The 72,089-nt window shown below is 50.2% G+C and overlaps 2 protein-coding genes across 2 annotated transcripts; one reads left to right on the plus strand and one right to left on the minus strand.

The window, feature by feature from the left end:
* The first annotated feature begins 2,581 nt into the window (after positions 1–2,581).
* On the plus strand, positions 2,582–29,915 carry LOC144735956 (galactosylgalactosylxylosylprotein 3-beta-glucuronosyltransferase 1-like). The gene is made up of 7 exons (XM_078618557.1): positions 2,582–2,819; positions 4,128–4,320; positions 5,586–5,844; positions 15,902–16,099; positions 22,991–23,179; positions 24,776–24,880; positions 27,159–29,915. Exons 1-7 carry the CDS (start codon positions 2,615–2,617, stop codon positions 27,243–27,245), a joined length of 1,236 nt encoding a protein of 411 aa, XP_078474683.1. The 5' UTR covers positions 2,582–2,614; the 3' UTR covers positions 27,246–29,915.
* A 5,714-nt stretch (positions 29,916–35,629) lies between these two features.
* On the minus strand, positions 35,630–42,005 carry LOC144735947 (uncharacterized). The gene is made up of 2 exons (XM_078618542.1): positions 40,592–42,005; positions 35,630–35,688 (listed from the first exon to the last, which is right to left on the minus strand). The coding sequence occupies exons 1-2, from the start codon at positions 41,861–41,863 to the stop codon at positions 35,677–35,679; spliced, it is 1,284 nt and encodes a 427-aa protein (XP_078474668.1). The 5' UTR covers positions 41,864–42,005; the 3' UTR covers positions 35,630–35,676.
* Between the last annotated feature and the right edge of the window lie 30,084 nt (positions 42,006–72,089).

A 72,089-nucleotide genomic window follows, 5' to 3' on the forward strand; every position in this document is an offset into this window, starting at 1 on the left:
GGTGCGATAGTAACGTCCCATACTGTTTGGACCATACGTCCTTTTGAAGGGATTTTCAGAAGGAGTATATGCTTCCGCGGACCATCCTCTATAGGTTGCAGTGCTCTCTGAGAGTTCTGGATGGATTAATTATTTTAGGCGCGATAAGGAAGCGTAGTGTGGAGGAGATATCACAATTTAACACACGTGCACATTTTCAAAATCTACATCAAAAGACGAACCGGTGTCAGTGAATCATGTACCAGTGTAATATAATGCTTAAAATGAATAAACCTGAATGTACATGAAGCAAGGTCTTATTCAATAAAGATTACGTATATACAACCACTAGCAGAAGTACCCGGCGTTGCCCGGGTGAAAAATATATTTATTAATAACCTTACATATATACACAGATGGCCTGCTACCCCTGCCCCCCCCCCCCCCCCCCAGCCACGATCTCCTCGGCCGCTGTGCAGTAATATCTACGGCCTATAGTGGTAGCATTTTTAAAGCAAAATAAAATGTTCCCCTCACTACCAACTATTAGTCTTTTATCAACGTGACACTTTTTTACTGATTGGCCGTGTCGGGTGGTGGAGGGTTACAACACATTAATAAATAAGGCGATCTAAACCCAATAACGTTGTTTATGAATAATGGTCGAGAACGCCTACGTGTTACAAATTGACTCACTTTACTTAATAACCAGGCTACAGTCTACATTATAGACTGCCAGTACACCCACCCAGCTTAATAACCAGGCTACAGTCTACATTATAGACTGCCAGTACGCTAACCCAGCTTAATGACTATTTGTACAGTCAACATTTAAAGAATCGATTCTTGGCGCGTCGGGTTTAAAAGTAATTACACAGTTGTTTTTTCATTGTTATGTAATGTTTGACAGTTTTTAGAAAATTTTAAATGTATTTTCCCCCCGGGCAACGCTGGGTATATCGAGTTTATACCACAAAGTTGTCGCTTGACACGGGTGGGGTGTCGAGGCCTAGTACCGTGCAGAGCCTCCGGCCTCGCCTAGATTGCCCACCCGGCTGAGGCTGGGTACTGGGGCCGTTACCCCCCCCCCCCCCCCCCCGCGCTACAATAATACTGTCTAATCGCTATAATTTTATTATCTACCGACCCTATAATAGTAATTGCACACATTGGGGTGGGGGGGGAGTGAAGAGGACGTGAAACGTTGATGAATTTACCTCAGAGTCGCGTGTTAATGCGTGCGCATATTTTTAACGGGAATTAAAAATGGCGTCCACCCCGCAGCGAATGCGTCGCTACCCGTTGCCAGGGGCAACCGCCGTGGTCCGCGATGAACGGGCCAATCGCAGCGCTAGGAAAACCAAACGGACCAATCGTGTCTCGCAAATCCCTCACATTTCGTCCAATGAAACTGCGTATGGTCCGGCGACACACAGACAGACAGACAGATTTGCGATTTTATATATATAGATTATGAAAACTCTGCGAGGAGGGAGAGGCAAAAGAGAGAGAAACGGAGTGTTCCATACCCCCTGTTCACAACCATTAATTAACTGTATAATGGTGAGCATGTCCAGTTGAAGCTGCCTGACAAGTAGTCAGACCAATTTCCTGTTCACCTTGAGGTGTGACAGGGATGTCTTCTGGCCCTTACACAATTTAACATATTGCTTGATCGTGTAGTTTTAGAAGCTTTCCATGGCTGTGCCAGGGAAATTTCAATCTGGTACAGATGCAATGGGAGGCTAATCGATGCCCGGCATGAGGTTAAAGGATGACTCAATATGGTCAAACATATTACGCAAGCTGCTGATCTGACCTGGTAATCGCTTTTTAAAAAACTCACCACTTCAACTCCGCATGGGTGATGGGACAGTTGTCAAGAGAGTGGACGCGTTTCCATACATGGAAAATGTGCTTTTTGACGAATTCTGATTTGGCATTAGAGATTTCACTCCGAATCAGTCAAGAGGCAGGATATTTTCATCTGCTGCGTAACTCTTGTTTGTGGAAGCTGCACGACAATAATAACTAAGCTTGTAGCAACATTTGTGAAAATGCTGTTTAAAATGTTTGAATGCACAGTAATGATCGAGAACAGGTCGGGTCACTCAGGGGTCAGAGTGCTCAGCCAGAATCGTTGAGATAATGGGTTTGAATCCAAGTAGCCACCTATGATACCATTTCTTCAAATGCAAACAGTTCATGGACTTAACCTGATCCTCAATGACAGGAGAGCAAACTGTTATGTATTATTTTTATTTTACTTAATTTGGCTGAAATTTCAAGTCTGCGGTTTTAACAATGGATCTGAAAAAATTGTGACCTGTTCTCTGGAAATCATACAAAGATCACCTAAATTATTATTTATTTATACTCCGTGAGATTTCTGAAAGAATTCTTAATAACATAAAACCAATAACACAATTGGAATACGAGAGAGAAAACAATGCTTTAAATATTGAAGGGTTATTCCCACACTTCTTGAGATGTATTCATCACTTTAATTATATAATGTAAGGGCAAATGTTGACTAAAGAAAAATTATGGAGCCCTTGTCTCTTGCTATTTGTCTTCTTTTGCTCCTCTCTTGTAGATCTCTTCCCGGGCGACTGTTTGAAGTGGACCACGTTAAATGGTGGCCTCTGGTGAACATAGACCGTTCCCGGGAGACACAGGAAGCGGCAAGAAACCCAGGCTGATGCGATGGTGGCCTCAGTGTGGCTTGAGACACGCTCAAATTGGCCTGGCCGCGTTGCTGTTCATCATCCTTTGGACGCTGCTGATAATTATTTTTTGCTCGAAGGACACAGACTACACAATCTATCACACCTGCAAATGTGAGCCCCTTATTTAGGGGTTCATTCTGTTGTGCCTAATGACATTTTTTTCACTCACTAACATATTTTATAGGGAAGCAGAGAAGTAAAAACATTTTCACGGGACTCGTGTATATATTGTGATGCAAGCAGGAAACATGCAAGATGTGTCCACAATGGCGGGTCTTTTCAGACAAGATATCGTTAGCCCCTTGAAAATCCAAGTTGACAGCCATTTGTTTAAGATGGCCACGGATAAATTCTATTTTCCCTACAGAAATTGACCGAGTTGTCCAGGTTTAGATGATTTAAGTGTCCATTTCTACATTTTTTTCCCCACGAAGGATATGTTGAAGTAGTCATCCTACAAGCACGTCTTCAGTTTGTGGGCATGTTTGAACACGGTTCATATTTTAAATCACAGTTAAGGCATGGTGCATATAAAACACACATGGCTATGGCACAGCCATAGAGTACAAAGAAGGAGCAGAGACAGACATAATCTCTTAAAGATCATGAGACTCCCTTCCCTCCTCCATGATAATGAAAAGATCACCTAATTTTTTTTTATATACTCCGTGAGATTTTTGAAATAATTCTTCATAACATAAAACCAATAACACAATTGGAATATGAGATAGAAAACAAAACCAGGGCTCCCACAACGACCCCGCTTTCGTCACCGGGTCCCCAATAAGTAGCTCCCGTGACATGACGTCATCGCGCCTCACAGCACGCATGACATCACATCGTCATACTACTCTACACATGAACAAGTACTGTGCTTAAAAAAATACCATTATTCGCAATTAAATTTATTTTCCTGCGATTTGCAACCCCGGTCAGAAAATCTTACGGGGTGGTGTTGGTGCGTCAACAAAATCAGTTATCGTGATGTCGAAGCAGTGAACACGAATGTCGTTTCAAATTTAGATTTTGGATCTGGTTTATGAGGCCCGGTGTGTGTTATGCTGCACCAGTGTACCGCCAATACGCCCGTTTGCCTGAAATTATGTTACAGAAAAGTTGATCTTTTGAATTTCAGCTTGTCTAGATATCTTTCAAAGTTATCATAACAGACTGAGGTCGTGGTAGAGTAGACTTGCAACGATGATTTATTGCTGGGACTAAATAATGACCACATTGTAACATGCCTGGGTGCTGGATGCCATCTCTAGTCTCGTGGCAATTTGTCTTTTAGAGACTTGACATTATATCTGCGGGACCTGTTTGTCAAAATGAGCACACGGCAGAGGGATAAAAAACTAAAATCTACAATAACCACCTGCTTTGAAAGTTGAGCTCCGCGTTCTGTAAATGCGTTCACAGGCAAAGGGAGAAATCCCCAGTGTGATACGCGGCTACGCGATGACCTCGGCACGTATGAAGTTGGTGACGAAGATTTTTCCGGGAGGCAGGAGATGTTTCCCCGGAGAATAAAAAGCAGCCGACCACATGGTTTAAATGACACAGACCTTCATGATGATGACGACACGAATAGCATCGACACTTCCAAAAAAAGGTACAACATGTTCAGTATCACAGTTTCCACTGAATCAAATAACAGCTCATGTCAATGCATGTGGGAGTCATTGATGCAAAGGGCCCCAATTAGTGCACTGCAGAAACGCACTTATTTTGGTGTACTCAGAAAAAAAACGTAGGACTTATTTTGTTTAATCGGGTGTCATTAGCCATTCAGGTGCGCTAAGATGTTCAACCACGAAAATATATACCTTTTGCAAAGCATTATCGATTTGGTGTTTGAACATCTTAACACCTGTTTCATTGCCAGAAAGGGTCAAAGCTATTCCAATTTTTTCATCAGTTTTTATACTGGCACTGGTTCCATAGATATTAACCATTAAATGAGTTGCATGGTCAAAAGGGAAGGGTCAGGGTTGTCAAAGGGCAATGCATTTGACAAATTATCATGCTGTCATAATGTATGCAAAGAGAGTATGCTTTTTGGCCGAGTGCAGTCTCCTATTTAGAATGTCTGTCACAGTAGCCAGAATTACTATCTAAAAAAAAAACCGATATTTTTTGTGCGAGTTTTGAACATCACCTGGTGTCATGCCTAAACTCATGATGATCGTCAAGGGGTAGTGTTGCACGAGAAGTTTGTGAAGTTGTATGCATGTCTGTATGTATGTTGAAATTCTTTTGCACCGTACTCAACCAACCGTGCTATTCGGAGGTGCAGGGAATGGACAACAAACTAAACAGAAAACGCAGTTTTTCAGAAATTAATTTTCCATCTCGATTTAAAACTGCAAAGCTCCAGGGGCTTCCCAAGTTGAAAGAGACGTCGGTAAGGCTTATGAAGCAGTAGGTCGGGCCGACGTCAGGAAAAGCAAGACCCCTCCGTGTAGACTGGGCTCGTGATCAAGTGGGCTTGGTTACGTGAACGTAGGTGCAGCTGACAGAGGAATTTCCTGCCAGCTCCTCCCAGCAATGTGGTAGCCACATAGCATACAGGACTATAGACACGAGGCTGTGAGTCCGTGCACATCGTTTACATGTCCATCAAAAATAGTTTCTGATGATTACTCGAGAAAATTTGATGGAATAAAATTCCGCTTCATTGACCATCTGAAAGTTGACTAACCGAGACTGCCAAAAGTGCCGTGGTGACATCACCACCACTTAGTGGGGAACGGTGATTGTTGTTCATCGGATTGGTGGTCATGTGGTGGCAATTGTGGTGATGGTGGTGATTACAGTGATGGTAGTGATTGTGGTGATGGTGGTGATTATGTTTGTGCTGATGGTGATGGTGATTAGGTGGAGGAGGCTCTGCACTTCTCGCTGGGACCCCGCTCTTCCCGTTATCTTCGCCGTGACCCCCACGTATGCTCGCGACACACAGAAAGCGGATCTCACGCGCCTCTCGCACACCATGGCCCTGGTGCCCAACTTGCACTGGCTGGTCGTGGAGGATGCGCCCGCGACCTCGGCTCTCGTCTCCGCCGTGCTCCGCAATGCCTGGCCGCTATCCTACACCCACCTGCACATGGAGACACCTAAACAGGACCCCCTTAAGGTGACCAACATCAGCTGGATCACAATCATTATAAGCTTGATCATCATCATCACCTTGATCATCATCTTGGTCAAACGATTGTACAAATGCCTCCAATATGATAGACACAAAACATTAAATACAAACACGTGACACCAATATTTAGCAGCATTATTCTTATTCTATCTAACATTATTATACGTAACATTTTCAGCTCATTAACACTGATGAATATAAGCAAAACTGTCTGCAATGTTTCTATGTGCAATGTGGCTGGGCAGTCAGTGTCTTTCTTGTTCAGTGTACACCTGTAATGAGTCGGACGACGAAGTACTAGGAGCGACTATTTTTTTACGCAACACAATCTTGGTCTGGGCGTGGTGCTTGATCTTGAAGCTGTACTTTCCCTCGAACGTCCCCCCCTCATGTGCTTTGCCATCTTATATCGTTCCACTTTCCTTCCTAGAATGTTCCCTCACTGTATTTCCCTTAGCCAATCCCTGTCCCTCCCCTCTAACGGATCTCAATCGTCGCCTCGGGGTTCCACATTGTTTCCCACCAATTCTCATTCAGACCCATTCCTCCAATCACTTCAAAAGCTTGCCTCCCGATCCCTCTAGAGGCCTCTTTCCACCAAATGGAAACCTTGGTTTATCTTCGAATAGCCTGTAGGCTGCACATTGGCTTGGGGTAATTTTTTGGTCATTACACACCTATCATCATCATACAACACAAACTTCTTCATCATCACCATGATCATGTCCAGTGGCTATTGTGAGCCAGACATTATTTGGTCAAGAGCCTCGATTTTTTTTTATCTAAGGGGCTTGCACTTATGAGCAGGATTTAGAAGAACATTATCATTATAAGACATCAGGTAATACACAAAATAATGCGAAATCAGCCATGATAGAAGATTCCCGCAGCGCATTGTAAGTTACAGGCATCCCCCCTATAATCCTCAGGCTTCGTTCTTGGTAGGTGTGGACCTCTTTCGCACCGTACGTAGCCATTCGTGCTAGTTGGTGGTCGCAAACGGAGCGCTATATGAACCAGCACTGTAGGAGGCCATTATTACATCGCTCCAATTGAGATGCGATCCGGACCGCTATCTTTTACATATAAGCGATATGAGGGCTTCATTAGGGTATCAGTAACGGCTTTAATAATGATTCCGTATACAAGATAAATTATTTCAGCATTTTATGAAAACAAATAATAACTTTTCATAATGGCATTGTGGATTTACTCCACAGTGCATTCGGTCGGACCTTGCATAAGATTAACCACCGCCTACCGTAAACACACGTTCCGCGGAAAGCTGTATAGTACAATTCAATGGGATTACTCAATCCGTGGATCGCCATTCAATATATTGATTAACCCATGATGAATCGATACGCTAATGTGGCTGGCGGATCGACTCTGAGCAGAATCGATGCAATAGACACCACGATTCATTTTCCACAAGACTATATATTGGAAAGACATGCCTCTATGGGCAATGCCACGCCCACTTTCTTCCACAGATGTAGTGACATCGCTGGATGTCAACATGTTGCGTGCAGTGCCCACCCTAGAGAGGCACGGCATGTGGTGTAGTGACATCGCGGATACCACAGGGGTGTGGGTGTAGTACTGGCCCTAGAGGGGCCTGGTGAGTGCTGAATAATAGCGCTAGATGGCACCGCGCTTTGCGTGCAGCGCCGACCCTACAGGACAGGGTGTGTTGGTACCGGCCGAAGGATGAGGTTACTCGAGGCCATTGCACTCTGGTTGAGCCGGGAGGACATGTGACCAGTTAAGTCTACAAAGGGACCCCAGGAGGGGGCTGGGGGTGGTCATGTGATTGGGACCCAGGTCTTTCCCTAGGATTCTGGAAGGTGGACGTGGCCAAGGGCGGAGCTGGCCACTCCACAGAGATTATAAGTCGGGTCCCGAGAGGGACTGGGGTTGTTGTTCATCCTGGAAGAAACCTTCGCAGACGTTCTCCATTCTACGAGTCTCCAACACGTGGCCCTGGGCTTAAAGCTGGTGGTCTCGTTCCGTAGCAGCAGTTACGTTGTAACTAGTGTAGTTAGCCTGGTGGTCACCACCATAGGTTGTTATTCTGTTAAGGGGAAGTTACCCCGTGTGTTGGAACTGAATAAATGTGTTGCCTCCAAGTCTATGTCTGCGACTCGGTTGAACCCATTACAACTCGTGTCAAAAGTGGCCAGACGTTATTTTGTCAGTAAGATTGGCCGAAAAGGTTATGCTTACATGAAGCAGACTACGTACCAGGACGTTGTCGGACAATGAGGACGACAAAGGCGTTATTCCTCAGACAGCACTGGGGATGGCGACCCTGGAGAAAGGGAGTGAGGCGCCGCTGGCAGAGCATCGCGACGACCATCTCAGCGACAGCTCACCGCCGTCGAGGAAAGAGCGCCACACGTTCCGCACCTACCTCGTGGAAATCCTTGAGGCCGTGGCTGCGATAGTCACGGAGCTCGACCGCGAAGAGGCAGAGGTGGAGGATAGAGCACCGGAGCTGCGCAGCGTTGACCATCCCATCGTTGTTTCCCACCACCTGGAAAGCTCCGTTGCGCAGGCAGCAGATGCGGCCGCCATTTTGTTTGGGGAGAGGGGCGAAGAGCCCGCCAAATCTAAGACTGCGCCAAATTTGCCTGTTGAGATTCCATCCCTTAGGCGACGTCTACCTTTTGTTCAATAATTTTCTGCCGCGGGAGGCGACTCTGTCGCCTTCAAGCGCCGGTTCCAGATGAACCGCGACCTAGCTGGATGGACAGAGGTGGAGGCGCTGAGAGCGCTGCCTGCTGTGCTTGACGATGATGCCTTGGCGGCATTTTGCACTATCCCGCCGTCGGAGAGGGCCACACTCCAACAAGCCTTTGCACAGATGGTGGCAATCTACAAACCGCTGTCGAATATTCATGATAAGTTCGCTGCGCGAACGAGGGGGAAGGTCGAGACGCCCCCCGCCTTCCGCAGTGTACTACTGGTGCTAGCGAAGGCTGCCTTTCTGAAGATGGACCATGACGGAGTCGACCCACTGGTCCTTGAAAGATTATTGATGCTGGCGGGTGTGGACCAATCAACTTCAAGGACAGTGCATACATTAGAGTTATGTTTTTTGTTTGCATTATGACTGCAGGTATTGTGGTCTATGCAAACATGACTCCTGGTAAAAAAGGTGTCAGTTTTGTTGCCAGATAGAAGGGTAAAAAAACAATTATCATATTTTTTACTGGCAAATGAGGTTCCAATGGCGTAAATGCTTACCCCGAGCTCTCATACTCTGATGGTGCATTGTCTTTGAGTTGTGCGCCTTTTGGCGTCATCTGGTCCAACCCATGTGAGACTAGGCTCTAAGGAAAGCTGTCTCGGGTGTGGACCAATCAACTGCAAGGACAGTGCATACATTATCAGAGTTATGTTTTTTGTTTGCATTATGACTGCAGGTATTGTGGTCTATGTAAACAAGACTCCTTGTAAAAAAATGTGTCAGTTTTGTTGCCAGATAGAAGGGTAAAAAAACAATTATAATATTTTTTACTGGCAAATGATGTTCCAATGGTGACCTCAACATCGTTCTGCCGGCTGTCGACGAAGACGATTGTCTTCTCTCAAGGTTGCAAGATGAATCCAGGCGCACCTGCTTTTGCAACGACACAAGGGGTTGGCGGCGTGTACCCGCCTCGTGAGATGTGTGATACACCCGAAGATGTGTAGCCCGTTCAAGCCTGTAATTCGGCCCAAAGCGGAGGCTGGTGGGGGGATGGCATGGTGCGACGGGATGAACAATTTCGACGGCGAAAGACCTCTCCTCGTCCTGGGAGCAGGCTCGTCGTGTGCTACAACTGCGGCCTGCCGGGACACATCTCGTCGGGTTGCCGCGTGCCACAACGACGCCTCCCCGGACCACCGTTGTAATCCGCCCGACCGGTCTCCACTCCACTATATCCAAAGGTGAGTTGCGGCACATCACACACTCGACACCTGAATCCACCTCATTCATCGCGTCGTGTGTCGGGTCATGAGGGTACGGATTTTGCTCGGGCTGACTGGCCGCTCTGACCGGGTGAGTGGTCGGAGTTGGCCCATAGGGTGGGTGCCGTGGCCACAGATTCATCCGCTGTTATCGGAATGATAGAGGGGGTTGAAATCAATGCTCGTCGATACTGGTGTGTCCGAAACTTTCATTTCCGAGTTGACTTTTTACATTCTGCCCCCTAAATACCGTACCCTATGTTCCGTCGGGGTTCTGTGCTTTGCTGCAAACGGCAGCACATTGGGCATCATTGGGAAAATAACAACAGAGGTGTGTATTGGAGATATCAAATTGATGGGACCAGTTCTTGTATCAACATCCCTTGCTGTTCCTTGCTTGCTCAGGACTGACTTCCTGGGGGAGATGCCCCTGAAAATTTTGATTGATCAATGGTGCTTCGAGTTAACATTGGGCCATCGCATGGCTTTTTTGCCTTCTCCCATCGATTGCGCATGGCCAACGCTACTGTGCAAGCGCTTGCGAGTAGGACTGTAAAGATTCCCCCAGGCACGCAAATGTTGGTTCCTTTACGATTGCAGAAGCCGCTTGACCAGGAGGCGACTGCGGGAGGAATCCTCCTAGGACCCTCAAACAAAGCCATTCGTGGGTTGACGTTGGTGGAGTCCAGACTCTGGTATTCAATGACTAGGAACTGTTCATTTAGGTCATGAATGCTGGGTTGGACACATCTGTCATTCAGGAGGACACCGTGCTAGCCCAAACGTCGCCAGCACTTCGCGAGGGAAACATCGTTGGCGGTGTGGGGGTCGCATCAAATATGAACCCGTAACAGGTTTCCGATGAAGATTGGATGGATATGCTTTGTTCTGAGAATTCTGAATTGTCCGAGTCCCAGAGGAGGGAGTTGAGAGCGCTTTTGCACAAATTATCCAATGTGTTTAGCAAGGGCAAATTTGACATTGGCCGAACTACTCTTTTGAGTCACCACATCGACACGGGCGATGCCGCTCCCATCTGGCAGAACCCCTACCGGCTGAGCCCAATATAAAAATAACACGTACGGCTGGTGGTTGATGAAATGTTAGCCGCCAATATTATCTCACCATCTACCAGACCGTGGGGAGCCCCGATTATTCTTGTTAAAAAGCAGGATGGTAGTTTGCGCTTCTGTGTTGACTTCCATAAGCTTAATAAGATCTCTATGGCTGACACGTATCCTCTTCCTCGAATGGACGATTCCCTGGATGCTCTAGCAGGAGTCCATTATTTTTAAACTCTTTACCACTTATCTGGATTTTGGCAGTTGCCCCGAGATGAATCCTGTAAGCCTAAGAAAGCTTTTCGTATACCACAAGGCTGGTTTGAATTAAATCCGCTTCCGATGGGTCTTCACTCCACTCCGGCTATGTTCCAGCGATTTATGGAACTGGTTCTGGCTGGCCTCCAGTGGGACTCGTGCCTGATATATTTGGATGATATTATAGTTTTTAGTGGTATGTTTAAATAACATCTGGAACAGTTAAGTGCTGTTTTTATTAAGATGCGTGCAGTGAACCTCAAATTTAAACACCAGAAGTGTCACCTGCTCCAAAAATCTGTTCAGTACCTTGGCCACATAGTCAGTGAATCAGGGATAGCAACGGACCCGGACAGCACCGCTTGTGTGCATTCTTGACCGACCCCCAGGTCGGTGGGGGGAGGAGCGGAGTTTAATTGGTTTTGCATCCAATTACCGCTGTTTTGTCGCCAGGTTCGCCACTATCGCCAAACCTCTCCACGCCCTAATGGCAAAGAGTCAGAAGTTACATTGGTGGGAGAAGGAGTAGGCCTAATTTATTTTGCACCGTGATGGCTTTGTGAACGCCCCTCCCCTCCGATACCCTGATTTTTCCTTGCCGTTCGTCCTTGATACGGATGCTAGCACAACACCGGAATTGGTACTGTTCTGTCTCAAGTAGTTAATGGTGTGGAGAGTGTTGTAGCATATGGCAGCAGAGTGCTGTTTCCGGCCGAACAACGTACTGTGTTACACGCCGGGAACTTTGGCTATTGTTTTTGTTTGTGCAACAGTATCGCTCCTATCTTCATGGCAGATGCTTTGAGGTGTGCTCTGACCATGCAGCACTATCGTACGTGCTGCGTATTGAACAGCCGTCCGGCCAACTTTCACGTTGGTTGGAAGTCATGTAGGACTATTCCTTTACTGTTTCCTCACGCAAAGGTACCCAACACACGAACGTGGATGCCCTGTCGTGATTACCAACAAGCGACGGGTGCACATGTTTCTTGGGCTCGGGGCACTGTAAGACGCCTGCCGAGGACTCGCACCCTCCCCTTGCAGCGTCGGCCAAGGTTGACACCTCTGATGAATCCGACGGTCCAGAGGCGCGTGACGTCGTTATTGGCTTGTACCATCTTGGAGTGGGGACTCCTCCAAGTTGAAGATGCTTCCCTGTTTAAGCTACGACGCCATGTCAAGGGGGCGGACAGGGATTGGAATCGATGGGGTGTAATCTCTGTCATCCTCAGAGGCAGATTGCTCATGCATTGGGATGGAGGGTTGCGCCGTTACAACATTGTGGTGCCCACTGCCCGCGGGGTAAATCATCTGGGCGATGCACAAACTACTGCTGCACCTGGGTGTGCATAATACACTAGCCACACTTAAGCTCGACTTCTTCTGGCCCGGCATGGCGGAGTAATGTATTGAAAGGATGTGTGTAGTGCGCACGGCCATCACCGATGCATTCCTCGACAGCTATGTGATGGACAAGGGGGCCCCTATCAGGGTTAAACAATTTCTTCACCCCCAGACGGAGCCATGAGGTCAGCGAGTTCCAGCTTGGGGTCCTGGCTGCCTACAGAATGGCCCCTCATGCGTCCACCTTTTTTTAATGTACGGGAGAGAACACGACCCCCCCCCCCCATTGATGTCCAATTATGAGCCGAGTCAAGCACCTCATCCTTCAGAGGCTTTCGGAAGCGTGCGAGGCTTCCAGAGAAAATTCCCATTCGCACCAATTGGCAAATTAATGGCTGAGGGGTTTTTGTCTTTCTGGACATGAGTGGGCTCCAGGTGACAGAGCCTGGCTGCACTGTCCCCAAATACCGTTGGGTATGTCATCCAAATTGTTTAAACCCTGGAGGGGGCCGGTTGATGTGATTCGGGTCGTTCGGCCCCAGTGTGTTCAAATTCACTGGGGTCGATGGAGTTGGTTTGTACGTCCCTCTCGCCTCAAGCCTTTTATTGTGCCACGTTAATTAATCTCATCTCCACTACGCAGGAGCCGATTTTCGGGTGTGTCGGGCGAGCTGAGGTGTGTACCCGCTGAGGTTGGTCCTCAGGGGAGTCATGTGATCCTGTCCTCAGGTTACACGCGTTTAACATCTCCCAAGCCGCCACCTGCCTTCTCAAGTTATGGGAACGGAAGGCCCGTCTACCCAGCCGACTGCTCTTCATGAGGAGCTGGGTTCGACGGGACATTTTCAAATTCCCCCTGGGACCCCCAGGGAGATTACGCCTACCTCACCTGGGGGCCTGGCCACAAGGACTCGATAAAGGACTGCTCAGTTTTCGCGACCCCCATACACACACACTCCCACACCATCAGTTGGTTGTCAGATTCGGCATGTCATATTGGTCATTGGCTGAACCTGGCCTTTATTGTGCTTGCGGGTGTTGTTACACGGTGAAAGTGGGAGATGCTTGTGCTGGAGGGGGTCCTGAGGTTTCGCGTATTACTGCGTGTTGTTGTTTTTTTCTCTCTTTATCCTCTCTTCTCTCTCTCTTCCTTTGCGTTTTGCCTATTACAGTTCGGTACTTCTGTCCCCTTCCGCCGTTTGTCACTTTATATATTGTATATTTGGGATGGCCTCAATTTGTTGCTTTTTTGTTGCCCGGTTCTCTGACATTGACATGCTAATCTTCTCATTAACACAACCGCTGTGGCTGGAGCCATCTCACATTGACATGCTAATCTCTTACATTTACATGCAAATTGCATCTCTAGCTCTGCCCATTTACGCTTGGGTTGAGCCCACCTCAAACCTATATAACCTCTTGTTGCAGCAGCTCTTTCGCTATATTTCTCCTGCCTCAGCAGTTCTGCTGTATTTGTCTCACCTAATGACGATTGCGTGTGTTGTGATCGAACCATCGTGATCTATCATTTTTTCTACCTACGGGGCTTTACCGAAAGAACCCAAGAGTATATCATACTTCATACGATATTACAAAAAAGTGGTCTGGGTGGCTTCCTGTCTGGATTTCTGTCTGCCTGCCTGACGCACGACATGCATGTCGGAGAAAGGGAAGTTACACGCTAGCCAGGCAGACCGCAGACGCACATTTGCATGATGTACATATATAATTAATGCATATTTTATTTAAATGCTCAATAACCATTTGTGAAATGTCTACCGAAGCAAGTAGCGGCATGGCAGTTGTGATAATTTTTCGTGTAGCTGACAGCATGTGCATTATACGTGTCAGTATATGCTATTATTGCAAAGGCTAATGAGAGACTCCTCTCACGTATTTCACTGCCCTGGGCTGCGCAAAGCTCACAAATACATGGATCAAGTATTCTGCTTAAGGGGGCGACGTTTTCAATTATAGTAGACTCTCGATTATCCATGCTAACGATGGGGAGGACGGCTGCGGATAATTAAAAATCGTGATTTGTCTATCCCAAAAATACGATTATAGGCATAAATTATGTTTACCAATTCATGTATAATATCCAGTTTCTGATTTAAAGTTTAAACAACATGCTTCCGTTTATCTGCCATCACGTAAATTAAAACTCACAAAATAAATGATGGGATAAATCACTCACTAACGATTTCAATTTGTTACGTTTTAGATTTAGAACGAATACTAATGATCTAACGACCAAGCGATGAGCGTGCTCAGTGATAACATTTTCCTGCTACAGCACAGAAGATTCCACCCAGTAAGTGGATAGCAGAGCCACGTCAATCAACATCAATCAAACTCCACCCACTGTTGTAAAGATATGCAACTACTGTACTGTAGGGGTAATCATGTAGATTTTGCACTTATTTGTTCAATTTAAGCACGTAACTTGCAATAAACGTTCCCAAAAATAACAATGTAAAACTGTTTAGATTACTCATTTGGGCTTTGGGAAAATCCATGAGTTATTAATTTATGTCAAAATCTCAGGTGCTCGGTTAATACACATATTGGATAAACCGCACGCAGATAATCAAGAGTCTTCTGTACTGAAGACCGCATGCAAACTGTGTGCTCATGTTAAACTTAAACTCACAGAGAGAACAAAGCTGTACAAACAAAACAGAAACATCGACAATAACGCGAATGAGATTGGTTAAACGACAAAAAAATATATTCGTACATCTCAGTATTGTGCCTTAATTGGTTACATGTGCGTCGTTTTGTGTCAATCCACTGCTAGATCAGGGCCTCTATGCCACGCGGGTCGTGGAGCGGCTCTTTTGCCATACTTCCCCACGCTGGTCAGTCTGATTTTAAGGCGGGAGCAAAACTCGACCGCATATGTTATCTTAGCATAATTTATATAGCGACTTCACCAATGCGCTTTGCAGATAATTAGAAACGGTACAATATCGTGTGTGAATGTAGTGGTGGAAATCAGGTGAATAAAATCGACGAGAGCAAGCAATGGGGACGAATCTGTGATGATGCGTGAATTCGGTGAAAGCGAAATTGATGACAATAAATGATGATCGGATTGAATGAATGGGAAATTAATCACGGCCATACAATGAGAATATGAAGAGGGAACAGTAACGATGGTGTTACGAGGGGGGCATTAAGGGGGTCGTGGGGTGAGCTAGGAAACAATAAGTGAGTTGTGAGTGAAGAGCGGAAACTACTGAGCGAAGGTGACTGCTTCATGTGGAGAAGTTTGTTCCAGTGAAGGAGGGGCGAGAAGAGTGAAAGAACGAAAGCTGTGCTTCCCACTGCATAGTCTCGCAGCCACTAAACCATCTGTTCTGTATCATGCATCAAGGTGAAATACATTTTTTTAAACGTAAAGAAATTCCTGCTCTCAGCCCAACAGAAGCCGCTCCTCATTTCCAAGAGGCACGTTCCAGAGGAACGAGGCTCTGCGCTGGCTCAGAGAGACGTATGGCAACCGGTCTGGGTCTCACGATGCCACCGAGGAGTCTGGCTTGGATTCTCGGGCACTGAACGGGGTTGTCTATTTTGCAGACGACGACAATACCTACAGCATGGACATCTTTGAGGAGGTGAGGTCGGTTTCGCATACTGTAGGGTGTGGTGGTTGTACCATGTACTACTGAATTGTTGGTCAAAGACATACGCGGAGTTTTGGCATGTGGTGGCAACACCCCTCCAAATTGGACACCTATTAATACATTTTTAGTAGTTTAAAATTAATATAAAAATAAATTCGTCATATGCACCCGTGATTCCTAATGTGAGGAACAAAGCGAACCCCTGCCCCCCCCCCCCCCAAATATAGAAGTCAAACTCTGCTTATGGTTCAAACTTGATTTGGAACTTTCGTGACTGCAGGAATTACTCTTTGGTTCTTTCGGTAAAGTCACGTACAAAGAAAACGAATTAAATAATAGCATACGACGTTTTGATTGCAACAAAAGTAATCACCATCAGGTACAAATGAAAGAGAAAACAAACCTAGCAAACTTAGAAATAGAGTGCAATACAACACATAGAGACAGCTAACATAAGTCAACACCCTACCTGGTTGATTACGTTCTTACAAAGATTTATAAATTTGAGAGAGAGACAAAACACAAACACAACAAAAACCGCCATTCGCCACTAAGTGGCTGTGACGTCACAACGACGCTTGTGCCAGGCTATGTGCACCTTGAGGCCACGTGAAGTGTTGAACGCCCGCTGGCAGGAGGTCACGGGGCAGACCCAGGTGCCACGGGTCGACTGACTGAGACAACTGGTTTATGCACCACCTGTGCCCCCTACTGTGCCAACTTGCTGTGCTTTAGCCACCCGGCGCTCCGCTCGTTGTTGTGAGCGTCGCTCCTCCACCCTCTGTTGTTGTTGGAGGGCGACTGCCTCCAGCTGTCGAGTAGCATCCTTCACGAGCCTCCTCCACAGAGGCCGATCTTGACACCGCTGGTACCAGTCATCGGCAAGTCCACTCAGTTCCACATCCTCCTGTACCAGATCACTCCATCTCTTCTCTAGCCCATGCCGCGCCCGTTTAGCCCACTCTATCTGGCCGAACAAAAGCTGTTTAGGCATGAGGTGACTGGGCATGTGGGCTACATGACCCAGCCAACGCAGCCTTGCCTGTCGGAGGAGCTCATCGATGGGACTTTACCCAGATCTTTCAAGGATTTGTGAGCTCCTCACACAATCCAACCTGGTTAAACCCAGGATGGATCGTAGGCAGGCCAGCCTAAATGTTTCCAATCAGTGAAGATGCCCCATTAGGGGGGTCAACGTTTCCCAATCGTAGAGAAGGGAGGGAATGACCGTGGCCAAGAAGACTTGAAGTTTTGTGCGGAGTGAAAGACCAGGTAGCTTCCACACAGCGTTATGCAACCGATGCAAAGACAAAGCCAATTTACTGATTCTGAGTGAGACCTCTGCTGTCAAATCGAAGCCGGTTATAAGCACACTGCCCAGCTATGGGAAACTCTCCACTCTCTCCACAACTGCCCCATCACCAATTGGGAATTGTGGGGGTGGAGTGCCAGGTAGGTGCTTAGTTTTGGTGGGGCTGATGGTAAGGCCCCACCTCTTAGTGGCACGCTCCAGTTTCAGCAGCAGTGCCTCAAACTCCTCCTCTGAATGAGCGGCAATTACCAAATCATCGGAATACATACCATGGTTGACCAATAGAGCCATCCCTCGACTACACCCAGGCATCGATCAGCCTCCCATTGTATCTGTACCAGATGGAAATTCTTCTGGTACAGCCATCAAATGCTTCACGAACTACGTGGTTGAAAAATATGTTAAATAATGTGGGAGCCAGAGGACATCCCTGTCGCACCCCAAGGTGAACAGGGAATGGTTCCAACTACTGACCATGTAGTTTTTACGAGGCCCGCTCACCATCATGAAGGTCCTTAATGATCGTGAGCAGAGGGTCAGGGTCTCTGAAAGCACGAAGAACAACTCAGAGCCCAGGCCTACTGATGGTATTATAGGCCTTGACTAGGTCAATAAATTAAATAATAGCAAACGACGTTTCGATTGCAACACAAGCAATCATCATCAGGTAGAAATGAAAGAGAAAACAAAACCTAGTAAGCTTAGAAATAAAATGCAATACAACACAGATAGTCGGCTAACATAACAGTCAACACCCTACCTGGTTGATTACGTTCTTCCAAAGATTGCTAAATTTAAGAGAGAGATTAAATACAGAACCGGAGAGACATAGACAGACACATAAGCAGAGAGAGATAATACAGAGACACACAAAGAGAGACAAACACATAGGCACACAGAGAAACAACGCCTCTATCTCGAGGCCTTAAATAGAGAGAGAGGGGGGCAGAAAAGGAGGGGGGGGTAGAGAAATTAGCATGTGTGAATTTTGAGAGAGAGACAAGACACAGACACTTAACTTCTAATTTAGCAATCCTTGGAAGAACGTAATCAACCAGGCCATGCGTTAATTGTGTGTTGACCTACTTTCTGTGTTGCATTGCATTACATTTCCAAATTTTACTAAGTTTGTTTAATTTAGTGTGGTTTCTCTCTCTCTGTCTCCGCTAGTTGTGTTGCTTTGTTTCCTGATGTTGTGCCAGGTCTCTCATTGACATGCTAATTTCTCTACTCCCCCCTCCCTCTCTGCTCCCTCTCTCTCTATTTAAGGCCTCGACACAGAGGCGTTGTTTCTCTGTGTGCCTATGTGTTTGTCTCTCTCTGTGTGTCTCTGTGTTATATCTCTCTGCTTACGTGTCTGTCCAGGGGCGGTTTCTTCATTAGGGCGATTGGGCGACGCACCACCAAAGTGTGAAAGGGACTTTTTCAATCATATTCATAATCTCATTCAACCACAGAGTTACGCTAGCCGTCACTGTGCCTCTGGATATAGTCCAATCAGCGTCATGTCACGTTCTGTGGAGTACCACCTCTTTTTGGGCGATTTCACTCTGGCTGAGAATCGCCCAGAGTGTTCCCATAGACTTACATTCAAAGATGTTTTTTTTCGAACTGCAGGCACGGCAATGCATTCTCTATGGGTTACGGGAGGGCTCGCACTAACGTGCTTACGTCATCATACGTATCCTTAACTTGTGCAGCGATTGGTGGGAACAAACATCGCTGTCGGTCGGAAGCCTTGTATGTCCAAAACTGTTACTTTTCAGGAAACGAAAGAAAACCTGTTTTTTCCCCAAAATAATTTCCAAGCTCTTTTAATGCTTTTCATTGGTTAAATATTTGTAAAATACATTGACAGATGTAAAGGGTGACCAATAGCATACATTTTTGAAAAAATATGGAGATATAAAATATGGATTCTGCCTGATACATTGTTGCTGTCGGGATGAAAACCTTGTATCTCCATATTTATATCATAATAAATAATTTATTTTATAAACTAAAATAAATGTATTTATTTTGTCAGGTCTGCGACACAATCTTGGTCCACACCAAAGAAAGGTTCTCCTTTACCGACCACCTTGTAAGTGCTACGCTGCTACAAGGAGAGATGTTTCAACAGCATGGCCATACATTCCCTGTTGAGGCTCTGAACATCACTGTCAGGGCATACCCTATGTTAAATAAGGCGATGCTGAAGACTGAACTGTCTCTCATTTATGAGACTCCAGAATTCAAGGGCTGCTGTGGTGCACTGGCGCTGTACCAGGTTTTGCTGAAGTACAACCTCCAGGATACTTTTTCAGACTGTTGCTCTGTTGAACATCCTCATACTGTAACCACTCCCATGACAAAATTGAGACTGAGAGGTGTTTCTCAACCTTAAAGATAATCAAGACATTCCTGAGAAATGTAATGGGACAGGAACGTCTGAATGCACTGGCTATGCTTTCCATGGAGAGGGAACTAGTCAGGAACATGCCTGCTTTCAATGAGAGAGTAATTGATCACTTTGTTACTTTGAAAGAGAGAAGAGCAAAATTTCAGTATAAGTAAGCAGTGTATTAAGCGAGTAATGTGATGTAAGCAGTGTAATAATATGAGTATAGAAACAAACAAGGAGATGTATTGTAAGAGTCACTTTATTTTTCATTAATATTAAAGTAGTGAAGTTGCCTTTACACGCTTAAGCTGTTAATTTATCCATTGCATGGGTGGACCTTATCCTTATCAATCATCCAAACATTTGCCCCCCCTGAGAGATTTTGCAGGAGCCGCCACTGTGTCTGTCTATGTGTCTCCGGTTCTGTGTTTAATCTCTTTCTTAAATTTAGCAATCTATGGAAGAACGTAATCAACCAGGTAGGGTGTTGACTGTTATGTTAGCTGACTATATGTGTTGTATTGCATTATATTTCTAAGTTTACTAGGTTTTGTTTTTTTCTTTCATTTGTACCTGATGATGATTGCTTGTGTTGCAATCGAAACGTCGTATGCTAGTATTTAATTTACTATTTTCTCTTTCTACGTGACTTTACCGAAATAACCAAAGAGCAATTCCTGCAGTTACGAAAGCGCCAAATCAAGTTTCAGGTCAATAAAGCAGAGATGTAGGTCTTGTTGGGATTCCCTACATCTCTGCTGTAGCAAACGGACAGAAAATGTGGCATCTGTGCACAAACGCAACCCTCCCTCAGCATTTCGCTTGGGAGATCATCTCTGCCCCGTGCCTTTCCTGGTCTCAGACTCTGGATCGCCTTTAGTACTTCCTCAATAGATGGCATCCCAGCCAGTCACTCATAGAGGATAACTTCTTCCTCCAAATATGTCTAGTGATTTACCCTCCCCCATGACTTCACAGAAATGCTCAGCAAATCTGCAAACCTGTTCCTGGGGGTCGGAGATTGGATCACCGTTTTTTCCCCTAATTATGGTAATAGGTGTGGCACTGCAGGTTACTTTTTTATGGAGTTAAATATGGATTTGTAATCGCGGGCCATTGAGGCAGACTCCATCTCCTCAGCAACCCACGACCACCACCCATCCTTGCAGCGCCTCAAGGCTCTCTGGGGGAGGTATGGACCGCATTCCCAAAGCAGCCATAGCAGCTGCCTTAGTCACAGTCCTAAACCTCGCCCATTTACCCACGACAACTGGAGGAGTGGGGGACGATGCCAACCCCAGCCGCAAGCGATGATGAAATTCTCGTTTGCAACTTTCATCAGCTAGCTGATTACAGGCCACCTGAGGTTTGCATGGGGTCCTGGGTGTACACCCACCACCGGAGTGGAAGAATGGCAGGCGCATCGTACAGATGAGACGTCGATGGTCAGAGGGCAGATCAGCTCCACGGTAGGTCCTGGTGTCAAGGACATGGGAGCGTATCCGCTGTTCCGTCACTATATAGTCCAGCAGATGTTCTTGCTTGGACCTGGCATGCATCCATGATGTTGTGTGGATGCGCCGATGCCGGAACAGCGTGTTGGTAATTACTAGCCCATGGGTTGCACAAACATTTAGCAGCCTCCTACCGTTGTTATTGAGCTGATCTGGCCCATGCCTTCCAATCACCCCAGACCAGGTGCCAGAATCATGACCAACTCGGGCATTGAAGTCACCCAACAAGATGACTCTATCCCGAGGGGCCACTTTAGCTAACACCTGTGACAGGAGGTCCTAGAAGGCGTCTGACTCATCGGCCTTGCCTGCATCCCTCCACGGATCTTCGTCTTAGGTGGCGGCATAAGTAACCACGACCACCACTCCTCGCCTTTGGTTGATACGAAAGCGAGCCCAAAGTAGCCTGGGGCTTACGATTTCCTACACCTCACCGCCACGCTCCAACACCCCCTTCATTATTTTTGTTCAGAAGAAGAGCCACTCCCTGTTGTTTGGTAGTCTCCTGCCCCGAGTAGAGGACTGTCCATCCCTCATGATTGCAGGAGCCAGAGCCGGTCCACCGGGCCACCTGATTACCACAGAGATCCAGACGGTACCGTTCCAGCTCCCGACAGAGGAATGCAGCAACTCCTCCACATTGAGCATTTGAACATTATGAGGGGAAAGATTCAATCTCCTGGCTCCGCCAAATGGGGTCTGGCCAGGAGAAGTCATAGACGCCTGTCCCCCCGGGGCCTCCGGCACATGCTTATTAATTAGCTATTTTTTACCTGGTTTTGTGGTAATATATGGAAGGTAGACGGGTTACCAGCCCCTTGCACCCGTCCAGAGCCCCCATTTAGCCGCTGTGGTGGTAACAAACGCCCTGAGGGGAAAGGTCAATCGGAATTGGCCCTCCCCCCCCCACAGCACTGTCCACGACAATGTTGCCCGTCCGGCACCACGAGGAGGTAGGGGGTTGTTTTTGCCGGACACAGACAGACACATAAGCAGGGAGAGATAACACATAGACACACAGAGAAACAACGCCTCTGTGTCGAGGCCTTAAATAGAGAGAGAGGGGGGGGGGGTAGAGAAATTAGCATGTCAATGTGAGATTTTGAGCTTTCGTGACTGCAGGAAATACTACAACACGAGGACACACTTTAGTTACCTGCTTTGAATTTTACCCACCCAGCAGCATAACAAAAGGCGATTTAATCCTAGCTTGCTTATCTACTTCTGCCATCTACATTACAAAGGCTCAGTTCCAGCAGAAGTACTGACCATCTCGCAACTCCTCCTCTCCTGCGGCCCATCCTGGCTCCTCCCCTCTTAACCAGTATATAAGGTCGTGCCTCTTGGGACTTCTCTTTACTTGATACAGCAATTTTGCTGTGACGGTTTCACCTGAAGACGGAAGCTTGTGTTGCCTCCGAAACGTCGTGATTTAATGTATTTGTTATATTTTTTAACCTACATGACTTTACCGAAAAAAACAAAGAGTAAGTTTTGCATATGGTTGCCGATAATTCTGTGGAATGTTTAAATCCTGAAGGTACATAAGGTGACGCTGTTTCTAATAAAATAGATTCGCGGGCAATGTAATCCTTCACATAAACGTCTCCCCCCCCCCTTCCCCTCGCTGCCTCCTGTGCACACCCCCCTCCACACCCCCCACACTCTTTCAGATGCGACACACTACAAATGTGTCCGTGTGGCCCGTGGCGTTTGTGGGTGGCATGCGTTACGAATCTGTAGTGGTGGGTGCCAATGGCGTGGTCACCGGCTGGAAGGTTGCATATGACCCCACGCGAACATTCGCCATCGACATGGCCGGCTTTGCCATCAACCTGAACCTACTACTGCAGAATCCCAAAGTAGGTGGCTAACACTGGTGCTGTGACCTAATGGTATGGATACTACTGCCAGATCTTTGAGAATGCCCAGCGTGCACCAATAAACATCCGTTCCCAAAAAAAGTCTCCGAGCGCCAAGGGTCCTCTGGAGCAGGTAGACTCTGTTCAGGCGATCGACCAATCACAAATTTCGGATATGAATATGTTTTAGTCTTGGGATGTAGCCTACTTAGAGTGTTACATTCTAGCTTAAATGCTGACATAGACAAATTGTGGAAATTCTCAAATATTGCATTTCATAAAAAGTGTGCTAACCAGTGCGACCTTTGCATGGTTAAACGCGAGTCATAACACGTGACGCAAGAATATCAATGCCTTTGTGGAAAATATGATTAACATAATAACTAAGCAGATAATTACTCTCCTGCCCGCAAATGTTCCTCCAAATAAGAAATAAAGTGTCCATTTTAAATATCCCATTGGCCACACATTCCACAGGCAGTGACGGGATAGGGTAATAAATATTATTTTTGTTGAATGTGGAGAGGGATAGATATGGTAAGGACTGATGTTTCCTTAGATGTTTTGTTTCTCAATACGCAAATTAACGATTGTGTCCCTGCCGCTGTATTAACCCTTTATTCTCTATCACTGTCTTCATGCCACCAGTCAGAATTTCCATATAGGTCATACTGGGAGCCCCACATCTGTCTTGTGCCAAGCTCCCAGCCAACCTTATCCCTGTAGACTGACCAACTCTATCCAGTCAACCCTTGTCATACCACTACCCCCCAACCATAATTAACGTGTAAATGTTTCTCATTATTCTGTCTCGTCCCATTATTCCTCACAATTACCACCATAGGGTGCCACGGTGGCAAGATGTCACCTACTTCGCCTGGTATACAGGAGGTCGTGGGTTCGATCCCGACCCTGACACCTCCTTTGTATTTGGAATTTGCGTGCTCTGTCCGTGGTCACGTAGATTTCTCTCCGGGTCATCCGGTTTTTCCCTACACATTTAGATTTGACGTGTGTTTTGAGTATTTGACTACTGTAAATTTCCACACAATTAGCAACTTCATTGAGCTATCATTTGTGGCCAGGTCGTTTCTGAAAAGAGCTGCATAGCTCACTGGGCCTTAAGTGGTACAATAAAAAAAGAACTTAGCTGAATAGCTTGGCTATAGACAGCGCGATCTCTACCTATGGCAATCGTTGTCTCTGCCATTCATTCTCAGCCTCGGCTACCGTAGCTCTACCTCCAAAAGGTTTCCACTGCCCGTTTTATCCACGTTGCACATTCTACCCCAGTAGACTACTCACATCCCTTCTACAAACGTAATAAAATAAGAAATATTTAAAACAAGAGAGGAGGCCATTCGGTTCCATCTAGTTCAATTCGGTTGTGATTAGCAGATTCATTCTAGAATCTCATCGAGGAGTTTTGTGAAGAATCCTGGTGAATCAGTTCCACCGCATGTCGTCTGGACAGCCGGTTCCAGACTTCCAACATTTTTTATTAAAATTTCCTGTGCACATGCTGATTGCACATTTAAATGTAAACTCTCGAAATTTCGCGAGATTATTGCTGATAGTAGCCTATTGCATCTGCAGGCATACTTCAATTTCCACGCGAGGAGTGGGAACCAGGAGTCCAGCCTTCTCGAGCAACTCGTGACCAGAGACCAACTGGAGCCAAAAGCTGACAACTGCACCAAGGTGAGCCCTTGTCCGATCAATCATTCCGGTCAGATAGGTCAATTTAAGCAGTGCATGACCGAGATAATCTTGACTAAACTTGATTTGGCGCTTTCGTGACTGCAGGAATTACTCTTTGGTTTTTTCGGTAAAGTCACGTAGAAAGAGACAATCATAAATTAAATAATAGCATTAGACGTTTCGATTGCAACACAAGCAATCATCATTAGGTACACATGAAAGAGAAAATAAACCTAGTAAACTTAGAAATATAATGCAATACAACACAGATAGTCGGCTAACATAACAGTCAACACCCTACCTGGTTGATTACGTTATTCCAAAGATTGCTAAATTTAAGAGAGACATAAAACACAGAACCGGAACAACATAGACAGACACATAAGCAGAGAGAGATGACACAGAGACACACAGAGAGAGAGACAAACACATAGGCACACAGAGAAACAACGCCTCTGTGTCGAGGCCTTAAATAGGGAGAGATGGGGGGGGGTAGAGAAATTAGCATGTCAATGAGAGACCAGGCACAACAGCAGGAAACATAGCAACAAAACGAGGGGAGACAGACTGTCACTCGAAAGTTGACGAACTGTACAGACGTGTTGAAAACAGATAAATATTGGCATCTTTGGCTGCCAAATACACCTCTTTCCTGAATACAGTAAACCCTCGCTATGCGCAAGTTCTGGATTCGCGAGTTTCACATTCATGAACAATTAAATGCATACTAATTTCCTATTGGCGACACCCGCCAGACTCCAGTATTTGCGAGTGTGCGTAGTGCCAGACCACCGACACCGAGGAGGTGCGTGCAGAATGTTGTTACATTTGAAGTGACTAACTCGGAGACAATAAGACTAAGAGGCACATCTATATTAATGAGCACCATCGGTATTAACACACTTAATATTTAGTCCATCTATTATCGGCGACGCTACTCAGCCAGGACAGTTGGTAGACTGCCTGGCTAGTGGCTCCCCGAGATGGTAGAAATGGAGACGACGACGAGAAGAATGGCGACGATGGACTTCAGCAGCACGACCGGGATCCCACTCCAACAACAGGCCTGAGGTCCCCCACAGGGGCCCCTCTTAAACTGTCAGCGTGGCCTTGCTCTGCCCCGGCCACGCTCCCTTTCTGGAACCTACTAGCGGATTCCTGGTGGACCCCTTATGTGACCTTTCCCCTAGATTCCCCTCTCGTGTATATCCTGGCCTGCTGACGTCAGGACTGCCGTATGCCGCAGATCCACATTTCTGCCAGCAGCCAGCGCTATGCTAATACACATTAGAAACTGCAAAGATTAGGCATGTCCCATCAGCTGCCCTCTTAGTCCACAAGTGTCCCAGTAATCACTCGTACCAGGAACGTAACCCCATTTTTTCCCATTGTAACAAATTTTCTGCACTCAAGAATTATGCATACGCGAGCATTTTCAAGAACGTATAGCCCTCGCGGATATAGAGGGTTTACTGTATATTCCTCTTTATAAAGAACATGGTATTTTGTACACATCCCATCAGCCACACGTCTTTCTAGCAGTGAATCGTTTCAGCAGCCTTGACTCAACTCAAGGAAACTGTGGACCGGTGTTGACTTTCAGTGAGTCATCAGTTTAGTCGAGTTCCATCTGATAGTGTACATACTGTAGTTGGTTCGATGCAAGCAATCCTCCGTTGCGTGAGTAGCCCAGAGCTCTGAGCGTTAGGTCAAGTCGAGAGAAAACATGAGATGACTCTCCTCCCAACTGCCCAACCCGCATCCACATCTATCCCCCCATTGTCCCTACCCAGGGGAAGAGGCTAGGTGTTCCAGAGATTGGTATCTGTGTTCGTGTTCAATCTCCTATTTAACCAGGAGATTAAACAAACCCATTGAGAAAAATGGAACAGTGTCTCTTGTGCAAGAGTGGCCTGGACCTCCGTGTTTCTTATTTTAAGGAATTGATTCATTTTAGGTTCAATGGGATTGTGTTGAATGTTATTACATGATATGACTGCACAGTTTTGATATACCTAGGGTGACTGAGATATATGCCTGGGTGTGGTCAGTGGAAATGGTGGCAACTGATGGGTGAGGAGGATGATGTAAGCAGTGGTGAGTTATGGAAGCAATGGTGAGTTATGGAAGCATTTGGGTGTGATGGAAGCAGTGGTGAGTGATGGAAGCAGTGGTGAGTTGTGAAAGCAGTGGGGTGTGATGGAAACAGTGGTGAATTATGGAAGCAGTGGTGAGTTTCAACAATGGAAAGACGTGCAACCGTGTGTGTGTCCTTCAGGTTCTGGTGTGGCACACACGCACCTCGAAACCCATCTTTCCGCGTGAACGAGGAAAAGGTTTTTCTGACCCCAATGTGGAGGTGTAATGACAGATGACTGCTTCATGCACGATGCTGGGTTTTGCACGGTTTAATGCGACGTGATGGTCCTGTTGCCTAAACAAGTAGTGCACTGCTTTGCGTCACGATCCCTGCGCATACATGGAATTCTACAGATGAAATGCACCTTAAGATTTCAAGTAATTATTATTACAATCATACTTGGGTGCTCTGATTGAAACAAAGGCTAGTAAGAGTGCTATATTCTCATCTTTATTACGTGGCTGCTCGGCCCCCTTGTTGCTCACTCTCCAGTCGAGTTTCTCCCTACCCTACACTAATACATTTTATTGCGTGGTTTAGTTACATTTTTTTTATAAATTCCATTCAGAATCAAAATCTTTCTTTATCCCGGATGATTATCATGGGCTATTAAGCTTCTTTTCACAGATTTCCATTCCATCGCATGCACATCACATATGCACTCTGCATGGGAAAGTAATTGCCTTTGCTCGAGATGCAATAATGCGATTTGAGTATCTCGCCTGCTTTGCGGTGCTTACTGTGACTGCTATCGGAAGTTATTTACATTGAGCCGTTTTATGGTTTTGATTCACAATGTTATTTTTTTTTATATTTATTCTCAGTAACATGCATAAATGGTAGTGATGAGCACTTAAACATATCTGGCACCTGCTTGCATGAATGAACAGATCCCCACTGTCACAATTGCACGATTCGACCGTTGTTTATGTGTGCTGGTTTCAGAGCCCAAATCTCATAAACTAAATTGACGTGGAACTCAATTGTTAAAATGATTGATACCCTAATTTAACTGCAATTAACAAGTCTCCGCTGGAAGAGAAATAGGAACCTAAATTGACTCTGCCGGAGATCATAATGTATCATCCCGTGTAAGCGTATGGGATGTGAACTAATTGTCGATCACATATGGAATGTTTTACGTCTCCAAATACAAAGTTCAAATGTTCACATAGCATGGAGTACGCCTCCCCGTCAATAAAGTGTGTTTACACATCCCATCAGCCACACGGCCTTCTGGGAGTGCAATCTTTCAGCAGCATTGGTTACACATAATACACTTTAGACCGGTTTTGACATTCAGTGGCTAATCAGTCGTGTCCGGATTGCTTCAACCAATACTGGTGAACTGGCAGATGTGTATCTCCAAGCACCCTATCGGAGAGTTGATGGGTCCTAGATGTGGGAAGTATATTGTCTGTTTATTGTCACTCATTTTCTGCACAACGACGCTCATGATCGTAATAAGTTGCATCGAGGGTCACTTCACAACCTGCATCGTGTAACCTAATGACCGTGTTGCAGAAAGGGCTCATGACTGCACGGGTTGTCTGAAGCACGGGTTGTGTGAAGCACGCCGCGCAACGTGCAGCAGGCTGACCACGCGTCTCCTCGAGCACTTGGTGGGGTGGCATTGCGGGACAACGAAATCACCGATCAAATATTTGCCCCCATATATGGAAGTGGGCGGGGCGTCAGCCAAAGGGGGCCTGTTCTTGCCCATGTATAGTCATCGTAATTCGAGGTTTCATTCGTATCGATTCGGCTCAGTCCATCTGGCACCCAGCTGAAAGTTGATCGAACAGCCCTCTTTGAAATGGCAGTTTTTTTATCTTAAATTACTTTCTGCGGTTCACAGATTAAACAAAACAACGGTGCATTTAATGACGTGCGATTTTTTACATAATTCATTGAATAACGTTTAAAATGAAAACGGGCATAATAATAGTATAAGGAAACAAAAATGCCTAATCATAATTTGCGGGTTAATCATGTCATTGTGCCTCAGGGCTAATATCCAATCAAATAAAGGGAGCGGGGTCACACGACTACTCGATCCCAAGTATCGCTGGCCAATGTAATCGATTGCCAATGAATCTATATTTTCAACATGGCTGCCTGATCGACTGTGTTAAATCGATACAATTTAAACCCACGAGTCACAATTACCATATATGGGCACACGCCCCTTTCGGCCAACGCCACGCCTACTCCATAGGACCCCTGTGATAATTTTCGATTACTTCTTTTTTGCGGTTATAGAAATATATATTCTTTGGGTCTTTCGGTAAAGTCTCGTAGATCGGTTCAAAGAAAATAACAAAAAAACTACGACATTTCGATCGCAACACAAGCGTTCGTCATCAGGAAGAGGGGGTTAGTTTTTAAAGGGAAACTGTTTATAAAGGTTTGAAATTGGCATAGCCCAAATGTCAGCAGCCACTGTTAATGTGGGCAGCGACCGCGACGGTGGTGGGTTTTCCACCAATCACAGGGCTGCCAAGTAAAAATGAGCATGTAAAATCGTTGAGCAGCCTCCACGGCCAGCGCCCCAACGTGGCTGTGTTAGTGTGAGAGATTAACATCCTGGCAGAGCGATCTGCCATTTCTACCACCATGGTTTACTAAAACAATATATTTCATCTTTGTGGTTTGTCATTTTCCATAAATAAAGGACTGGGGATTGTTTATCTACAAAGGGTAGTGGAAATCGATGCCAGGCACCTGCAGTGTAGCCACTCTTCCTTATAGCTTTACTGTTTGCACTCAGTCACATATTCACTTTAAGATGTTTTTTGTTCATGTTTTTGTTTGTTGCGGTTGCACCCGATTCAAGAGCCGAATGGCTCACAGGGCTATACCTAATAAATTAACTTGAACTTGTATGTTATCTCACACAGTTTTGCGAGGTGTTTGGTGTATAATTTGCAATCAAATGCTATTTACTTTGGTTTCATGCGGTGATGTGTGAGTGTGCATGATTAAATATAACACGAGGCAGGAGCAGATCTTGTGCACCACCAAACTGATAATGGCGAGATGGATCTCAGGTAGCACAAGACCTGGTGTAACAGTCAAATTCTGTCGCACCGAGGTGATGTGTGGTGGCCGAGGATACATAAGGTAATGGGGGGGTGAGTGATGACGGGGGGAAATCCCCCATTCCCCCATCTCCGGAAGCCAAGTCGCCACGAAGTCTGGCCTTGACCGGGGGCGGGGCACGAGTTGGCCAGTCAGGACAGGCCAGTTGGCGTGCGGTGAGGGATTAGTCGACGGGGCTGTGCGTGATTGCTGGAAATTGAAGTCAACAAAAAGTCAGGGCTTATACAATGGTTTTATACGGTTCCGATTGGGAGGCTCTGCACAAAACAAGTTTATTGACAGAGGATGTTAGTGCAGGACCACATTTGTGTATTTAAGGGCCATCCATTTAGTACGTACGCAAAAATATGTCAAGACTTGACCCCCGCCCCGCCTCCCTGTACGCACGCGCACTTTTTAAATCCCCCACATGCGTATGTACACTTGACGCACACCCCCCCCCCCCCCCCAATCCTATAGAACGGCCGATATTTAATCCACGCAGAAACGATCAAGGATTCATAATATTAACGTGTTTAAGCAAACAGACAGTTCAGCACCGGACTATCTAACTAATTTGAAGGCCAATGTAGACAAATTATTATCGAGGCTTCACCAACCCCCCCGTTTCCTATGCGTATATAATTTGTCAGTAGACCCCCCGTATGCAAGGGGCCGTCCATAAATGACATCACGTACCTAGGGGGGGGGGGGAGGTGGTCAGGCATTTGTGACAATGTGTGACGAGGGGGGGGGGGGTGTGAGAAATATGACGTCACATAAAAATGCGCAACCTTTTATTTATTCCATGAAGGAGCATTTTGCTTCTCCATGGGAGAATGGAGAAGCACACATTTTGAAAATTTTGATTGTTATTCAACATTTTGATTCTAATGATTCTACGAGGGCTTTTCATTTTGTGGAATGAATATATGATTGTTATAATTGTATTCTCCATTTTGCTTCGTTCTACTACAAAGTTTCAAGTATTTTTTTAAAGTTATAATTACTTTTACAACCACAGCCTGCGGCAGCCCCAAACATCCACAGCCTGCGGCGCCCCCCAACAACCACAGCGTGCGGCGGCCCCCAACAGACTGGTCAAGTAAATCCTTACGATCCATTCGCACAGCGTGCGGTGAGCCTTCATCCAGCAGTGGATTTAAGCACAAAAAAACTTCAGTACTAATGTAATGGACAGAGCACGGCTCTGCCTCAGGGCAGCAGTGAAGAGAGTGCGGCTCTCCCTCAGGGCAGCAGTGGACAGAGCACGGCTCTCCCTCAGGGCAGCAGTGGAGACAGCGCAGCTCTCCCTCCAGCCAGCAGTGGAGAGCACGGGGGTCCCTCAGGGCAGCAGTGGACTGAGCACGGCTCTGCCTCACTCACGTCTCCTCACTCTCAATAACCCGTCTCCTCACTCTCACTCACCCGTCTCCTCACTCTCACTCACCCGTCTCCTCACTCTCACTCACCCGTCTCCTCACTCTCACTCACCCGGCTGTTTGCTCGCGGTCACGTGACGCACTTCAACCAATCCGTGCCGCGTTAATCACAATGACAGTCACAGAATAACAGAGCTGGGTGTTTATATATAAGTATTATAAGATAGTTTCAATATAATATTCTGAAGATCTGCAGTTTTAATTATACGTTTAATATTTTCAAGTGAATGTTATGCAAAATTTAAGCTTTCCAACGCCTCATTTTTAATACGCGTTTTCTCCTACTACATCATATTGCAGCGCCACGTAAAAAACGCACTACAATGGCAATAATCTAAATTGATTTGAAGCATGTTTTATTTTCAAAATGGAAATATGGTTTTGGGGGGGGGGGGGCAGAGCTTTGTGACGTCATATTTGAGGGGGGTCTGACTTTTTGTGACGCCGTGTGACGAGGTGGTTGGGTGAAAAATCGTCCAAAATCGTGTGACGTCATTTATGGACGGCCCCCAAGCGTACGCATTTGGGTAACCCCCCCTCCCCCCTCCCCCCTCCTTGCGTACGTTGTAAATGGATGGCCCCTTAAGCACTACCAGTGTATGGGGGGGGGGGGGGGGAATGGTCGGCACTCACCACGACCAAGGGATTCCTGGAGAAGGCCAGCTGCTGCAACGTGCTACTGCAGGGCAGGTCGCTCAGTTACCGAGGCTATCGCTGCGTGGAACTGCTCAGAGCGCTATTGAGGGTGCAAACCAAGTCCCGAGACTCTCGCTGCGTGGAGCCGCTCAGAGTGCTGTTGTGAGCGCCAACCAAGTCCCAATACTGCCGCTGTATGTAGCCATTACGACAAGCACTGTTGTGAGTGCAAACCAAGACCGAGGTTGATTCTGCGCTGAATCCTGGACACGCGGCACAATCGTTGGTTTCTGGGGCATACCTGAGGCTGTGCACAACCTCGAGAGCGGATTTGCGTGCTCTGTTGCCTCGTCACCCATGAAGGAAGCATGCGTAAGTGTTGGTGCGAACGGTCGCCGTGGTGTCTGCAATTGTCGACACGTAGGGTCGCTGTGTTAAGCTGGTAAACAACGAGGTAATGTGCTGTTCCTGTTGCGCGAGTTTGAATAATTGGTTGTACTTTGTTGTCAATAAATTATGCATCACAGTTGGTTCGCGTCCTTGTGCATAGTGTCAATAGTGCATAACGAATCAAGGCATGGTTAATACATTCCAAATCTTAAGATTAATTAAATTCCAGATCGAATGATCGTCCTTTCTGTCGCCGTTAAAGCACGTTAAAAAAAATGTACATTTGTGACCAATAAAATATTGAGGGAATTGCGGGGGAGAGAAAATGGATCCCATGTTAAAAATGATCAATCCCTCACAACCGGTTTGGGTCGGAGATCAGCAGACGGGGAACGTGGCGAGAGTGGTGGTGCCCATCTTAGGCAGGCTGAAATAAATAAATTCTTTAAGAAGAGAGAAATCCACATTACAAGATGAAATGTTGAAATCGGTCCAGTATTCGTTTGTGTTGAACTAATATTGATGAGTTTATGCACACCAAGAAGGCTTTGTTGCTGATATGTGTAAACATAAGTTTTACTTTTTACGTAGAGGGAGAGATATAGAATGTAGGCCATTTGTGTATATTTCTGAAAGAGTATCATGGATATTTAAGCACAAGGATGGAGACCGAGAGGCAGGCCTAGAAAGAGGTGGTTCCAAGCGGTGAACCAGGACATCAAGGACCTTGGAGGGGACGTGGAGATGGCCAAGTACAGGATTTAGCAGGGGTGGAAAAAACCTATTTTTTTCAGATCCGAATTTGAGGTTTAAGGTTCAAACGTTAATAAACCTTAATAAACCTAATACAATTTCGATTTAAAGCTTTCGTGACTGCAGGGATTCATCTTCTTGGTTCTTTCGGTAAAGTCACGTAGAAGGGAAAAAAAACATAATAAAATAATTATCACGATGTTTCGGCCACAACGCAAGCAGCCGTCCTCAGGTGAAGAACAGGTCTGTCGGAAAGACAGCGTCTGAATGAACACCACCAGGCTTGGAAGCGTATATTTAAGCTGGCTTGGATGGGGAAGAGCGCCTTGACAAATAATTTGCATATCGAGAAGAATTTTGCATATTTATGGAAAATGCAGATATGGGATTAGTCACTCCTTATGGAATGCGTAGGAGGTGGGCGGGGGGTTTCAAAGTCATATTATGCCCATGCATTATGCAGGATTAGCAGCATCAAAGGGAGGGGGTAGGGTTAGCATTAATAAAGGGAAGGAATGTTAATAGTATGGAGCTGCAGCAACTAAACCACCACGTAAAAAACTAAAGTATAAACTACATCAGTATACTAAATATATTCTCCAATAAACTGAGCTACTAACAGTAAGTCATACATTACAATTCTATGTCGCAAAAAATATATGCCTCCAGCTAAACTTTTTTCTCTTACATCACAAGGGTCTACCCCGTACTATATACTGCCATAGACAAACCCAACATTAAATTATATACTGTATTACTATACACCCCCCTATATAGGTATAGGGTGGTTAGACTATACATTGTAATATTACACTATGTATTATTCTACCCAACCTACTGTATACCACACTACTGTATATTCACTATACAATTACGATACTATATATTACCTTAAACATTATATTAAACATTACACTTTTATACTATTTATTATTGTACAATCTGCTATACACTATACCATTGACCGTCGCGTGAAAGGTACTAAGAGGAAGCAACGAAATATGTCAATGGGAGAATGGTGAAAGGAGACTTGCAGCAGAGCAAAGAATCCATTCCCTGCGGAGAATAAAAGATATATAGTTTATATAGTTTTTACGTGGTGGTTTAGTTGCTGCAGCTCCATACTATTAACATTCCTTCCCTTTACAATATGAGATCTCTTTTACCAGTGGCAAAATATAATAGTAGGTTTTAACCCTTTTAAACTGGTACAAAACTGACACATTTATTCAAGGCATCATGTTTGCAATGACCACAACACAAGTAGTCAAAAAAGCAAACAAAAAGAAGCAACTCTGATAATGATAATAATATGCACTGTCCTTGAAGTTGATTGGTCCACACCCGAGACGGCTTTCTTTAGAGCCTCTCATAGTGTAAATGCTTACCCCGAGCTCTCAATACTCTGCTATTGCACTGTGTTTGAATTGTACGCCTTCTGGTGTCATCTGGTCCAACACCAATGGGGACTAGGCTCTAAAGAAAGCCGTCTCGGGTGTGGACCAATCAACTTCAAGGACAGTGCATATTATTATCTTTATCAGAGTTGCTTCTTTTTGTTTGCTTTTTTGACTACTTGTGTTGTGGTCATTGCAAACATGATGCCTTGAATAAAGGTGTCAGTTTTGTACCAGTTTAAAAGGGTAAAAACCTACTATTATATTCCTTCCCTTTATTACTGCTAACCCTACCCCCTCCCTTTGATGCTGCTAATCCTGCATAATGCATGGGCATAATATGACTTTGAAATACCCCGCCCACCTCCTACGCATTCCATAAGGCGTGACTAATCCCATATCTGCATTTCCCATAAATATGTAGAGAGGAGCCGACACGAGATTGCAGGGGTCTCGTCCTTTATTCCTTTCCTTCCATTCACACCTGTCGCCAGCCGTCCCAATCCCGTTCCCGCCAAAGGCCCCCCTTTCCCGCCCGTTCTCTCCTTATATCACCTCGCTCACCCCTCCCCCTAACCCATCTATTGGTGGGAATCCTTCCCCTGACACCCCTACATCACCCCCCCCCCCCGGAGAAAAAATAACCGTCCTCGGTTCTGCCTCCCCCATGGACCATTTAAGTCTCCCCATGCCTCCCACCACTGACAGTGACGACAGCCCTTACCCCCCCCCACAACCATACAATGCAATATAACACAACAAATCAATTGCGCGGCCTGCCCAGGTCTCCAGCCAGCATCCCGTAACAGCCCGGACATCCACAGGCAGCAGATGACCGTGGCGGCCCCCTCCTTCGAAGGCCCTCTCGTCGCGGTCCCTGGTTCGGTGGTGCCGGTGTCGCCTTGCCTGGCGCCGCTGTCTCTCCGGCCCCCTCTCGTGCCGCCGCTCCGTCAGGCCTCACATGGGGTGCTGTAGGTGACAAGGGAACACAGGGCACCGAACCCCCTGCCGGTCGGCGCGTGGTGGTCGGCGACCTTGGCCTGGGTAGGGATGATGATGATGTTGGCAGTGATGTTGGTGGTGATGTTGGTGAAGATGACGGTGGAGAGATGTATGGCTTAAGGCGGGTGGGGTGTACAAACCATCGTCGCTTACCCAGTTGGACCTGGACGCACTGCGGTCGGAGTGCTTTGATGACCTCGACCGGCCCTTTCCAGGGTCGGTGCAGCTTTGGTGAGAGGCCAACCGGCACCTGAGGACAGTGTAGCCATGCCTGGTCCCCGACTTTAAAGGGCTTGGCTGTCACTGTCCTCTCCCGTATCCGTACATTACTCTCTTGGCTCGCGGCCGATGCGGCCTCGGCTGCTTGGCGGGCCTCTCTCAAATAAATGAGGGAGGTCTTTAGTGCCTTCGGCCATGCGTCGGCTCTTGCCGGAATGTCCGTCAGCTGCACCTCAATAGGCGGAACGGGATCCCGTCCGTACATCAGGAAAAACGGCGAGAACCCCGTCGCCGCGTGTGGGGCCACCCTGTACGCCGCTAAGACCGATGGAATGTGGAGGTCCCAGTCGGAATGGTTTTCGTCCACCACTTGGGACAGCATGGCCGCTATGGTGCGGTTAAGCCGCTCTACCATCCCATCGGTCTGGGGATGATATGGAGATGTTCGGACCTTTTTAGTGCCCAGGATAGAGCAGACGTCCTTCAATAGCTGTGAGGAGAAATTCCTGCCCTGATCCGTGAGCAACCGCTCCGGTGCCCCCTTATCAAGGACATAGCCTCCCACGAAGGCATCGGCGATGGTCTGTGCCGTTTGGTCCGGGAGGGCCCACGCCATCGGCCACCTCGTGCAGTACTCGACTCCGACCAACAGGTATTTATTTCCCCGTGGCGTGACCGGCAGCGGTCCCAAGATGTCCAACGCAACCAATTCGTTGACCCTGGTCACCGTGATGGGCTGTAGGGGCGCCCGGCTTACCCGGGGTGGCGGCTTTCGCCGCGCACATTTGACGCAGGTAGCGACCCATCGATGCACGTCAGCGGTCATACCTGGCCAAAAGTACCGACCCTGTAATGTGTGCAGTGTCTTCCGCCCTGCCAGGTGCAGCAGCTGGCGGCCGTGTACGTCCATAACCAATTGTTGACGCAGCGACTCCGGAACTACCAGGCATCGCCGGCGCCCTGTCGGGTCCCATCGCATGAGGAGATCCTCCCATACGATGTACTCCTCCCCCCCTGCCTCTGCTGAGGCGCGTAGTGTTCGCAGTGGGGCTTCCTCCAGCTGTAGCCGTCTCCAATCGTCCAAGGTCAGCCCCAGGTCGTGGTCGGTCAGCTGGACCTCACCCTGTGCGCCCTCCGCCGTGCGTACAGGAGCGATGACCGTCCCCTCCGGCCTCGCCTCCTTGCAGCGTGCCCCGCCTGTGGTGCATGCACAAGGGCCCTGGGGCACCAGTCGGGACAATGCGTCTGCGTTGGCATGTCTGGTCCCTTTGCGATGCACTACTTGGTACCTGTACTCCTGCAGGCGTTCTATCCATCTGGCCAGCTGGCCCGAAGGCTGGTCGATGCGGAGCGAATACTGCAAGGCCGCGTGGTCAGTGCGGACCGTAAATTTGCGACCATACAGGTAGGGTCGGAATTGCTGCACAAAGTGAACGACTGCCAGGAGTTCCCTACGTGTGACGCAGTAGCGCTGCTCCGCTGATGAAAGCACGCGACTACCATAGGCGATAACCACCTCCCGACCCTGCTGGACTTGCGACAAAACACTGCCGATGCCCACATCGCTGGCGTCCGTGTCCAGGATAAAGGGGAGGCCAAAATCCGGAAAGGCCAATGGTGGTGCATCTGTCAGACGTGAGCGCAGCTGCTGGAATGCCTCTTCCTCCAGAGGGCCCCAATAAAACCTCTGGTTCTTCGCCGTCAACACGTGCAAGGGCTTGGCAATGGTTGCGAAGTTGGGCACAAACCGGCGGTAGTAAGAAACGAAACCCACAAACCGGCGTACCTCCGGAACCGTTGTGGGAACAGCCCAGGCCCTCACGCAGGCCGTCTTTTCCGGGTCTGTAGCCACTCCCGACTCACTGACGACGTGGCCCAAGTAGCGTACCGACGACTGCATAAGGTGGCACTTCGACGGCTTGAGCTTCAAGTTCGCGTTCCGGAACCGCAGGAACACCTGACGCAATCGGTCAATGTGTTCCTCGAATGATCGGCTGAAAACAATGACGTCGTCCAGGTAGATGAGGCACGTTTCCCATTGGAGGCCTGCCAAGGCCAACTCCATTATGCGTTGGAACGTTGCCGGCGCCGTCTGGAGGCCCATAGGCAGGCAGTTGAACTCGAACAGGCCCTGTGGTGTCCGGAATGCTGTTTTAGGCCGGGAGTCCGCGTCTAGTGGGACCTGCCAGAACCCGGACAACAAATCCAGCGTACTGAAAAATTTTGCTCCCGCCAGTGCATCCAATGAGTCGTCGATACGTGGTAGGGGATATGCGTCGGCCAGCGTGACGGCATTGAGGCGTCGGAAGTCCACACAGAATCTCAGTGACCCATCTGACTTCTTGACTAGGACCACCGGTGCCCCCCAGGGACTCGAGGATGGAGAAATTATGTCGGCCCGCAGCATCTCCTGCACCGCTTGTTGAATGTGCCCTTTTTCCATTGGGCTCATTCTATATGTGTTTTGGCGCAGGGGTGCGGCATCTCCCGTGTTGATGTGGTGCTGTGACAGATTTGTGCGCCCTAGGTCGAACGGTCCCCGGCTGAACACGTCCGAGAACTCCTGCAATAACGAGTGCAGCTGCTGTTTCTGGTCGGGCGGCAATCCCGGCTCAGGCCCCGCCAGCTGGTCCATCCACGATTTGGCCCCTCTGTCCTCGGACTGGCTGATGCTGCCTACAAGCTCGGGCTCTGTCCCTGGGGCTCCTAGTGACAAGGGACTAACGTGGGCCAGAACTGTTCCCTCCTGCACCGTCGCTGTTCTATCGGAGGTGTTCAGCACCTGAATGAACAGATGCTGGTTCCTCTGTACAATAGTTTCGGCCCCCACCAGCGCATGACGATCCATGGCCGCTGACGCCGGAGACACCAGGATGGGTGAGTCTGGTCGGGCTGTCACGAGGGGGGACCGATATTGCAGCGGAACCAGCATCTGGGCTGCCGGGGGAATGGAGACAGACTTACTGACCAGAGCCTGCACGTAGGGTACACCCCGGCTGGCCCCCTCCGCCTTTAGGAAATGGAGATGCGTTCCCTGGACTTCCACCCGCCCATTGGCCAGATCGATTTTCATTGGCATCCGCCTCAGAAAGTCCGTCCCCAACAGGCAGGGTACGGGCAACGTTGCGGAGACAAGGATGGGTCCTGCTACCGAAAGCTGCCCAATCTGTATCGGGGCTTCAACCTGGCCCAGGAAGCCCATGCTGCCTCCATTTGCTGCAATGAACGTTGTCTTGACGGGGACTAAAGGTCGGATTTTATCCGGCAGCATCTCATGCATGGTGCTCGAGATGATCGTGGCTGATGCCCCCGTATCGACCAAGATACGTGCCGACACTCCCGCGATTTCACCGACCAGGACCGAGGTTCCTGACGTGGCCGCTACCACCCGCCTTGCCAGCTTCCTCCATTGTGTGGCTGAGTCCGGCCACTGACCAGGCGGCGTCTCGTTATCCTGTGGTGCATGGTGAAATGATGGGGGATGGGTGTGGATGGACTGAAGATGGGGTTCCTCCCTTTGGAGTGCGTCACAGCAGGGTGAACGCGCCCTTGTTACATAGTGTGGGCTTACCCCTGGGTTGCGGGCTGGGCTCTCTATGTAGTGCAAATTGCCCCCCCTAGGTGACGTAGGATGGGCCCCCCTTGTGGTGTGGGGGGGCCCCCCCATTGTAGGGGGCAGTGGGGACTGGGGGGTGGGCCTTCCCGTGAGCCCCTCCCTTTCCTTTGTCACGGGGGCGTGGTCCCCCTGGTTCCGTCTCGCTCTGTCGCAAAGCGGTGGTGAGGCGGGTCGTGGAATTGCTCCAGGGCGCAATGTCAATCGTGTGGGCTGCCTCCGCCCCCGGGCCGTTGCCCCTGGCAACTCGCCGGCGTTGCAGGTAACTGGTGACGTCACGCCCGCCGGCGACGTCACGCCCGCCGGTGACGTCACGCCCGCCCGCGAACCCACGCCCGCCCGCGAACCCACGCCCGCCCGCGAAACCACGCCCACCCGCGACGTCACGCCCGCCCGCGAAACCCCGCCCGCCCGCGAAACCACGCCCACCCGCGACGTCACGCCCGCCCGCGAACCCACGCCCGCCCGCGAAACCACGCCCACCCGCGACGTCACGCCCGCCCGCGAACCCACGCCCGCCCGCGAAACCACGCCCACCCGCGACGTCACGCCCGCCCGCGAAACCCCGCCCGCGCGCGACGTCACGTCCGGCATCGACGTCGCTGCCGGCCGCGACGTCACTTCCGCCCGCGACGTCACCTCCGCCCGCGACGTCACCTCCGTCCGCGACGTCCCTCCCGGCGTCGGCGCGACTCCCGGCGCGGTCCCCGGCCTCGGCGCGATTCCAGGCGCGGTCCCTGGCCCCGGCGCGATTCCAGGCGCGGTCCACGGCCCCGGCGCAATTCCCGGCGCGATCCGCGACACCACTTCCGACCGCGACGTCACTTCCGGACGCAACGTCACGTCCGTTCGCGACGCCACTCCGGGTCGCGATGCGACCACAGGCCCCGGCGCTATCCCCTTCCCCCGACCAGAACAGCGGGGACCGGGAAACGACACCACCGGCGCCCACCCCGAGGAGACTCCCGGTGAGTTCGCGGCGTCGGAATTGTAATTACCCGGCCCGCCCGAGAGGCCGGGTGGGACGGCGTCACTCGCCTGGCTCCTGTCGGCGTTCGGCCCCGGCAGGTTCCAGGTGACGTTGGCGGCCTCCGGCTCCGTGCGGCACCCCCTCGCCACATGCCCCTCGCGACCACAACGGTGGCAGACCCACGGGGCGTTGCGTCGGGGGGGCTCGGCGCGATGTTGTAGAGGCGGCTGCCAGCGACGCGGCGGCTGGTCCCTCTGCTCCGCCAGTCCCCGGATCGCCGCGTACACCTCCCGCAGCGATGGCTCCGTCTCAGACGTTGGCGGTCCGTCCCCAGATGCCCCACCGGCAGCCTGTGGTGACGGTGCAGGTTCGGCGGTTAGTGTCGCTGGACCAAGTAGCGCCACGGCAACGGCTCGGCTGTTCCCCCCCGCCGCGCCAGCCACCGGGCCCACGGGTGGCGCCCGGCCCATGACCTGCTCGTGGGCTTGGATGGTCCGGGCAGCCCACAGCGAGGTGCGTTCTTCCGGCGTCACTACGGGCATTACAACGCCGGCGCGGCAAGCGTAGGCGATGAGGTGCTCGACCACGAGGTCCTCGAGCGCTTCTTCAGCCAGGCGAGGGAAAGCTCTCCTCGCCAACACGAGCAGCGCCCCCCTGTAGGCTAAAGGGGATTCTTTAGCCCCTCGCTGGCGATCCTGGAACCGTTTAAAGGCTCCTTCCGCCGGGCAATAGATCTCCCCCAAAGCCTCGTAGGCCGCGTGTAGCGTGGACTTGCTGTGCGAGGGAAGGGAGGTGTAAGAGGAGAGTGCTTCTTTGCCCAGAACAGATGGCAGCGCTCGTAGGGCCTCTTCGTCTGTCCACTCGAGAGCGTGGAAGGCAGCCTCGAATCGGCGGACAAACTCCTCCCAATCTTCTTCCTCAGCCACAAACTTGTCGACGGGCCCCAGCCGACGCGGCCGTCCGGCCACCTGCTCTCCGTGTTGGGTGTTTAGCCCTGGGGGTTTTGGCGGGAGCGGCGGCGGCTGGCGTGACGAGGTTGGTTGCGGCTCCTGCCCGGCCGGCTGGTCGGCGTCCGGTTCCCGTGGCCTCTCCTCCCGTAGTACGCGTGGGGGTGGGGGTCCCGGTGCCGGCGGGCCCCCCATAGGGAGCCTCTGCAAGAGCTCCTGGAGCGCCCTCTCCACGCGGGCCATGCGGTCCTCCATGCGATCCTCCAGGCGATCCGGGCCCCCTTCTGCTGCTTCTGACAGCAGGCCCCCTTGTTGCCCAGGATGTGAAGGATCCCCGGCCCCTGCTTCCTCCTCCCTCGGCTCCCTCCCGCGAGGATTCTTCTTTGTAGCCATTAGGATCCCACCGCTGCCACCAAATGTAGAGAGGAGCCGACACGAGATTGCAGGGGTCTCGTCCTTTATTCCTTTCCTTCCATTCACACCTGTCGCCAGCCGTCCCAATCCCGTTCCCGCCAAAGGCCCCCCTTTCCCGCCCGTTCTCTCCTTATATCACCTCGCTCACCCCTCCCCCTAACCCATCTATTGGTGGGAATCCTTCCCCTGACACCCCTACAAATATGCAAAATTCCTCTTGATATGCAAATTCTTTTGTCAAGGCGCTCTTCTGCCTCCAACCCAGCTTAAATATACGCTTCCAAGCCTGGTGGTGTTCATTCAGACGCTGTCTTTCCGACAGACCTGTTCTTCACCTGAGGACGGCTGCTTGCGTTGTGGCCGAAACGTCGTGAGAATTATTTTATTATGTTTTATTATTTATTATTTCCCTTCTACGTGACTTTACCGAAAGAACCAAGAAGATGAAACCTAATAAACCTCATGGTTTTATTTGCAATACTCCAACATTGTGAACAGATTGACGCTGATCTTCTGAAGATCGGGCCAGGCCCTGCCGTCAGACTGCCCATACTCCAAAGGTGTCTTACGTCCCTTGAGCAGCATAATGAATCCAAACCCGCCGGCATCCTTCTCCTGCTGCGCCGAAATAACGTACTCGGTGAGCTGTAGAAAGAGCGCCTCTCGTCATCAACCGCCGTCTCATTGTCGATCGGTGTCTCCAGTAAGATGTTCTCCAGCTCTTTTCGATTAGCAGGGTTCAAACCCTCTCCAATGAAGCAAGGATCTAACAGATATGCCAGTCCATGGGCCTTTCCGAACATGAACTAAAAGCGACTTGCTGCCGACTTGATCAGGTAGTTGATCTCTTTAGTGCTCGCATTACCGTCTCCGTGCAGCTTGGCAAACTCAGCAGGGAGGGTCTGAAAATCCGGCAAGACTTCAGAGACTGGTACAGAATCAGATTGATATTTGACAATTAATGAGTTGATGGGCGTGAGAATGGCAAGGGACTTCTGCAACAGAGAGACGAAGTCGTCACTCGTAATGATGGTCTTGATTCGCATGCGCTCGGATTTCTGAGCTGCTGTCCCCTTGATGAAGTCGCGAGCTGTGACAATGTAATGCAGAATCCTCTCCAACGACAACAGCATCTCGCAACAGCCTTTGATCGTTCCCCAACGTGTAGGAACCGGCCAGACCAACGCTTGAATGCCAGCAATCTTCTGTTCAGCCTGCAGCTGTGCCTTGAGAACGTTACTGTTGTGAAACAATTTGACCTTGTCCTTGCACCCCACGATGAACTCAAGCAGGTACTCGAACGGACATTTGATCGGGTATGTGTGTTCTGATTGGCTGGCTTTCATCATCTTCATGGCAGAGAATATGTCATTGACAAGCAAATGCAGACCATGCGACGTACAGCCGTGGAAATAGGAGGATGGGTGATCCTTTGAGAGCGGTTCCCACGCATTCTTGTAGGTGGATGTGTTGTCGGGGACTGTGCCAGTGAATGTAGTCTTCGGATGAGACGCCATCACACGTTGAAGATCCAAGGCGGTCCAGTCAGCATTGTGGCCCTGCTCTCCAGTGGACACCGACTCAGGAAACAACATTGTGGACGGCGATGTGAACATGTAGTTCACAATCAGATCATTCTTGATGTTTAACCACGCATCATATGTCAGGAAAACGGTCTTATTGGCTAGGACGGTGTAAAACTTCTTATTCATGTCAATATACGCCCTGTCGAGCAATGGTCCGGCCAGCCTCTTCCTGTTCGGCAGCACTGCATCTGGGCGAAGGGCCTTCACAGCGATCACCAGGTTCTCTCCTCAACCTGCTGGAACGACGTGCCCGAGACAAAGTAATACATTGCTATGGCCTTCTCGAACTTCTCCTTCGTTCACTTATCGAGCTTGAGTATTAGGTGTTCTTTGATCGATCCTTGCTTCATCGATGAAGCATTCGATGTAGATGGAGTTGAGCTGCTGCTTGCGTCGCCCGATGCATACCACTTGGGACGATCTATCTCGGTGCCACTCATTGCCCTCCAAAAAGCAGCGCTTTTCATTCAGATGCCTCATCGCCTGCTCACTCTTCTTGTGATGGTTGAATATGGTGCGACAATGTTTGCAGCGACATTCTTCAACATGTGCGGTTCCGGATCATCGGTGAAGTAGTGCCAAAACTGGCCCATCGAACGTCATCTGGCCTTCCCTGCATTCGCCGAAGCCTCGTCAGCCACTCCATCCTTTTCCGCGTCGGTCACCCATTCGTCTCCATCACAATTACGACATCACTATCACATTCTTCGAAATCGAGTAAATCCTCATCCAGGTCCTGATCCACGATCCTGTTCACGGTGGAAATTGGGTTTGTTTGATGACACTAGTAACTCAGGTAATGCCAATATTCATGATTTCCTAGTTCTGGCCTTCTGTAGTCCGTTACTTCAGTCAAACTTCCTGCAAAAAACAAAATGGCATCTTTTCATAATAAACCTCAAAACCTCACCCTAACTGGCCCTTCGGGATATTGAGGTTTTTTTATGTAAACCTTATCAAACCTAATTGTTTCAAACCTCGCCTTTCCATCCATCGGAACAACCGTATTTTAATAAACTCCCGCATATAACCCGCGGGGTATACCACTTTTACAAACAAAACAAGACCCTGCGGGGTATATGGAGGTGCGGGCTATCCCTATTTTTTTTTACACGTGTGACATGTCATGACTCGTTTAAATTTGTCCATGGTAGGACTCTCCACTATGCAACACTTACCTTTGACTAAAGCACTGCTGAATAAACCACTCACACTAAAATTGCACGTTATCACTTTTAAAATGAATTGTTTGTACAATTAAACAATGTTTGAAGTGTGCGCACTGTTTACCGGCGACGGGAGAGCTTGGAGGAGAGAGAAGTGGGGTTGGGGGGTGGGGCAACTGGGGGGAGAGAGAGGTGGGGGTTGGGGTGGGGCAGAGCAAGGTCTGTGGTGGTGACGGGAGAGCTGGGAAGAAAGAGAAGTGGGGGTTGGGGGGTGGGGCAGCTGGGGGGAGAGAGAGGTGGGGGTTGGGGTGGGGCAGAGCAAGGTGTGCGGCGGCGACAGGAGAACTGGAAAGAGGGAGGGTTGGGGGGGTGGGGCAGCTGGGAGGAGAGAGAGGTGGGGGGGCGAGGCAACGACATACGGTAATGCTGCTATTATCTGCGCAGTGCGCACTCTACCAGTGCTTAAACTGTACTTATCTACCAGTTATGTGTTACTTATTGGATATTTACTTTTGTTACTTATTTACTGTTTTAAGTTCACTCGTTTCCGGTTAGTTTGTTTTCTTTGTGCACGTTATGTTTTTAATGTTAACAATTAATAGTGGAATGTATTACAAATGTAAACTTCGTATTAATATTATGGAATTAAGCTGCGGTAACGACGTAAAATATATGAATGCATGTGGAATATATGGAGGTGCGGGCTATCTGAAATTTGTTTTACACAAAACGCTATTTTTTCTGGGTATATGCGTCTGCGGGTTATATGCGTATGCGGGCTATATGCGGGAAAATACGGTAGTGGAGTCTGATGATCAGTAGTTTGAGTACATAACTAATTATCTAATCATAGAGGAAAGCAGACTTAATATTCTACGATTATGAAGGGAAGTTTTTTTCATTTGGCGTTGTTTTCTTGTGGTGAGACCTGCTGATCAATACACCGCTATGTACCCATTTACACTGCTGGACGGATAGGAGGTATGGATATTATAGCTCATGTTCATTGTTTCAACTGCCGCGCTAAGAGATCGAACCAGCTGTCTTTACATTGCAATTCCGGTGTGCTAATCGATACACCATACCAGCATCCCTGTGTAAAGATCTCTAGATGTTAAGACAGACATTTTCACAAAGTGAATAAAAACATTGTCATGTTTATCCACCTTGCCCTTTATTATAGTATTAGATTATGATGTAAGTTTTAACACTGTGAATCGAAAGTTACACGTTAATAAGCTATACCTGACCCAAAACCAGCTAAAATCTCTCCCACCTGGTGTGTTTGACAGACTGACTAAACTCACACTGCTTCACCTGCAATTGAATCAGCTGCAGAACAGCCTTGATTGGTTTTGTGAGTTGCCAGCCAGGCACGTGCAGCTGGAAACCAGTTCTGCAATGAGCACTTTGTTTATTACACTTACAAACAACGAACGCTATTATTGAGTTTGATTTACTAGCGCCCTACCCTGGATCTATCGGCGGGCCATTGCCCATCCACTGCTGGATTGAAGGCTTTCCCATGTCGCGATTTCAAGGGCCGAAAAGGCCAAAACCCATTTAGTGCGCTGAGCTGATCTCATCGCTCCATGGCTGCAGTGGTCGTCTTCTCATCACGAGTGGTCCATTATTTCGCCACCATTGTCCCCAGTAGTAATGTTGCCCAAGACAATGGCACAAATAAAAATGGAACAAGCCAAGGTTATATGTATGTATGTTGAACTGCTTTCACACCATCGGTAGCCAACCATGCGAATCGGATTAGTGGGTAAAAGACAGGAAACTGAACACAAGCAGATTTAAAGAAATTAGTTTTCAATCTTGATGTAAAAGTGCATAGTTACATTGGCTTCCTAATGTCGGAAGGAAAAGCGTTCCAGATGGCCACAAAAGCACATCTGAAAGCGTGCAATGCACTGACCGTCCTTGATCGTTGAATAGACAAAAGCCACTACTGCGAGGATGACTGAAGCTTGCGTGATGGTTAATGTGCCTTGACAAAATCAGCATATATATTGTGGTTCACTTTGTGTGTAATTAGTGCGACCTTATAAATGGTCGCACTCATTACACACTTGTATACCAAGTCACACTGGAGTGCATGGCCAATCATCACATCACAATACTATCATGGAGCAAGTGTGAGTTTGTCTGTTACTGTTTGTCGGTCCAGAAACTTTTTAGGCCCAATTTTTAGAGTACGTAATATTTGTGAAAAATTACTATTCAATAAAATAGTTATTTTACATGTTTTTAATGTCAGTAAACATTTTTATTATAAAATTTGGGAAACTACCGTTTTCAGGTTGATAAAAATACGATTCGCGAAAACTTTATCAATGGCAATCTTGGAAAAATCGATGCAATCTCGTAATTTTTCCGGGAGCATTGGAATATAATGACAATATAGGAGTTTTATGGCGATCTCGGAATATATAATTCCCCAACTGATAAGATCTTACACACGCTCGGACAAATACAAATGGGCAGTGTTCAAAACCAGTGGCATTTATGGTGATTGTGGGGCAAATAAAACTGAAAACTTTGTGCTCTTAAAATCCAGTGGCATTTACAGTGGTTTAGATTTGTATGACATTTTTAGCTCAACAGTACAGTATTCAGCTCTAACTTGTGTTGAATACAATTGCAATAAGTTAATCTGAACGGTAGTTTTCATTTTCAGCTACGGCGTAATATTGTTAATCAATTACTGTTAGTCCACTCTATATCAAATCCGTTAAGCTTGAAATTCCCAGACTCAACAATAAAAGCTCAGAAGCATTGGCACGGGATAATAAAATGGAAGGAAAACGTCAAGCAAGGCTGGTAAAAGAAAGATTGGCATAGCGGTAACGGATAACTAATTGGAGCCAATCTGAACGTCAATTCCAGTTGGAACAAGTACCTCAATCTGCGGAACATCGAACTAAACAGAAGAGCGAAGGAAAAACATTCCTGGGAAAAGAAGATTGGAAGACAAAAGCCGATCAAGTGAGCAATTAATCTTATGAACGTTGATCCATCCGATTTTAAAAAAAGAGTCGTTCCATTGGAACATATTCGATGGAATAAAACAACTGTTGAGTCAAGCTCGGTTCGAAGAAGATAATCAAGCTCGGTTCCAAGAAGATCATCAAGCTCGGTTCCAAGAAGATCGTCAAACCAAAGCAAATCGAAGTTGTAATGAAACGGAAGAGCAGAGTCATGCTCGGTTGGAGCAAGTGCGCCAATCCTTATAACAAACTATCGGTAAGTACCCGGCGTTGCCCGGGCGAAAAAAACAGACGCACACTTGGACTTACACACAGACATCGACCCACACACATAGAAACACATCGACTTAGACGCACACACACACATTTGGTTAAACCTAGGATGGATCGTTAGCAGGCCAGCATAAATGTTTCTAACTGGCAAAGATGTTCCATTAGGGGGGTGTATGCTTCGCAAGCATAGAGAAGGGAGGGAATTACCGTGGCCGAGAAGACCTGGAGCTTCATGCGGAGCAAGAGACCAGGTAGCTTTCACACAGCATAACGCAGCCGATGAAAAGATAATCGCTCTCGACTGATTTGGAGTGAGACCTCTGCTGTTAAACCGGAGCTGGTCATGAGCACACTGGCCAGGTATGGGAATCTCTCCAATCTCTCCACAACTGAAGCATCACCAATTGTGAGTTGTGGGGGTGGATTGTCCGATGGTACTGTTGTGTATACGCCCCCTTTTTATTTTTTTTTAATATTATTTGTTAATATATTTTTTTTAGAATTATTCTGCCAACATATAAAATATAGTTTTTTAATAGACACGGGGCAACGTGAGAACGGACACGCCCCCACACTCCCACAGATGTGCGCACACCTCATTTCAAAGGAAAGAGGGCATGAAAGAAGGGTAATCAAGATCATAAAAACTCCCCGAATTTCACACAGGAGGAACAAGGGAGGGGGGAATGGCAGGCGGGGGGTTGGAATGACACCCTCTCGTAAAAAGCCTTGCAGGGCCGGGCACCACGGAGTAAAAGATGGTTATGTTCTTAACAAAGAAACAGCATTGACGACAAAAAGCACATACGGGTCTTTGAACCATGTTAGATGCACAAGTACCAACTTAGCCATGAATATTAAGCAAACAGTATCCATCCTCACTCCAATTGAAAACCAGAGTCGCGATTCATCAATTGTTAATTAAATACGGACATTACTTACCTTAAATAATTTCTACGCGGCCGGGCCGAAGCACCAAAGAATAATTATGACTTGAGTCGCCCCAAAACAAAATTCCTAGACGGGATACCAAATTAAATAATCACAAAGTCAAATAATAAGTACGGAATTAAAGAAGAAGAGGAATCAAGGGCGGATAAGGCTCTCAAAATTAACCAAACACAACACCCATGGGAAGCGAGCAACACGACCGTCTTTGTCTTTCCGAGAGGATCTCCACACGCAGGCACAAAAGCGAGGAAATGACACCCATAAAGGGGGCAATGGCTCAAAGGAAATTAACACGCTCTCGGAAATAAATAAATAAGCGCATGCGCCGGGTGCTTCCACCGTGGAAACAACCGTCTTTGTCTTCCCACAACACGGACAGCAAAAATTGCACACGCAAGGAAATAACATTTCCATGAGAGATCGGGTCACGATGAAACATCGGGAACACGGTTTCGGCATAACTGGGGCATAATGGAAATAAGTCGCATTTCAACTTCCAAACCAAAACAACTTAAGCTGTGTGAGACAAAAGATATGATCCCGAGCAAGGGAGGGAATAATTAAGCTCGCTTAACGCGTAGGTTTTCGCGACAAATATTATTCAGTAACACAAACATGGATTCGAATATTTCTTTTATATATATATATAACTCGACGCGAATCATCGGTCTGGCTAATGGATAACTTCGGTGGCGCCGTCACGAGGCCCCCACCCCCCCCCCCCTTCCAGAACGACACACAGCTGTGTCTTCAAAGCTAATAAACACACGGACAAACACGCACGCGAAACACACGGACGGACACACACACGACACACACACACACACGGATGCAGATGGTCCCACCCACAGGAAGGTTTTATGACAGACTTTGAACAACTCGGGAAACTGAGTGGATTTTCTCAATATAAACCGAAGGAAAATCCATCCAAAAAGTATATCGCCAGGGGCTCTGAGCCACCTCGTCAAGGGCTCCGGCTTCAACACAGATCATCCGGGCCACGGGCCCCACCACAGATCGCCAGGGGCTCTGAGGCCACTTCGTCCGGGCCACGGGCCCCATCAGATCATCCGGGCCATGGGCCCCACCACAGATCGCCAGGGCTCTGAGCCCCATCTCGTCGCCAGGGCTTCGACTCCACCACAGATCGTCAAGAAGTTTTTCGTCATCCAGAATGACGAGGTTCGCGGGTTAGCGACGTGCCGCTACAAGCCGAGGTCTGCACCAACTGAGAAGAATCGCTACCCTGAGTCGCCGAGCTGCGAACGAAGCCAACAAAGACGCCAACGTCCACCCTGCCATGAACGAAGCATCGCTCCTCGTCAGAGTGACGACCAGCGAACAACCCGCAGGAAAGGCGGAGATCGCCAAGCGAGCGCCACCGAGCGCCACCCAGCGCCAGCAGAGCTGCGCCACCGAGCGCCACCGTGCGCCACCGTGCGCCACCGTGCGCCACCGTGCGCCTACGAGCGACAACGAGCGACACCGAGCGACGCCCAGATCGACCAGAGACAACCCAAAACCGACTCGTCATCCCGCCGTGGAGAAAGAGAGTCAAAGCCTTCCGTACGAGCGCCGCCGCTCACCTCACAGCGGAGAAAGTCTCGGCTACAGCTCGCACCGACAGCCGAGAGAGGTCGTATCGCTCCCCACATACAGACTCAAGGAAACACAGAGGAAATCTTGTCAAACCAGTTTCCTTTGTCATAGAGTCTCGCCGAAGAATTAATTAAAACAGAGCCAGATTCGCTCTCCCACACGAACACGCCCTCACCCACCACTATATCAAACATTCCGTTTTAAAGGATTTATACTTGCTGACGAATCTATTGACATATACTTTCGCCTCTGGGATACAATAAGTTTTTTTTTACCGCAAAATGAAGTGTGTCATGCTTGTTTTCAAACTCGGCCAGTCGCCGATTGTGATCGATACAAAAACGAACTAATGAGATGCCTGGTTGTTAGGAGGGTTTTTAGTCATTCAGTTCGTTAAATGCATAAGAGTTTTGAGTTGTTCTCGCAAATGCATAAGTGTTTATTCATTCATTTTAGTCAAATGCATAGTCTCGTAATTGCATAAGGATTTTAGTTATTCATATTAATCGAATGCATAGTATCGCAAATGCATAAGAGTTTGGTTATTCATGAATTATTGACGCATGTTTGACCTGCATGATAGAATGTCACATGCTTGTTAGAATAAAATTGCTTAACACCAACTGTTCGAGTGCTTCTTTCCAAGTCCATGCAAAACTATCTTATTCTTGATAACTGTATCCTGTGATGAGACCTAAATATCATAACACACACTAGGATAATCGGTAAACGTTTAATCGATGATAATCGTGTTATCCTGATTGATATAACTCTGGATAAACGAAGCTAAGCCTAATTATCACAACTGCTCACATTAACATCATCGCAAGCATCCGCATAAATTACTACGATTATCTCAGCGATTATCATAATTTATGCATACAATTACTCACACCATCATAATTTATGCATGTTAATACACACATTAACATAATTAATGCGATTTGCACATTTTTCGGAAAATTATTAATTTTTATTATTTTCATCAAAATTTCATAACCCGACACATACAACATAATGGGGGCTCGTCCGGGATCTCTCGCAGACAGTGTTTTGCATGGATGAAGGAATGAATCACTTCGTGTTAACCAGAATATCGTGACCAAACATTGCATTGTGATTGTAAACGGGCGTAAAACAAAAAAAAACGCCCCCTAAGGTTAAAACCCAGAATAGCAGGTTGAAACAAAGAGTAGAATTAAGATAATATCGTATCGAACCAATTGCATCCTGTGATAAATGGTGTTAGAGGCACGCACACTGAATCGGAAAATTACAGAATAGCTCGAGTCAAATTGACTGCACTCTGTGAGATAATTGTTTTATATGCACTCTAAAAGGAATTGTCAAAGTAACTCTTGCCATACCTAAGATGCTAGGATTAAGAATAATTTTTGAATGGGTTACGGGATACGGGGAGCTCGTATTAAAACGTACCGACCAATCTGTTACAAAGCAGTACAGTCAGAGAGACATATGGGAAGGGAGCTGTATCGATAACACGAACACACCTCGGGGGAAACTAATTGAGTGGATAAAATGTAACGAAGGCGAACACGATGCAAAAGCTGCAGATAAGGCAGGACAGGACTCATTCCTTTTCACACAGGCATACAGACAGGGATTGTGGAATGAAGAAAAATTCGGAAAGGAAACAGGAGAGAAATCGTCTCTAATAAACGAGGAAAAATGTCCTCACACCCTCGAGAGGGAAGAGAAATCAGTGCTCGCGACACCAGCGAAACTCACAGACGTTGCAACCTATGCGGGAAATTTCATAACCCGACACATACAACAGTACAAAATAACCAGGCAGGTGCTTAGTTTTGGTGAGGCTGATGGTAAGGCCCCACCTCTTAGTGGCAAGCTCCAGGTTCAGCAGCAGTGCCTCCAACTCCTCCTCTGAGTGAGCAGCAATCACCAGAGCATCGGCATACATAACATGGTTGAGCAATAGGGAGCTATCCTTTGACCGCACCCGGGCATCGATCAGCCTCCCATTGTATCTGTACCATATGGTAATTTCTCCGGTACAGCCATTGAAGGCTTCACGAACTACGTGGTCAAAAGATATGTTAAATAATGTGGGAGCCAGAAGACATCCCTGTTACACCCCAAGGTGTAGAGGGAATGGCTCTGACTGACGGGCACATAGTTAGACGCGGGGCCGCTCACCATCATGAAGGTCCTTAAGGATCGTGAGCAAAGTGTGAGGGACCCTGAAAGCATGAAGAACAACCCAGAGGCCAGGCCTACTGATGGTATCATAGGCCTTGACCAGGTCAAGAAAGCACATACATTCACTCACACGCACACATGCACCTACAGACACGCAAAGAAATGAACTTACACTGACTCACATGGAGCCACCCACACAACGCGACTAACACACACGCCCATGGACTGACACACACAGACATATCGACTCACACACGCATAGACATCCACTTTAGATATACACACATAGAGTTACACACACATATCGACGTACACACATACAGCAACTCACATACATACATACATAGAGTGACACACACATTGCCGTACACACACATACACATATGGACTGTCACACATACACATCCACTTGAGATACACACACATGGAATTACACATACATATATGGACGTACACACATACAGCGACTCACACACACACACCGACTCACACACAGACATACGTGGACTCACACACACATTGACTTAAACACACATATGTACTTAGACACACACATATGGACTAAGACACACACATATGGACTAAAACACACACACATGGACTTACATGCACATACATATGTAATGTAGTAACTCGGCGGGAGACGACTTCACGGGTAACACACTCTTTATTTTACCAAACTCGTTCACAGGTGACTAACACCCACTTAGTATCTCGGGTGACAAACACCCACTTAGTATCTCGGGTGACAAACACCCACTTAGTATCTCGGGTGACAAACACCCACTTAGTATCTCGGGTGACAAACACCCACTTAGCTACCCTGGCGACTAACGCCCACTGAGCTACTCGGGTGACCAACACCCACTTAGCTACCCTGGCGACTAACGCCCACTGAGCTACTCGGGTGACCAACACCCACTTAGCTACTCGGCGACTAACGCCCACTGAGCTACTCGGGTGACCAACACCCACTTAGCTACTCGGCGGCTAACGCCCCTGAGCTACTCGGGACACTCCCTGCCCGGGGTGTCCGTCTTGACTGTGGGTCCCCAGCCCGACCCACGTGGGCGTCGGACCCCGGGTCCCACAGTCTCGCCTCCGAGCCACACAGGGCCCCGGTCCCTACAAGGACGGCGGGACTAGGGGTCTCGGGGCACTAGGTCTTCAGCTCCGTCGTCTGGTCTTCAACTGGGTAACTCTCCCCGAGTGCTCTCGCGCGCACCTGCGGACGTCGCTGCGAGCACCCATCCTATTCGACCAATCACTGGGCGCTGGCTACGATCCTGTTTTCCCACATCTCAGCGTGCCTCACCACCCACGCCGCGCCGCCCCGTCATCTGTCACTCCCGGCGCGCGCGTCCACACCACGCCCACAACGCGTGCCCAACCCCGCACCCCGCGCCGCCCCGTGATCCATCACTGTCACAGTCGGCGCACGTCAACACCACCACTACATCACCCCCTACCACATAGCTCGCAGCCGACCCGGCTGCTATAAAAATATACAAACCCCCCTGTGTGCCCCTTAACACAACACAACAACAAGAACAACAACTAACGTAACAACACAACACGACGCGAACACTACCATCCGCAACCATCAACCAATGCCACCGCGACAATAGAACAATATATACAATCCGGCGAGTGACAATAGCAATGTGTATGCAGAAAGAAAAATAAATGGAAATTTTTTTTTTTTTTTTTTTTTTCTCTCGACTCGTGCAGCGTCCCATTCTTTCCGAGCGTCCCTACAACGGGACATTACCCCGGCAGAGGGGAACACCGGGCGAGCTCGGTGTCGAAAAAAAAATGTCTTCATGAAAATTGTTGTGCCCTAGCCCGAGTCCGCCTTGCCGGTCCGTCGTACGGCACCAGACGCGGTTGAACGTCCGGTGGTGCCGGCAGTTCAGGAAGACATTGGCCAGGCATCGAGGACCCGTGCGTGCCGCGGGGTTCAGGTTCCCGACGGTCAGCAGCCGTCAAGCCCGAGGCACCGGGTTTTGTTGGGATGACTTGTGGGCCTGGTCGTCGTCCCGACGTGGTCCTGTGGCGCGCTGACGCGGGGCCCGGCACCCGGCTGCGACGTGACCCCGAAGGCCGCAGTTGTAGCAGACGACGAGGGACGTCGTAGGTTTCGGTTGCTCCAGCTTGTGGGATGAACGTGTGGGCGAATGACCTCCCGTTCTCCACTCCCCCGGACGCGATGCAGCGAAGGCCTGCTCCTGATCCGCAGCTGGCTGAGGTTCGGCGATCGTGGCGGCCAGTGCCGCGTTCCCCGCCCATTTGCAGACGACCCCCGGCTTGCGTTTGAGGACCTCGTACGCGTGAATGCTCGTGGCGATCGCCAGGGAGCAGATATCCATTTCGTCCGCCACATTGATGGGGACCCCCAACTCGTGGGCCAACGCCAGCAGCTGCTCGGTCACCATGGCGTCCTTCCCCTCCTTGTCCATGCGGGGAAAAGCTGCGTCCGCCAAGGCGAGCAGTGCCGTGCGATAGGCGAGCGTCGTTTCTCCAGCCACCTTCCGCCGATCGTAGAACTGGTGGCGACAGGTGGAGGGCGGTCCGAACACCTTCGCCATCAGGTGTAGTGCGGCCTGGAGCGTAGAGCGGGACGACCTTGCAGCAGATGTGAAGGCTGCAAGCGCGTCGTCGTCGAGCATCGCTGGCAACGCACGCAGGGCAGTGGTGTCGGACCACCCCGACATTTCCTGATGAGCGAGGAACCTTCGTTGGAAGGCTCCCCAGTCGCCCCCATCCGCCTTGAATGCCGACAGCGCGGGCAATCTTTGCTGGAGGACCCGATCGTCGTCGACGTCGGAGAGATTTTCCCGCGCTCCGCTGTAGTTGTGTAAAATGTCGGCTCGGTTGTCAGGCGCAAAATGGAGAGCTCCGGCGCGCGCTGATGACGTGGGCTGCGCTGAGCGGAGGTCTCCGGCCACGTGGTGTCCGTGCTTCCCGCCAATCGATGGCGGCCCCTCAAAAACGGCGGCAACTTCGAGACTTTTGGCGCGAAGCGCCTTTTGGCGGGATCCCTCCAACGTCGCTTTCTCCACCAACCCCGCAGCCGTTTTTCCGCTCGCCGGAACGGAGATGTCCGCCAAGACAGCGGCGGCGGCGAGTAGCAACTCCGCCAACCGGGAGTGTGCGTCTTGGAGGCTGGTGTCGGAGGCGAGCGGAGCGTCGGCCATCACCGCGAAGTGCTGCATCGGCGGCAACTCCTCGTCCTCTCCTCCCGAGGTTGGTGTCCCCGGTACGCCGTCGTCGTCCCGACCTCGCTCGTGGGTACGGGTAGTCTTCCTCGTGTCCATTCTTCTTGAAGACAGGTTTACTTCTGACGCCAGTTGTAATGTAGTAACTCGGCGGGAGACGACTTCACGGGTAACACACTCTTTATTTTACCAAACTCGTTCACAGGTGACTAACACCCACTTAGTATCTCGGGTGACAAACACCCACTTAGTATCTCGGGTGACAAACACCCACTTAGTATCTCGGGTGACAAACACCCACTTAGTATCTCGGGTGACAAACACCCACTTAGCTACCCTGGCGACTAACGCCCACTGAGCTACTCGGGTGACCAACACCCACTTAGCTACTCGGCGACTAACGCCCACTGAGCTACTCGGGTGACCAACACCCACTTAGCTACTCGGCGACTAACGCCCACTGAGCTACTCGGGTGACCAACACCCACTTAGCTACTCGGCGGCTAACGCCCCTGAGCTACTCGGGACACTCCCTGCCCGGGGTGTCCGTCTTGACTGTGGGTCCCCAGCCCGACCCACGTGGGCGTCGGACCCCGGGTCCCACAGTCTCGCCTCCGAGCCACACAGGGCCCCGGTCCCTACAAGGACGGCGGGACTAGGGGTCTCGGGGCACTAGGTCTTCAGCTCCGTCTTCTGGTCTTCAACTGGGTAACTCTCCCCGAGTGCTCTCGCGCGTCCCCCTTTATACCCCACCTGCGGACGTCGCTGCGAGCACCCATCCTATTCGACCAATCACTGGGCGCTGGCTACGATCCTGTTTTCCCACATCTCAGCATGCCTCACCACCCACGCCGCGCCGCCCCGTCATCTGTCACTCCCGGCGCGCGCGTCCACACCACGCTCACAACGCGTGCCCAACCCCGCACCCCGCGCCGCCCCGTGATCCATCACTGTCACAGTCGGCGCACGTCAACACCACCACTACACATACACTGACACACACATTGCCCTACACACACATATGGACTGTGACACACAGACATCTACTTTAGATACACACACATGGATTAACACACACATATCGACTCACACACACGCAATGACTTACACACTCAGATGGAGCCATGAACACACATGGACTAACACAGACACACATGGACTAACACACACACAGCGACTGATATGCCCACAAATGGACTGACACGCACACTTGGACTGACACACACACACAAACACTTCGACGTAAACAGCACACATACACATGGGGAGTTGTCTGTTCGAAAAAGACAGACACACACATAGACCCACGCACACACATCGACTTACATACACACACACACACATAGACTCACACACACATACAGTACATAGACTGACACACACATGGATGAATGCACACATATCGACTCACACACACACATCGAGTGACACGCATACATGTATGGACTGACACATCACATGGACGTACACACACACACATGGACTGACACACATAGACACAAACGCACATTGACTTACACACACACATGGACTGACACACATAGACACAAACGCACATTGACTTACACACTCAGATGGAGGCATGCACACACGTCGACGAACATGCACACATGGACTAACACACACACAGCGACTGATCCGCAAACAAATGGACTGACACGCACACTTGGACTGACACACAAACACTTAGACGTACAGACACACACATTGGGCGTTGTCCATTTGAAAAAGACAGACACACACATGGACTTAAACACACGCATGGACCTACATGCACACACATATCGACTCAAACACGCACCCATCGACTCACACACACACACATGGGTGTGCACAGCAATCCCCGATGATGGCACAGCTATCAGCATCGCAGTACAACGTATGAGTAAATCGCGTGACGTGAGCAATTGAAATAGAAATGCATAGAATAAGTTGAAATGAGTGCAAATTAAAGAGCAGCAGTGCGCACAGGTAAGTAGAGAAGCAGGCTACAGTCTAGATTATAGACTGCCAGTACGCCGACTCAATGACATAAGCATTGGCACAGTCGACATAAAAAGCTTGCAATACGGGCAGCAGCTGAAAAAGCAGAATACAGTGGACATAAAAGGTTGGCAGTACACTTAGTGAGGTAAAGAAGTAGGCAACAGACTGGCATACACTAAGAATGGGCAAAAGCAAAGTTAACAGTGTAGATAATAGAGTGGCAGTGCACTGACGTTAATTAATCAGCAGGCCACATCGCAGACTGGCAGTACACCGTCGCAGTGTAATACATAGGTAAAAAAGAAGAAATTTAGGAACCTAATAATGAAATATTATTTTTCTGCACACAAACATAATTATTGTAACATCTGTCAACTTGTTTAATAATAGTAAGCAATGAACGTAAGTTATTATCTGCACACAAACATTATTATAGTAAGATTTGCCAACTGATTAGTTGAATGATCGTAGTTTAACACATAGGCTTTCGCAACTAATTAGAGAATCCATTGAAATTGAGAGAAACAGAAATAACTTTAATCGCTCAGACAGCTACATGCTTAGTGCGGCCTGGAAGCGTATTATTAAATAAGATACATTACAATTCCTTATAGGGAAATAAACACTGATTACTAATGTAGCATAATCACAATAAAACACATTCCAACTGATTACTAATATACAACTCGCATCGGAACAACTGCCTGATTACTAATCTAGTATATAATTACAATACCCCCCCCCCTCAAATCGTAGCACCTGATGAGTTAATGAGTTAATGATGACGTCACCCTGCTGCTGCTCTATATAAGAACGGGAGACAGAGCAGAGCCTCACCATTCTGGCGAATTGCCCGATGACAAGGGCCACGGCCGCGGCTGGTTTGTATCTACTGTGTCTCTGCTGGTGTCGTGTCTAGTCTCGGCTCCCTGGCTGCCTGGCCAGTGGCAGCCTCGCAGGCCCGCGGGGCCATGGCGACCAAGCGATCCGGGGTGGTGAGCCAAGAGGCGGAGGATGGTGCGATGAGACGGCCTGGAGGAGGGAGACCCGCAGAGGAGAGGGACGAGGCGCGAGCGTCGACCTCGAGGCGAGCGGAGGAGGACGCCTGGTGGCAGCGGGCGAGGAAGGGAGAGGAGCCGACGAGGAGTGGGATGGTGTCGGCCAGCCCAGGAGAGGAGGCGGAGGAAGCACCGAGCTCGGCGGGCCTGCAGGCGCAAGGTGCCCAAAGCGACGCTGTCCAGGCAAGTCCTGGACCTGTGGGGGCAGGGCGACCCCAGGAGCGCGCAGGGCGGTGGCGCGGAGGTTCGGCAGGGAACTTCACCCCGCTACACGCTAAGAGGCATAACTGCGTGCGGGTGTCCTTTAAGGAGGACGTGCCAGAGGAGGTCACGATCGACAGACCGAGGTTCGTGCGGTCAGTGATGGTCGAAACTCTGAAGGTGGATCCGGCAGATCTGTTTTGCTTGATAGCCTTGCCAGGTGGCAGGGCTTTTGACGTGAGCTTTAAGACAAGCAACTTACTGCAGCGTTTTATGACTTTGTTCGAGGAGAAGGCGGGGGAACGGCCACTGTCACTGCTGAAGCTCCAACTGCTCTCTGAGCTCGATACAAAAGTGGTCACCATATTTTTGTACAACGAAGCTCTGCCAGACCACGACGTCGAGGTGTGGCTGAGGCAGCACTGCCTGGTGCTTTCGGACAGTAAGCGGGTCCAAGACTCGTTAGGGATCTGGACGGGCGCCAGGCAATGGCGAGTGAGGTTGGGAACGGCAGAAGGGGCTCTGCAACACATCCCGAGCGCCCTGAACATTGGTGGCAATAGGGGCTACGTGGTGTATGCGGGGCAGCCGAAGCTCTGCAGGCGATGTGGGGGGAGTGGCCATCTGGCTGCAGCGTGCGAGGCACGGATATGTTACCGATGCAAGGCACGGGACCACGTTGTGGCAGAATGCTGCGCCCCGGCATTGTGCAACCTATGTGGGAATAAAGACCACCTGTACAGGGACTGCCCGCTGTCATACGCAAATAAGGTCCGCGCACATAGGAGCAGGGTGTCGGATGGAGAAGGGGAGGTGGCCGAGGACGGGCTGAAGCCAACGCAGCCCGGCGGGAAGATGGAGGACGGGGGTGGAGAGGTGGGCAGGCAGGGTACGCCACTGCAGGACGAGAGGGAGGAGGGGGAGATGACATCGGAGGAAGACGCGGATCCCACGGGGCGGCAGGTGGAGCACCCTGGGGACAAGGACGAGGAGCCCGTGGGAAAACCCCCCGACCCAACGGTGGTTGACTGGGCGGAGGCGGTGGAGGCGGGGGAAGACGGAGAGGAGCAGCAGAGGGAGAGCACCAGGAGGGAGAAATTCAAGAGGGTGGTGAAAAGGAAGCAGAAAGCGCCGCGTGGCCCAGCGAGGTCGACCCGCAAACGGGACCTGGAGGCAACAGACTCCTCGATAGACGCGAGGTCGTCGGAAGATGGTGCTGTGGCGGCTAAGACCAACCAGGGAAGAGGGCTGCCCAAGGAGCCTAGGAGAGGGGAACAATTGCAGGGATTGGCTGACACAAACCTGTATGAACTATTGGACGACGGGTCTGGGTAGGGAGAGACAATTCTGGGTATGGACCTTACCGTAGCATCAGTAAACGTGAGGGGAATGTGGGGCAGGGCTAGGAGGGGGGCCATTCTACATTATCTACGGTCCCTGAAAAAGGACGTTTACTTTTTACAGGAGTGCCACTTGCCATACTCCCTTGGTCGAGAGGATCTGGCTAGGGACTGGGAGGGACACTGCTTCTGGTCCGGAAGCAATGTTAATAGGTGCTCAGGAGTGGTTATCCTCCTAGGTAGAAAGAACATAGAGGTGCAGGAGGCCCGAGAAGTGGTCCCGGGACGACTCCACTATGTCGATGTTGCATATGGTGGGGCGGCGGTCCGGCTGATCAATGTGTACGCCCCCACAGGCTCTCCGGAACGTGTGGAGTTGCTAGAGAACGTGGCAGCCTTGCTGCTAACACGAAGACACATCGTCATGGGGGGTGATTTTAATTGCCCTCTAACCTTGGCGGACACGCGGCCAGTCGCCGGATGTCGAAAGTTGGACCCCTCCTCTAGGAGGCTGGGGGCTTTGGTTGGAGATTTTGATTTGATTGACGCTTACCGGTCGTTACACCCAAAGCGACCAGGGTTCACGTGGTCGAGTTGTTTGGGAACCGCACACTCGAGGATTGATTTCCTCTTTGTCTCTGCCAAGGTTAAAGTGGAGAGAGTGGAAAACGAACCTTTCTCTTTTTCTGACCATAAGATGATAGCGGGGGGGCTCAGAATCCCAGATGGGCTGAGGTTGGGAAGGGGAATCTGGCGCATGAACTCGGGACTGCTGGAGGACAAAAAGGTGGTGGAGGAATTTGTCAGGCAGTACGAGGAATGGAGGAGCCTGCGGTGCTGCTTTGGCACGATAGCTGAATGGTGGGGAATGGTGAAGGGGCGAATTAAGTCCTTTTTCCAGTCCCAGAGTAGAAGGAGGAGCGTAGGGGTTGAGTTGCGGGGATTGAATGAGAGATTGGAGGGAGCATATAAACTGATGGAACTGGGATTCCCCGTCATGGGAGAAATAAAGCAACTAAAAGATAGGATCTCTGCGGTGTGGGAGAAGCAGGCCGCGCAACTTGCATTCAGGGCTCGGGTGAAGGCGGTCGAGGAGGGTGAGCGTTGCACGCGTTTTTTCTTTAAGAAGTGCAGGAAAGCAGACAACACAATCCGAGAATTGGTTTGTCCCAGGTTAGGTAGACTCAAGAACACAGAGGGGATAACGGAGGCCGCCAGGGGTTACTACAAGGAATTGTACAGGAGCAGGCCGTCAGATGAGGGGGCGCGGAGCACACTGCTAGGGGGGGTAGATAGGGTTATTGAGGCTCCAGAGGAGATAAACAAGCATATCCAGAGGGCAGAATTGGATGAGGTGGTGGGGGGATTACGTCGGCACAGTGCACCAGGTTTAGATGGGATACCGGCCGAATTCTATGTTACGTTTTGGAGTACCCTCAGGGACGACATGTGGCAGATGTATAAGGAAATTACGGAGGAAGGCCCTGTGCCAGATTCAATGACTAGAGGGGTCATAACCCTTATATACAAGGGGAAGGGGGAGCGCAGCGACCTCGGGAGCTGGCGCCCGATCACCCTGCTGAACACCGATTATAAAATCCTGGCCAAAGTTATCGCGGCGCGTCTGGGGAAGGTGGTGGGGGAGGTGGTGGGGTCGGACCAGAAGTGTGCGGTTCCGGGCAGGCGGATATCCGATACCCTCGTTCTGTTGAGGGAGGTGGTGGAAACCACTGTGGAGAGGGGTAATTCATTGGGTCTACTCAGTTTGGATCAGGAGAAGGCATTTGATAGCATCTCGCACGATTATTTGTTCGCGGTTTTGAGGCAAATGGGGGTGGGGAAACAGCTTATAGACTGGATAGGGAAGCTATATCATAAGCTCACAGGTAGCCTGCTAATAAATGGAGTCCTCTCGGAAGGGTTTCCAATTGGGTCCGGTGTGCGGCAGGGGTGCCCGATGTCGCCGGTGTTATTCATAATGTGCGTGGAGCCTTTTTCCCAGGCTGTCAGGGGAAGTCGGCTGATTAGAGGGGTGAGCATGCCAGGGTGTGCGGAACCAGCAAAAATTGCAACGTATATGGACGATGTTGTCATTTTCTGTGGGAATGTTGCTTCAGTATGGGAGGCCCTAAGACTTGCGGATAGATTATTTTTGGCCTCAGGATTAAAGGTGAATGTAAGCAAAAGTGAGCTGCTGATATTCGGTGACCCCAGGTTATTTGAGGGCCGCCCGCCAGGTATAACGGTCCAGGGTGAGGGTATCAAAATCTTAGGAGTCACGTTCTATAGGGAGGACTCGGCGACTAAGAATTGGCGGGGAAAAGAGTGCATGGTGAGAGGCAGGCTGGCTGGTTGGGCAGACAGGCGCCTTTCAATGGAAGGTAGAGTGTTAGTTTTGAGGGTGGAAATCCTCCCGGTACTCATCTACCTGGCTTACGTGTTCCCGCCAGGGGCGCAAATGGCAAGAAGGTTGGAGCGCCTGTTTTTCAAGTTCATCTGGGGGGGAGGGATGGACCGAGTGAAGAGAGAAACAATGTACAAACGTGCTGAGAACGGTGGGAGGGGAGCCCCGAATGTCGTGTGTATCCTTAACACGATTTTTGTCTGTAATACGCTGCGACTATATTTCTCCAATGGGCTCCAGGTGAAAGCCTCATATTATGTTCGGTATAGACTGGCGTGGCTCCTGAGACGGCTAAGCATGGCGTCGTTGCCGCGCAGCACCCCCCTGGCTTGGCCTCGGGGGTGGTTGTGCACCGCGGTAAATGAATACATCACGAAGTATGAGCTGGACCGGACGCGGGGGTCGTGGGTTCCCAGGGAAGTCCTGGCGGAAATGTCGAAAAAGGAGGTCTGCACAGAGGTGCCAGGTGCTCGGGGTACCCGGGCACGACAAATTTGGGAAAACGTAGCATCGGCAGCCCTGACAAAAAGGCAGCGGGACTTATCCTGGCTGGCCGCATGGGACAGGCTGGAGTGCAGACTATTTATGTGCTCCCGCAGATTGGCCCGCTCACCTGATTGCCCGAGAGGCTGCGGCCTGGGATAGAGCGCTGCTCATGCCCTCGTACAGTGCCCATTTGCCCAGGAGGTGTGGGAGTTAAGCCGACCCCTGCTGTCCCATTTTTGCCCCGTAAAGGCCACAGCGCCTAATATGATTTGGGGGATGTTCAGGCAGAGAGCGGGCGGGGTCTGGGCTCAGGCATGGGCCGTCATAGGTGCCGTAAAAGAGGCCCTGTGGATGGCGCGCCAGAAACTGATTAAGGGCGCCTATATGTCGCCGCCCGAGGTGTGCCGACTGGCCAGGGGGCTGTTGGAGAGGGTGGTGGAGGTGGAGCGGGCGACAGCGGGCGGAGCAGCCACGGGCGCGAAGTGGCGGTGGCCGCTGCCCAAGTGCGGGATGGGCTAATTCGAAACGACCCCCCCCCCCCCTTTCGAGAATGAGTGGATGAACGCACCCCCCCCCCCCCTTTTTTTGCGACGGTGAATTTTTGTTTTTTTCTGAGTGAAGGGTGTGAAAGAGGAACTTGATCGCGGCGTAGCTCGGTGCGTCGGCAGTGAAGGGGATCCCCTGTTCCCGTTACGTTTGTGTGGTTTTTCCGGGCCTTTTGGCTGTACAAAGCAGAGGCCTGCTCCCGCTTGAAAGGAAATAAAAACCTTAAATCACGACCGCGGCTGGTTTGTATCTACCGTGTCTCTGCTGGTGTCGTGCCTAGTCTCGGCTCCCTGGCTGCCTGGCCAGTGGCAGCCTCGCAGGCCCTCGGGGCCATGGCGACCAAGCGATCTGAGGTGGTGAGCCAAGAGGCGGAGGATGGTGCGATGAGACGGCCTGGAGGAGGGAGACCCGCAGAGGAGAGGGACGAGGCGCGAGCGTCGACCTCGAGGCGAGCGGAGGAGGACGCCTGGTGGCAGCGGGCGAGGAAGGGAGAGGAGCCGACGAGGAGTGGGATGGTGTCGGCCAGCCCAGGAGAGGAGGCGGATGAAGCACCGAGCTCGGCGGGCCTGCAGGCGCAAGGTGCCCAAAGCGACGCTGTCCAGGCAAGTCCTGGACCTGTGGGGGCAGGGCGGCCCCAGGAGCGCGCAGGGCGGTGGCGCGGAGGTTCGGCAGGGAACTTCACCCCGCTACACGCTAAGAGGCATAACTGCGTGCGGGTGTCCTTTAAGGAGGACGTGCCAGAGGAGGTCACGATCGACAGACCGAGGTTCGTGCGGTCAGTGATGGTCGAAACTCTGAAGGTGGATCCGGCAGATCTGTTTTGCTTGATAGCCTTGCCAGGTGGCAGGGCTTTTGACGTGAGCTTTAAGACAAGCAACTTACTGCAGCGTTTTATGACTTTGTTCGAGGAGAAGGCGGGGGAAAGGCCACTGTCACTGCTGAAGCTCCAACTGCTCTCTGAGCTCGATACAAAAGTGGTCACCATATTTTTGTACAACGAAGCTCTGCCAGACCACGACGTCGAGGTGTGGCTGAGGCAGCACTGCCTGGTGCTTTCGGACAGTAAGCGGGTCCAAGACTCTTTAGGGATCTGGACGGGCGCCAGGCAATGGCGAGTGAGGTTGGGAACGGCAGAAGGGGCTCTGCAACACATCCCGAGCGCCCTGAACATTGGTGGCAATAGGGGCTACGTGGTGTATGCGGGGCAGCCGAAGCTCTGCAGGCGATGTGGGGGGAGTGGCCATCTGGCTGCAGCGTGCGAGGCACGGATATGTTACCGATGCAAGGGACGAGACCACGTTGTGGCAGAATGCTGCGCCCCGGCATTGTGCAACCTATGTGGGAATAAAGACCACCTGTACAGGGACTGCCCGCTGTCATACGCAAATAAGGTCCGCGCACATAGGAGCAGGGTGTCGGATGGAGAAGGGGAGGTGGCCGAGGACGGGCTGAAACCAACGCAGCCCGGCGGGAAGATGGAGGACGGGGGTGGAGAGGTGGGCAGGCAGGGTACGCCACTGCAGGACGAGAGGGAGGAGGGGGAGATGACATCGGAGGAAGACGCGGATCCCACGGGGCGGCAGGTGGAGCACCCTGGGGACAAGGACGAGGAGCCCGTGGGAAAACCCCCCGACCCAGCGGTGGTTGACTGGGCGGAGGCGGTGGAGGCGGGGGAAGACGGAGAGGAGCAGCAGAGGGAGAGCACCAGGAGGGAGAAATTCAAGAGGGTGGTGAAAAGGAAGCAGAAAGCGCCGCGTGGCCCAGCGAGGTCGGCCCGCAAACGGGACCTGGAGGCAACAGACTCCTCGATAGACGCGAGGTCGTCGGAAGATGGTGCTGTGGCGGCTAAGACCAACCAGGGAAGAGGGCTGCCCAAGGAGCCTAGGAGAGGGGAACAATTGCAGGGATTGGCTGACACAAACCTGTATGAACTATTGGACGACGGGTCTGGGTAGGGAAAGACAATTCTGGGTATGGACCTTACCGTAGCATCAGTAAACGTGAGGGGAATGTGGGGCAGGGCTAGGAGGGGGGCCATTCTACATTATCTACGGTCCCTGAAAAAGGACGTTTACTTTTTACAGGAGTGCCACTTGCCATACTCCCTTGGTCGAGAGGATCTGGCTAGGGACTGGGAGGGACACTGCTTCTGGTCCGGAAGCAATGTTAATAGGTGCTCAGGAGTGGTCATCCTCCTAGGTAGAAAGAACATAGAGGTGCAGGAGGCCCGAGAAGTGGTCCCGGGACGACTCCACTATGTCGATGTTGCATATGGTGGGGCGGCGGTCCGGCTGATCAATGTGTACGCCCCCACAGGCTCTCCGGAACGTGTGGAGTTGCTAGAGAACGTGGCAGCCTTGCTGCTAACACGAAGACACATCGTCATGGTGGGTGATTTTAATTGCCCTCTAACCCTGGCGGACACGCGGCCAGTCGCCGGATGTCGAAAGTTGGACCCCTCCTCTAGGAGGCTGGGGGCTTTGGTTGGAGATTTTGATTTGATTGACGCTTACCGGTCGTTACACCCAAAGCGACCAGGGTTCACGTGGTCGAGTTGTTTGGGAACCGCACACTCGAGGATTGATTTCCTCTTTGTCTCTGCCAAGGTTAAAGTGGAGAGAGTGGAAAACGAACCTTTCTCTTTTTCTGACCATAAGATGATAGCGGGGGGGCTCAGAATCCCAGATGGGCTGGGGTTGGGAAGGGGAATCTGGCGCATGAACTCGGGACTGCTGGAGGACAAAAAGGTGGTGGAGGAATTTGTCAGGCAGTACGAGGAATGGAGGAGCCTGCGGTGCTGCTTTGGCACGATAGCTGAATGGTGGGGAATGGTGAAGGGGCGAATTAAGTCCTTTTTCCAGTCCCAGAGTAGAAGGAGGAGCGTAGGGGTTGTGTTGCGGGGATTGAATGAGAGATTGGAGGGAGCATATAAACTGATGGAACTGGGATTCCCCGTCATGGGAGAAATAAAGCAACTAAAAGATAGGATCTCTGCGGTGTGGGAGAAGCAGGCCGCGCAACTTGCATTCAGGGCTCGGGTGAAGGCGGTCGAGGAGGGTGAGCGTTGCACGCGTTTTTTCTTTAAGAAGTGCAGGAAAGCAGACAACACAATCCGAGAATTGGTTTGCCCCAGGTTAGGTAGACTCAAGAACACAGAGGGGATAACGGAGGCCGCCAGGGGTTACTACAAGGAATTGTACAGGAGCAGGCCGTCAGATGAGGGGGCGCGGAGCACACTGCTAGGGGGGGTAGATAGGGTTATTGAGGCTCCGGAGGAGATAAACAAGCATATCCAGAGGGCAGAATTGGATGAGGTGGTGGGGGGATTACGTCGGCACAGTGCAACAGGTTTAGATGGGATACCGGCCGAATTCTATGTTACGTTTTGGAGTACCCTCAGGGACGACATGTGGCAGATGTATAAGGAAATTACGGAGGAAGGCCCTGTGCCAGATTCAATGACTAGAGGGGTCATAACCCTTATATACAAGGGGAAGGGGGAGCGCAGCGACCTCGGGAGCTGACGCCCGATCACCCTGCTGAACACCGATTATAAAATCCTGGCCAAAGTTATCGCGGCGCGTCTGGGGAAGGTGGTGGGGGAGGTGGTGGGGTCGGACCAGAAGTGTGCGGTTCCGGGCAGGCGGATATCCGATACCCTCGTTCTGTTGAGGGAGGTGGTGGAAACCACTGTGGAGAGGGGTAATTCATTGGGTCTACTCAGTTTGGATCAGGAGAAGGCATTTGATAGCATCTCGCACGATTATTTGTTCGCGGTTTTGAGGCAAATGGGGGTGGGGAAACAGCTTATAGACTGGATAGGGAAGCTATATCATAAGCTCACAGGTAGCCTGCTAATAAATGGAGTCCTCTCGGAAGGGTTTCCAATTGGGTCCGGTGTGCGGCAGGGGTGCCCGATGTCGCCGGTGTTATTCATAATGTGCGTGGAGCCTTTTTCCCAGGCTGTCAGGGGAAGTCGGCTGATTAGAGGGGTGAGCATGCCAGGGTGTGCGGAACCAGCAAAAATTGCAACGTATATGGACGATGTTGTCATTTTCTGTGGGAATGTTGCTTCAGTATGGGAGGCCCTAAGACTTGCGGATAGATTATTTTTGGCCTCAGGATTAAAGGTGAATGTAAGCAAAAGTGAGCTGCTGATATTCGGTGACCCCAGGTTATTTGAGGGCCGCCCGCCAGGTATAACGGTCCAGGGTGAGGGTATCAAAATCTTAGGAGTCACGTTCTATAGGGAGGACTCGGCGACTAAGAATTGGCGGGGAAAAGAGTGCATGGTGAGAGGCAGGCTGGCTGGTTGGGCAGACAGGCGCCTTTCAATGGAAGGTAGAATGTTAGTTTTGAGGGTGGAAATCCTCCCGGTACTCATCTACCTGGCTTACGTGTTCCCGCCAGGGGCGCAAATGGCAAAAAGGTTGGAGCGCCTGTTTTTCAAGTTCATCTGGGGGGGAGGGATGGACCGAGTGAAGAGAGAAACAATGTACAAACGTGCTGAGAACGGTGGGAGGGGAGCCCCGAATGTCGTGTGTATCCTTAACACGATTTTTGTCTGTAATACGCTGCGACAATATTTCTCCAATGGGCTCCAGGTGAAAGCCTCATATTATGTTCGGTATAGACTGGCGTGGCTCCTGAGACGGCTAAGCATGGCGTCGTTGCCGCGCAGCACCCCCCTGGCTTGGCCTCAGGGGTGGTTGTGCACCGCGGTAAATGAATACATCACGAAGTATGAGCCGGACCGGACGCGGGGGTCGTGGGTTCCCAGGGAAGTCCTGGCGGAAATGTCGAAAAAGGAGGTCTGCACAGAGGTGCCAGGTGCTCGGGGTACCCGGGCACGACAAATTTGGGAAAACGTAGCATCGGCAGCCCTGACAAAAAGGCAGCGGGACTTATCCTGGCTGGCCGCATGGGACAGGCTGGAGTGCAGACTATTTATGTGCTCCCGCAGATTGGCCCGCTCACCTGATTGCCCGAGAGGCTGCGGCCTGGGAGAGAGCGCTGCTCATGCCCTCGTACAGTGCCCATTTGCCCAGGAGGTGTGGGAGTTAAGCCGACCCCTGCTGTCCCATTTTTGCCCCGTAAAGGCCACAGCGCCTAATATGATTTGGGGGATGTTCAGGCAGAGAGCGGGTGGGGTCTGGGCTCAGGCATGGGCCGTCATAGGTGCCGTAAAAGAGGCCCTGTGGATGGCGCGCCAGAAACTGATTAAGGGCGCCTATATGTCGCCGCCCGAGGTGTGCCGACTGGCCAGGGGGCTGTTGGAGAGGGTGGTGGAGGTGGAGCGGGCGACAGCGGGCGGAGCAGCCACGGGCGCGAAGTGGCGGTGGCCGCTGCCCAAGTGCGGGATGGGCTAATTCGAAACGACCCCCCCCCCTTTCGAGAATGAGTGGATGAACGCACCCCCCCCCCCTTTTTTTGCGACGGTGAATTTTTGTTTTTTTCTGAGTGAAGGGTGTGAAAGAGGAACTTGATCGCGGCGTAGCTCGGTGCGTCGGCAGTGAAGGGGATCCCCTGTTCCCGTTACGTTTGTGTGTTTTTTCCGGTCCTTTTGGCTGTACAAAGCAGAAGCCTGCTCCCACTTGAAAGGAAATAAAAACCTTAAATCACGACCGCGGCTGGTTTGTATCTACCGTGTCTCTGCTGGTGTCGTGCCTAGTCTCGGCTCCCTGGCTGCCTGGCCAGTGGCAGCCTCGCAGGCCCTCGGGGCAATGGCGACCAAGCGCTCTGGGGTGGTGAGCCAAGAGGCGGAGGATGGTGCGATGAGACGGCCTGGAGGAGGGAGACCCGCAGAGGAGAGGGACGAGGCGCGAGCGTCGACCTCGAGGCGAGCGGAGGAGGACGCCTGGTGGCAGCGGGCGAGGAAGGGAGAGGAGCCGACGAGGAGTGGGATGGTGTCGGCCAGCCCAAGAGAGGAGGCGGAGGAAGCACCGAGCTCGGCGGGCCTGCAGGCGCAAGGTGCCCAAAGCGACGCTGTCCAGGCAAGTCCTGGACCTGTGGGGGCAGGGCGGCCCCAGGAGCCCGCAGGGCGGTGGCGCGGAGGTTCGGCAGGAAACTTCACCCCGATACACGCTAAGAGGCATAACTGCGTGCGGGTGTCCTTTAAGGAGGACGTGCCAGAGGAGGTCACGATCGACAGACCGAGGTTCGCGCGGTCAGTGATGGTCGAAATTCTAAAGGTGGATCCGGCAGATCTGTTTTGCTTGATAGCCTTGCCACGTGGCAGGGCTTTTGACGTGAGCTTTAAGACAAGTAACTTACTGCAGCGTTTTATGACTTTGTTCGAGGAGAAGGCGGGGGAACGGCCACTGTCACTGCTGAAGCTCCAACTGCTCTCTGAGCTCGATACAAAAGTGGTCACCATATTTCTGTACAACGAGGCTCTGCCAGACCACGACGTCGAGGTGTGGCTGAGGCAGCACTGCCTGGTGCTTTCGGACAGTAAGCGGGTCCAAGACTCTTTAGGGATCTGGACGGGCGCCAGACAATGGCGAGTGAGGTTGAGAACGGCAGAAGGGGCTCTGCAACACATCCCGAGCACCCTGAACATTGGTGGCAATAGGGGCTACGTGGTGTATGCGGGGCAGCCGAAGCTCTGCAGGCGATGTGGGGGGAGTGGCATTCTGGCTGCAGCGTGCGAGGCACGGATATGTTACCGATGCAAGGCACGGGACCACGTTGTGACAGAATGCTGTGCCCCGGCATTGTGCAACCTATGCGGGAATAAAGACCACCTATACAGGGACTGCCCGCTGTCGTACGCAAACAAGGTCCGCGCACATAGGAGCAGGGTGGTGGATGGAGAAGGGGAGGTGGCCGAGGATGGGCTGAAGCCAACGCAGCCCGGCGGGAAGATGGAGGACGGGGGTGGAGAGGTGGGCAGGCAGGGTACGCCACTGCAGGACGAGAGGGAGGAGGGGGAGATGACGTTGGAGGAAGACGCGGATCCCACGGGCCGGCAGGTGGAGCACCCTGGGGACAAGGACGAGGAGCCCGTGGGAAAACCCCCCCGACCCAACGGTGGTTGACTGGGCGGAGGCGGTGGAGGCGGGGGAGGACGGAGAGGAGCAGCAGAGAGAGAGAGCACCAGGAGGGAGAAATTCAAGAGGGTGGTGAAAAGGAAGCAGAAAGCGCTGCGTGGCCCAGCGAGGACGACCCGCAAACGGGACCTGGAGGCAACAGACTCCTCGATAGACGCGAGGTCGTCGGAAGATGGGGCCGTGGCGGCTAAGACCAACCAGGGAAGAGGGCTGCCCAAGGAGCCTAGGAGAGGGGAACAATTGCAGGGATTGGCTGACACAAACCTGTACGAACTATTGGACGACGGGTCTGGGTAGGGAGAGACAATGCTGGGTATGGACCTTACCGTAGCATCAGTAAACGTGAGGGGAATGTGGGGCAGGGCTAGGAGGGGGGCCATTCTACATTATCTACGGTCCCTGAAAAAGGACGTTTACTTTTTACAGGAGTGCCACTTGCCATACTCCCTTGGTCGAGAGGATCTGGCTAGGGACTGGGAGGGATACTGCTTCTGGTTCGGAAGCAATGTTAATAGGTGCCCAGGAGTGGTTATCCTCCTAGGTAGAAAGAACATAGAGGTGAAGGAAGCCCGAGAAGTGGTCCCGGGACGACTCCACTATGTCGATGTTGCATATGGTGGGGCGGCGGTCCGGCTGATCAATGTGTACGCCCCCACAGGCTCTCCGGAACGTGTGGAGTTGCTAGAGAAAGTGGCAGCCTTGCTGCTAACACGAAGACACATCGTCATGGGGGGTGATTTTAATTGCCCTCTAACCCTGGCGGACACGCGGCCAGTCGCCGGATGTCGAAAGTTGGACCCCTCCTCTAGGAGGCTGGGGGCTTTGGTTGGAGATTTTGATTTGATTGACGCTTACCGGTCGTTATACCCAAAGCGACCAGGGTTCACGTGGTCGAGTTGTTTGGGAACCTCACACTCGAGGATTGATTTCCTCTTTGTCTCTGCCAAGGTTAAGGTGGAGAGGGTGGAAAACGAACCTCTCTTTTTCTGACCATAAGATGATAGCGGGGGGGCTCAGAATCCCAGATGGGCTGAGGTTGGGAAGGGGAATCTGGCGCATGAACTCGGGACTGCTGGAGGACAAAAAGGTGGTGGCGGAATTTGTCAGGCAGTACGAGGAATGGAGGAGCCTGCGGTGCTGCTTTGGCACGATAGCTGAATGGTGG

The sequence above is a fragment of the Lampetra planeri genome, chromosome 58 (assembly GCF_965212315.1).
Source record: "Lampetra planeri chromosome 58, kcLamPlan1.2.h2, whole genome shotgun sequence".
Lineage (NCBI taxonomy): Eukaryota > Metazoa > Chordata > Hyperoartia > Petromyzontiformes > Petromyzontidae > Lampetra > Lampetra planeri.

What these genes read in the sequence shown, in the direction of transcription:
- LOC144735947 (XM_078618542.1), bottom strand. Translation starts at nt 41,863, where the DNA reads ATGGCTACAAAGAAGAATCCTCGCGGGAGGGAGCCGAGGGAGGAGGAA.
- LOC144735956 (XM_078618557.1), top strand. Translation starts at nt 2,615, where the DNA reads ATGGTGGCCTCTGGTGAACATAGACCGTTCCCGGGAGACACAGGAAGC. An exon ending in AATCTATCACACCTGCAAAT is followed by an intron (nt 2,820 to 4,127) that starts GTGAGCCCCTTA and finishes ATGCGTTCACAG; the next exon opens with GCAAAGGGAGAAATCCCCAG. An exon ending in CTAAACAGGACCCCCTTAAG is followed by an intron (nt 5,845 to 15,901) that starts GTGACCAACATC and finishes TCCTGCTCTCAG; the next exon opens with CCCAACAGAAGCCGCTCCTC.